Source organism: Elgaria multicarinata, chromosome 2 (assembly GCF_023053635.1).
Source record: "Elgaria multicarinata webbii isolate HBS135686 ecotype San Diego chromosome 2, rElgMul1.1.pri, whole genome shotgun sequence".
In the NCBI taxonomy this organism is placed as follows: Eukaryota; Metazoa; Chordata; class Lepidosauria; order Squamata; family Anguidae; genus Elgaria; species Elgaria multicarinata.
In genome coordinates this window covers 87,698,863-87,756,455 of record NC_086172.1, presented here as the reverse complement: position 1 = coordinate 87,756,455, position 57,593 = coordinate 87,698,863, and the positions used below count along the sequence as shown (strand labels likewise).

Sequence of the window (57,593 nt, the reverse complement as noted above, 5' to 3'; positions counted from 1 at the left end):
AAATAAAATACCACCTTAGGGGGCAAACTAAACGTATTGCCTGCAGCCCTGATTCAGATCAGAATCATGGTGCTCTGAGAGGGGGATTAAACCTTCCTTCACACTTGTTTCCCCCCAAATTTACACACACACCCCAAGGGGGGAGAAAAGGGGGGAAGTTTCCATTGCCTCCAATGTATAGCCTTTTAAAAAAACCTCCCAGGGAGGAGTCTAATTTTGGAGAGGTGGACAAATTTTGGAGGAGAAAGTGTGTGGGGAGTTTACCCCCTCCTAAAGTGCTGTGATCCCAATCCAAATTGGTGACCCACGCACTTACACAAAAGTAAGAAAAAAATTACACATGATTATGTGTGATTAGCAAAACTTTTAGTTTATCCCCGAAGACACATCTAGGGTGTTCTAGAACCTCAGCAGAGCATTGCAAATTTCTCCTGCACATCCTCCACTGAAATTAATGTGAGCTGCACAAGAATGTGAGCTGCCTGTTAGCTACCAAGCCATGTACAAGGTCATGCTATTATCTTACAAAGCCCTAAACAACTTGGGACTAGGATACCTAGCACACAACCTCCCCTTATATACACCCAGATGATGACTTCAGTCTTCAGAGGAGGCCCTACTAGTCATTCCAAGATGAATGGAATGACGCCATGAAGAACCTCAGGGGTGGTCCTTTTCTGTGGCAGCACCCACACTCTGGAGGATCCTCCCTCATGTGGTTTGGGAGGCAGAAAATGTAATAACTTTTAAACGCCTCCTAAAAACATACCTTTTAAACAAGCCTTCCCTGGACTGTAAGTTATTCTGGTTTTATGTGATTTTAAAGTTTTAAATTGGATTTTTTGGGTTTAGTTGTAAACTGCCCAGAGCCTAGGCTGTTGAGTAGTATAAAAATACATAAATAAACATGAATACACCTCCTATTCATTTCCATGGGTCTTGGATAGAAGAACTTCATGGTGGCTTGTGTCCTGACCTGGTATAATGGAATTGCATTCAAAGGGTATTTTTATTACAGCACTGTAAACTGAAGTACGTTCCCTGCAATTATGTTTGTCCAGCCCTCCTCCAGGAAACAAACAGCATTGCTCAGAGCTGGGAAATGTTCCTTCCCTCTATGTGTGAAAGCATAAACACTGAAGAAAAGAATGAGATCTTTAAAGGCGATAAGAAACAGTTAATCGCAAGGATCTCAAATCAGCAGCATGAGCCATGCTTGCCTTCTATTTTATACTCTTTCTCTGCCCTTATTGCCTGCTCATATTTTCAGCACTGCAGGATTGCTCAACGTAGAGGACCTGTTCTATCTCTTTGGCCAATTGTGGGGATGTTCGTGTGTTTGTTTGTTTGTTTGTTTATTAACCTTGCAGTTTTAAGCAAGTCAACCAGATCTGCACTTCCAGGACTCATGCACGAATCGGAATAAAGCTATTGTTTGGTTTTCTCTGAATTTTGCAGTACAGTTCCCAGTTCAAAGAAGGTACCAAAATGTGTATAAAAATGAGTATTTTAGGCTAAAATGCCTACAAAAATGCATATTTGGTTTTATAAAAAATGTTCAAAGAATATTACAAATTTGTATGCAGTTTTTAAAAGGAACATCACAGACAGATACCGTAACGGGCAGAATGGACTTAGGAATGAACCCATGCAAATCTGGCACAGCCTGTAGACAGATTGATCTGTCCATCCCTAATCAATGGTCTATGGGTAAAATCCAACATACGTCCTACTTAAAGTATACCAATTGAAATGAATGGGATTTAAGAGAAGCCTGAGTAATTTAATTCCCATTCCTTTCAAGGGATCTACTCTAAGTAGGGCTTATGGTGGATTTTACCCTATGTGTCACTTGCTATCTTATTGGGTTCTGTTAGATCTTGTACATATCTTTGGGACTCAGTGCCATACTTTTAAAGTAAATATAGGTACATGGGTTGTACACCAGGTCCATTCAACTTGCTGTGGAAAAATGATAATGAAGTGAAGGAAGTGTTTGAATGTGTGTTTTCTTTTCTTAATAGCATTTAGTGTGCTGAACCTGATAAAGTGAAGATCCTGTTTGGCCGCTACTCCACTTTACCCAGCTGTGGCCATCTCAGAAAGTGCATGGGAATAAGGGAGGGCCTTGCAATGCTATATATAAAGCATCCAAGCTTGAAAAGGTGAGGCTAAAGAGTGGCAGCAGCAGCTCTGCCCATTTTGAGCTAATGGGGAGGAGGAGAGGTCTAGGGGGGAAAGAGTCTCCATTCAGGGTGGACACCATGCTTTGGGGACTACTGGTTCTCCTGTGTAGCATCCTGCACAGCTCAGGTAAGACTAAAAGCAAGACTAGGATAAACAGATGCAAGGGATTGCTTTGAATCAGTCACTTTTTTAAAGCAGGTGTCAAAGCATTCAAGAACATAGAGGAATAGGAGGAAGCAGTATTGTTACTATAGAGGATTCTATTGATGTTATCTGTTAAATCCATCATTTTGTCTTTTAAACATTCTGGCTGGAATGACCAATAAATATACTTTTCCAAATCAGAAGATGAAGGAAGGAAGGAAGAAAGGAAGGAAGGAAGGAAGAAAGGAACACATTGTGATTACAAAGTGGCAATGGGTGGTTTGAAATATTAAGTCAAAATTGAATAATTTGATCTTTTGGTCCTTGTCTGCTGCACTTCACAACCCTTCTTGGATCAGTGGTTCCGTAGTTTTCTTGGCACTGTTGATGAGACAACCTCTTTCCTGATGTATAGAACCTTAAACTGAATATATTTTCATCTCTGTGAACTGCAAACAAAACAAAACACCAACCTGCAGTGATCCTAGAGGCAGGTCTCCTCCATACATCATCTTCCATATTCTTGCATGAAACTCTTCTAGGTTGGAGCCCAAACGTTACACCCAGCAATGAAACATTCTTTTAATGTTGCACAATTTGAAAATTAAATTTGTTCCATAATGTTTTCAAGGGACATACAAATTGTCTTGCTGGATCAGTCCGAAGGTCCTATAGTTCAGCATTCCAAGAGTGAACAGATGGATTCCTCTAGAAGCCCATGAGAAGGGCATGAAGTGATGACCCTGTACTTTCTCCCCACAATTAAAGATATACAGCCTCTGAAAATGGAAGCTCTATTTACCTATTGTTGCTCTTAGCCATTGATACATGATGATCCTCCATGAAGATAGACAGTTATACTAACTCTTCTGGCTTCAAAATTTCATATTCTGTCTTAAAAGTTTTTGTTTTATAAATGACCTTTTTCTTATTTTTCAGATCAGAACCATTTGGGTCATTCAGGCAACTTACGAGGTAAGGGTATCGAACATGTATTATTCTGTCTACTTACCAAAAGTATACAGTGCGTCATCTGACACTCTTTCTTGTGGTGCATGTTTATGTGCTTTTAGGTTGCTGTTTCCTATTATTTGTCCTTTTTATTTTCCACCTGTAATTATTTGCTGTTACAATTGGTCCCAAGGCTGCCAAAACCATTTCGGGCACATAGTTTAAGTTGGGTTTTTTAAAAACATAATTGGTTTTACTTAGTCTGAACAGTCTTAAATTTGTTTCTTTTGTATTGTCTGCTGCACCTAATGACCCATTTGACAATAAACACATACGAGAACATATCCCAGGAAGATGAATTTGTAGAACAACTCTGTAAAGAAATATGTACAATTAAAGTTTTCATTTAAACTTCACAGGTTAATCCTGTTTACAGCACAATCCTAGACACATCTACTTAGAAGTAAGTCTCACTGGGACTTACTCCCAGGTAAATGTACATAGGATTGCAGACTTAGGCTTAGTCACCTAGTCACATATATGGAGTAAGCACTATTGAACTCAATGAGACTTACTTCTGAGTAGACACATATGGGATTGCATTAAGTCATGGCAAAGGGACTGTATGAATCTGGCTACAGAATCACAAAGTTAACTATGTTATTCTATATTGCTATGTAAGTTGCTGCTAAATAACTTTTCAGCCTGATACCCAATAGTGGTTTTCGGCTCCACAAAAAGCTACTTGCAAAAATGTATACAAGAAGGTAGTGAATCTTAAAACATCCACTCTATATGTCTTCCTGATAGCTTCTTTGAGCTTAAGTATGTATTGGCCCTTTCCTAAGAGGGGCAGGTGCTTGGTGTTCACTGTTCATGATGAAAAGGATGTGGATAAACTAAGAATGTGAATGGAACATGGCTCCACCCCCAAACATAAGCTCCACCCCCAAACATAACCATTTGCATTAGAGGTCATGCACTGAGAGGGGAGATCCGAACAGGCATTTGTAAGCCCATTCAGCTGAATGGGCTTACAAAGCACTACTGCCTTAAAGAGCTTTAAAGTACTTTATAACGGTTTTGAAAGCAGTATATGGAGTGTGTCCTGGGCCCCAACAGTTGTCAAAACTGTTATAAAGCACTTTAAAGTGCTTTAAAGCAGTAGTGTAGATCCTGCCCTGCTTTTCCAATCCCGGAAGCTTTGTAAGCGCAAAGATCTTTAACTCAGTCGGGGACATTTCAGGATGGGCCTTATGTGCTGACCCACGTCCCATCCCCACTTAACTCTACATAAATTACAGGTCAATGCTTTCATCAGCCTATAACAGGGATGTGTAAATTCTGGCCCTCCAGATCTTCTGGCCTACAGCTCCCATGATAGCAAAGCAGTGGTGAGAAATATTGGGAGTTGTAGGCAAAAATATCTGAAGGGCGAGAAGTTGCATTTAAAATCTTTATGATAGGGCTAAACTATACATGCTTAAATGTGTGCGCGCGGGCGCACACACACGCACACGCACGCACACACACACACACACACTTTAAATTACAATCACCAGGTCAGGGACTAATCACAGAGCATTCCTAATAGCAGCTCACCATGCCACATATCAAGCCACTCGAACTTACAAGAGTAGATTGTGATATGGCATGGGAGTCAACAATTCAAAATTCCACTGGGCATGCTCAAGCCCTTGATACCATTACCATTTTCTTGTATGTCGTTTTACTATGCAGCAGCCTAAAGATCTCTGAATCACAGAGCTTTAGAGAGTGATCTAGTGCAACTCCTGCTCAACGCAGGAATCTTGACACTATAGCATCCCTGAAGGAAGGCTGGGTGGCCTCTTCTTAAATACCTCCATAGAAGGAGAGCCCACCATCTCCCTAGGCCGCCTGCTCCGTGGAGGCTGGTGGCTCCAATTTTGGTGAGGCTGAGAATCCATTCTGGGTTTCAGTGAGAAATGGCCAGAACTCTAAAGGAGCAATCCAAGGTTGTGAAACCTACCCCCCCAAATGGGTTCAGAAATCTGGATAGCTCCTTTAGAGTTCTGGTTGGTTCTGATCGAAAGCTGGAATGGATTCACAGCCCCACCAACACTGGAGCTGCCAGACTCCACTGAGCCCTTTCTATTGTCAAACAGCTCCTATCATATGTAAGATTGTCCCAATGTTCTATAGAAAGAAATAAAGGAAGGAAGGAAGGAAGGAAGGAAGGAAGGAAGGAAGTCTTTTTGGATCCAATGGATCCCATTTATATTTTGGATGTTTTTAATAATTTTGTTGTAAGACACTTGGGTCCTTTTTAAGAGAAAGGAGGGGGAGGGGAGGGGGAGGAGGAGGAGGAGGAGGATATCCATGCTATTATTTGGTAGGCAAGTCATAACTGGGTAAAACTAGATTAAGGAGAAGTGATAGGAGCATAGGAAGCTGCCTTACATTGAGACAAGCCATTGCTCCATCTAGATCAATATTGTCAACACAGACTGGCAGGTTTCAGGGAGGATTCTTTCCTAGCCCTACCTGGAGATTCCAAGGATTAAACTTGGGGCCTTCTGTAGGCAAAGCAGGTGCTCTACCACTGAGCTATGGTCCATGAGATCATCTCAGATGATTTCTGATGGATGAAAAGTGTCTCTGAGTGACTTCTATAGATCTTTTATAGTAAGTCACATAGCATTCACACACACACACACACACACACACACACACACACACATACACACACACACTGAATGAATCTTCTACCTGGAGTTCAAACTCCAACTTGTTCTTTCTGTCTGTTTGAATTGTTGTATGGAAAATACAAGGGTATTCACTGTGTGCTGTTGTGACCTTGCTCTAGTCTTGAAGCTGAAAGTATACACGTTGTCATAGTGTTAGACTGAAGTGTTGCAAACAAATTACATTTCTTGCTTGTTTTGGGGTGGACCATGTTTAAAGAAGTTGACAGGGAATAGTGAGGGCACCAAGTTGTGGAATGCTGCTCTGCTCCATGGAAGCTTATCATGCGATCTGTCTCTTAAGGTGCCACAAGATTCTTGGCTGGTCTTGTGTTTTTAATTTATGTTTAAGCACACTGCAATATTTCACATTCACAATTACCACAGTCCAGCATAGAGTCATATACACTTCAATGCAATCATTTCAATGGGATTTAAACTTGTATTATTGTACATTGGATTATGGCCAATGTCTATTCAAATATCCAACTAGATTTAGTAATAAAAAGAACATTAATTTTAATTGTCATGATGGTATGCAGCCACAGAGATTTCAGATTTTATTTTTATGTAGTTATACCAAGAAAGCTGAGCTAGACATTCTTAAGACCAAAGTTTATACAATCACAAAGTAACCTGTTTTATAAGGCTTATAATAATTATAGTGCATTTATACTGTAGCTAGTGTTGAGTTAATTTATATTGTACAGTACAATCCTATACATGTCTACTTAGAAGTAAACCCCTTTAAGTTCAATGGGACTCTGAGAGAAGCACTATAAGATTGTAGTCAATATCATATTTTACACAGTTGCCAACACAGCTCTTGACAAATCAGGAGCAAAATCAGCATGGCCAAATGTGCAGCTCATGTGAGCACACCTGCAAGTTAGAGGGGTCTGCATTATTGGTTTTAAATTAGATGCAGTTTTGACTTTGGTTTTAAGGTGTGTGGTTTTTTAAAATTTAGTTTTAGCTTTTATTTCAGTTTTTCACAGTTCTCTATGGGATTAGCAACCTTTCTCTGATGCTTTCTCATCCCTAAATGGCAGCTGCTAACCCTTAGCTTTCATTCATTTGAAAAAGGACTGGCAGGCAGTGAGTGGACATAGCACAGAGAGATGCCATCACTGGCAGCCAGCAAACAGTTAGAGGCCCTGTGATCCCATGTCCTAAAAAGCATTGGTGGAGAATAGAACCTGCCTACCAGCCTGGGTTGTGGTTAATCTTGCATTTGAAAGAATGGGAGAGTAAAAAAGAAAATAAAAAACTCTTCTGCTCCAGAGTGTAAAGGGAAACATTTCTTATTAAAGTATTGGCAACATAGGGGCATAGGGTTTAGGGTCCCTCTCTCCTTCCAGTGGGTAGCAGCTGTGGGACAGCACAATGTCTAGTATTTCATTCCTTCAGCTGGGCAACATCAGCATGAAGTCACAATGGCCAGTCTCTCTCCTTCAGGCAGGCAGCATCAGCATGAGGCCACAATGATTAGTATTCATTAAGCAAGGAGCATCAGCATGAGGTCTCAAAGGCCAGTGACTTTTCTCCAAGCAAGCAGCATCAGCCTGAGGTCCCAATGGACAACACCTCTCCTTCAGGCAGGCAGCTTCAGCATGTGGTCACAATGGCCTTTTCTCTCTTTCATGGAAGCAAACATCAGCAGCAATGTATAGGCACATGTGTCTCTGTCATTGAAATGGACACCAACAAGCGAGCAGAGTAGCAGTGGGCAAAGAATGGAAGAGAGTCAGCAAGCAGGCATGCAAGCTATTGTGGAGCTTCTACTTCCAGTGAGTACCCCAGCATAGCCTGGCATGAAAAGACAAAAAGGTGGACAGAGGAACATTGTCAGGACCTCAGATATAACAGGACCACAACTTGCAGAACCTGCCACAGTTGGGGACAGCTTCAGCAACAAGTTGGCAAGCTGCAGATCCACAGAAGAATTGCAGGCATTGTGGCCAGTTCTGTGTTACAAAAGGCCTTGCCTTATGTCGTTTTCATGGCAATTTGCCAGCAGGGATGTCCCCCTACCATGACAGACTTAGTCAAAGGAACAAACACAGGCCTTTATCCATTTCTTCCATATTTGTTGATGAAGTGCTTCAAGGTTTTTATAAGTAGGGTGACCATATGAAAAGGAGGACAGGGCTCCTGTAGCGTTAACTGTTGTAATGAAGAGGGAATTTCAGCAGGCGTCATTTGTATGCATGCAGCACCTGGTGAAATTCCTTCTTCATCACAACAGTTAAAGCTACAGGAGCCCTGTCCTCCTTTTCATATGGTCACCCTATTTATGGGGTATAATATCCTAGTTATTTACACCCAAAACAAATCAACCTCATGGAAGAGCTTTAAAACAACATACTCCCCACCCCGGCCCTCCTCCCTCACTCATGTACTCAATGAAGTGCAATGAAGGAGTTACTTCTGAGTACACATATTCAGCAAAATCCCCCTTGTCTGCCCCCTTTCTCAGCAAGAGGAAGGCTTTTTTGGAAGCAATTGGCTGTTAATATCATTGCTCTCCTTCGTAGCTACGTTCATTCAAGTCCGCCCTTTCATTATGACACTTTTCTTTCCACCAGTCAACACTGCTCACACACACACCAGGCCACACTGAAGGCAGTTCAGGACACACAGGCTCCCAAACCATACTGAAGCCACTGCAAACTGTCAGAAAACCAGTTTGCAAAAGATATATTTTTAAAAAATGGATTTTACAGTATGAAAAACCGTACTTGCTAAGGAGAGAAGCATATGTCATATGCCACAATTGTCTTGGAGGTGCAGTAGGACCAGAGTAAATGCCCCATGTAGATGGGCCCATAGGAATAAGCCCATTCTTGCTCATCAGGACTGCAAAACTCATAATAGTATAACCCTTGCCCCAAAACTCTTTTCTGTTGCTTGCGTTTTTGCACGATTAAAAGGAACTTGAGGAATGGCTAACCACAGAACTTGCTGATGCGACAAACACAAACTCTTAAACTTACAAAAGTGTTCTCAAGATGGATTCAGATGAATCCCTGTCCCCCTGTCCCCATTGTATAATTACAGGATATGGCATGAAAGTAGGTTGTCTGAAAAGCGTCCTAGCCTACAATAAATTCAGATGACACTCAGATGTTTATGACGAACTGCAAACAAATTGCTTTCTGAGGGCAAGGTGATTTCAAAGTTCATCACTTGAAACAATACAGTTCCACATGAATGTGAACATGGCCAGATCTACACGTCATTGCAAAGGCGCCTTTTTTAAAGACGTACCTAAAAGAAGCGCCTCTTTCTTTACTGTGTGTGAGCTAGGCAGCGCCGCCTGCGGAAGAATCTCTACCCCATTCAAAGACGCTGCTCTGCTCGGGCCGCTTCCCCCTCGCGTGTTCTTCCATTCGAATAATCCCCCCTCCCACCCGGCGGCTCTTCTGGCACGTCCCAGCGGCGGCGGCTCCTCCTGCAAAACACTTTTCTTCCTCGGTGTGTTTGTATTTGCGTTTGCGTGTGCGTGTGCGAGCACACACCGAAGAGAGTCCCGGGGAGATGACACCGCGGGGGAGAGTGAGAGGCAGGAGCTGAACTCGTCCGCTGCACGCACGCAAGCGCAAATACAAACACACCGAGGGAGAAAAGTGTTTTGCAGGAGGAGCCGCCACCGGGACGCGCCAGAAGAGCCGCCGGGTGGGAGGGGGGATTATTCGAATGGAAGAACACACGAAGGGGAAGCGGCCCAAGCAGCATCTTTGAATGGGGTAGAGATTCTTCCGCAGGCGGCGCTGCCTAGCTCACAGTACACACAGTAAAGAAAGAGGCGCTTCTTTTAGGTACGTCTTTAAAAAAGGCGCCTCGCAACGACATGTAGATCTGGCCCATGAATGATTCAGAACAGGAGCACCTAGATCATCTCTGAAACCACCCTCAGCTCAACTTCGTTTATTGCCATGCATCTCGTATGGGTGAATCCCAGGAATAAAATGTAAAATGCACAAGGAAGTTGAAACAATAAAAATGTTATTTATGAAGTTTTTCATAATAGGTTATTGTTATATTCATCTGGCTTTGCCTCCAGGAAGTATTTGAAGACTGAAGTACTTTTTCTCTGGAACCTATATACAGGAATACAGTACACCCCTCTTAGCTAGGTTAAAATGTTGTCACTCCCTCTAGTGAAATGGCTGACACATTCCAGCTATATCAATAGCAAAACCAATACTGTTGGCAAATATAGTAGAAAATGAGCCAACTCAATCTTCAAACCAGCCCTTTCCAAAATCACCAGGACTGCCAGATAAGCAGGTCAGGGTTCTTGTATAAATTATATTAATGCATTCAAAGATATTTGTTGCATTAAACAGAAAACATTGACAGGTGCCACTTCTGTTATTGCAACATTGCAAGAGGAAAAAAACTGCTGCATTGTTGAAGGAATTGTTAAAGAAGCATGAGCCTGCTCCATCACAAATCTGGAAACCCTACCACTGGAAGATACTGGTGTATATTTTCCTGCTACTTTTCTGTCATCCACACCACCTTTCCTTTCTATTGACAGAGTAAGGGTTCCCAAAGTGATGGGTTTCCTTAAATCCGGCCCTTGTCTTAATGGGGTAAATGAATTTGCAAAATATTACTCGTTATTAGTAGACTTTGATATTTCTTTGTAGATTATCTCTGAGAGGTACATTTAGACATTGCAGATCTTTGATTTACTAGCAACAGTTTTTGGAGTAAGCTATCAAGCAGCAGTATAGTTTAAATGCAGACAATATGAACCCAGTTAGCTTTAAAAAAAAAACTAAAAAAAACCCTTAAGTAATTCTTGGGTTCACGTGCTTGTTTAAAATCTGAATAATTCCAACATTATTTGGAAAATGTCCATTTCAGCTAATTGAATATTTATTTCCTCTTTGGTTTGTTTTTCCCCACAGGTTTTCACAGGGAAGTAGCACCAGAAAGAGGTAAACATCTGTATATTGGACATGAATTTGGCCTGGGTCCTATGTGACAGGAGTGGTGTGGTTGCTATTCCACAACAACAACATTCTGGCAGCATTCCACCATGGAGATTTACAATGCAGTGACAGGATTCAGCAATAAATTAAAAGGAGTTTTAATTATAACTATATACATGTCAGCAATTGTTATAAAGTCTCTAATGTGTGTTTGTGTGTGTGTGTGTGCTTCCCTTTAGACAGAGCAAGTGCTGAATGGCTTGATTTGGGTGAGTATTTCTTTTCCTGTCAGTAGAACTGACAAAGGCCTGGATCAGACAGCATGCTAAACCATGCTGCTTAATCACAAAATGGTTAAGGGAATGCATTAATGCATTTCATTAACCATTTTGTGGTTTAGCATGTTGTCTGAACCTGGCCAGTGACTACTTTCACTAATCAAGAGATTAGAAATTTGTGTTCTTTTTTGTTTCCCCATTTTGCTATTCCAAAATATCCCTGCCCTGCTTTATCATCACATCACATGAGGGAAAACCAAGAGTTGGCACTAGGGCAGAAATGACCATCTAACTCATCTATGTCATTGCGTCTTTTAGAACATTGAATTTGGCACTAAAATTGAATTGGGTATTTACAAAGCTGAATATCAAAATTGTTTCCAAATTATAATGAACTGAAACAGGTCTGTACAATAGCCTGTACAAAGGAACTAACATGAGATAATACTGGGTGGATTGGATAGATATAATAAAATTACATCAATTGTGAGCCATACACAGAAGAACTAGAGGTTTATGAGATCATCATTTCCAGTATAAAAAGTATTCAGCCATTACTTGGTTGCTGTGGGAGGAAGGATCCAGATGTCCTTCTACAAAGCAGCCCAGTTGTTATTGGATTAGATCCAGAGTTACCCTCTGTGAACAGAAATGCTCCTTCAGGTCTCAGAAAGGCCTGAGATCCAATGGAGGCTCCCACTGGAGGAAGGGGGAAGGCTATTTTTGGCAATTGACCCCCTCCGCCTACAGCCCCCAGTCCCACTTATTATGTTGTTCCAAAGAGTCACCTGACCCTCCAGTGCAGAGAGTTATATTGGAATGTTTACCAAACTTTTTAAATGTTATTGAACTTATAACATTTACCAAGATGTCTCTGTATTCTATAATGTGGAATAAAATTAAAACTAAGTAAATAAATGTGAATTTTAAAATTAATTTTTAGAAAGCTGCACGGTCTCTCTCTTATGTACACATCTTCCACCCACCCACCCACCCACACACACACACACACACAAAACACCAGAGAGAATTTCATTTTCCTGTGCTTTTCATTGCTATTGATCCTGCATCAATCCAAAGTGGTGACTGGAGATAGAGTTTTAAAATGAAAATGCACAAGAAAAAAATGAGTACTTTTGAAAAATGTGCACAAATACACTTTAAGCAATGGGGAAGAATGCATGTTTTTCAAAGATGCAGTTGATGTGCACATTTGGGGAAATATGCACAAAAAAGCATGGATTGTCATGCAAAACTAAAAGAAGAAGAAAAGCTTGCAATCCCAATTGGTTCAAGTCAGAATGAGCTTTGAGATGGAATTTGAAGAACTTTGGTGTGCTCGTTTTGCTGATCCGCACATCCCTAATATAGACATTTGCATTAAAGCTTCATAAGAACATAAGAAGAGCCCTGCTGGACCAGACCAAGAGTTCATCTAGTCCAGATGTTGAACAGGAACCCACAAGCAGGACACGGTGCAACGACACCCTCCCCACCCTTCCCCATGTTCCCCAGCAACTGCTGTATACAGGCTTACTGCCACAGTCCTATAGATAGGTAGGAATGTGTCTCATTGAACTCAGTGGTCCTTACTTCTGAGTAGACATATAACAGATTACATTATAAAGTACTGTGGTGCTAAATAAAATTTAAATACATTAAAAACACTTCTTCCATTCTTTTGTCATAGCAAACATATCCTTAGGGAATCTGGTCTGTAAAACCTAGAGAATAAAAAGTAAAATACACCCACCCTGATTAACGCAAATGTATTATTAGGACAATGCCCAGTTTGATTTGAAGGTGAATCCTGAGGTAAATTTGATTATGTAAAAATGATTCCAACTCTAGTAATATTTCTGTTAGTCTGCTGTTAAAATTAATACCACGAGGGCCACTGGTAATATCTATGCTACTCAAATCTTTCTAAACTAAGCATTTTGTTTTCTAGGATCCCCCCATCTCCTAGCAATGAGATATTTCAGTTGCCATTATGGGGTACTCCAGGGAACTGATCTGAGATATAGGCCATGGCTTGACCAGGCCTATATCCCGGGATCATCCCTGTGCATCTAAATGACACACAGGGGATCCCGGGAGCAGGCAGGGACGACCCCTCCATTTGCCTGGGATAAACTTTAGGTCTAGCTAAGGCCATAGAATGGGATGAGACAGGGACAGACCTACCATTAGGCAGAGTGAAGCAACTGTCTAAAGTGACAGATGTTGATGGGTGGTGAGGTATTGGAAGACAGAGCTGTTTTTGCCACTTGGCCTGACCTGCTTCCTCTGAGATAGCCTGATGCCTTCAGGTGTAGTGGAGGACACTGTCGTATTGCCAGGGGCTCAACTACTAGTCTGGTTGGCTTCTGTATGTGGAATGGGGAGGTGTCATCTTGCTTTTATCTCAAGCAGCAAAACATCTTGAGCCCATCCTGTTATGAGATCATATTTTCAACATGACAGTTCAGTTGCTTTGACTGTAGAATTATGACACATGGTCACTTCTTGCATACATATGCAAATTTGACAAATGCAACTTTTGCTATTTTCTAGAAACCAATTCTAGAAGTCTAGATGATCCCCGTCTTCATCACACAGGTATGTCTGACCTAGTTTCAGTAAAATACAGTACTTCAAAAGAAGAGCATGAACATTATGCTAAAAAATAATAACAGCATACTTCACTCAGACAGTCCAAATTCTGCACTAAGCAAAGCTGAATTCTGTGACCTGTATACACTATGGAAATTGAGTACATTTGCATGTTTTCTCTTGCTTTGTATCATTTATTCTGACTTTCATCATTGTGGGGAGGGACTATGCAAGGCACTGAACCCCTACTTCTACACATAAGTGGAAATCATATTCAGCCTTATCTTCTTGAGATATCAGTATATCTTGTTCACACTACTGAGAGGCATTTTTTCACAGCTGTGAGGGCAATAAAATTACTTTGAAAACAGAAAAGAAAAACGGAAAGCTGAATTCGGCATTCTGGACCACATTCTGGTGTGTGTGTTTTTTAGTTTTTGCTTATTGGTTGCACTTCTATGGAATTGTAGAATATAAACCATCCAGCTTCCTTGTAAATAAAAGTAGAGAGTAACCATGCACTCTTCCCACATGGAGTGAAAAATAATGTAAACATTCAATATATTTGTATAACAACATTGATAAATATATGCATTTTAATTGAAATCAGAAGTTCACCTTTTACAAAAAATAAATAAATAGTTGTGCTTTTTCTTGGTCACTTTTGTTCAAATTCTTATAAACTTGTAAACATTTTCTTAGTCACCCAGAAATAAGACTGCTCGCATTATTTTTTCTCCCCAAACCAACTACTCTCTTATTGCCCAGAAACAATGAGTGATGCCCCCTGTCCATTCCATACAACAACTGCTTACACCTTCTATATCCAACACAATCTCTTTGCTCCCTAACTCTAACCCTAACCCTAGCCCTAACCCCATAACACAACAAATCTCTCATTTATTAAAACAAAAACACCTTTACCTGCCTGCCTCAACTGCCCAAAGGTCTTGTACTCTCTGAAAGGCCTGCTCATTTTCCCTTGCTGCTTTTAGGCCTAGAATTCCCTCCAAGAACACCTCATTGGCTTCACCACCCCTTTCTTCAAATCCCTCCTCAATCCCACTTATTTCACAATGATTTTGGCTTAATCCCTCATTCCAGAAAAAATTAAGAAATATTAACATTCATTCCTTTGTTATTCTTGGCCCTTCAGATGGTAATGTTGCATCTGCACTTCCCTTCTTGTTTCCCTGCAGTTAAAATTTAGATTGTAAATCCTTTGGGGCAGGAGCAAGGTTTAGTTGTTGTTGTTGTTGTTGTTGTTGTTGTTGTTTTAATTCTGTTTATCTGTAAAGCACCAATGAGGCGTTCAAATAGTGCATTATGGTGAAATGCTGTAAAGTAGTTTTGCTGACCAAAGTGCTTTCAGTGGAACTGGGAAGGGGTTGATTGATTCCTCCTTGCCCCTGCAGCACCCTCACACCACACACACCCTCAAAATCTGCTCTGGAGGAGCCTCCCATGACAGATTTTTGTGCAAGCTAGAGGGGCAAGGGAGAAAGTCCCATTGTGCAAATGCAAGTCCATTCATGTGGCGTTGGATTCTGTGCTATAAAAAATTCTCAGTCACTAATAAATATGAGTGAGCCTACGCCCATGTCCCTTTACTTTCAATACATTTCGCTTTCAGCAAGAGAAACACAGTGCAATAAACTCTGGGGAAATTTAAAAAGCAATGGGGGGCTTCATAGGGGGCATCTGCTGTGGATGGAAAATCTCAGAAGAATTGTTATTGGCACACCATGTGCTTGCTTCTGGATCATGGAGAACAAATCAGCTGTAGCATTTGTAATCCAAATTATATTAAAAACACACACCCCAGCATTTAGATTAGTCAATTGAATGCATGAAGACCCACAGAACCTTACTATGCCTTTGTGTACTTTTTTTTTTTTTAGCTGCGAACAAGGGCTCCTGTTCCACTTGGGGCACTGGGCATTTCTCGACCTTTGACAAAAAGTTGTTTGATTTCTCTGGGACTTGCAATTATATCTTTGCCACGGTGTGCAATGACGTCTCCCCAGACTTCAACATACAATTTCGTCGAGGTCCAAACAAAAAATTGGGAAGAATCATCATGGCAGTAGGACCTATTGTGGTCATAAATGAAAAAGGTGTCCTTTCGATCAAAGATGTTGGGTAAGTCGCTAATGGGAAAGTGCTTTCCATCATTTATGTCTTAGCTATAGGCTGAAATGTTTTCCGTGAAGATGTGAGAATCTGGCAAGCATCTTCCACTGATTTGTGACTTCAAGGATCAGCTATATTTATATGCTTGACATGGGTCTCCTCTTAAAGTATTTGGACTCTGCAGCTGGTACTGAAGACAGTGTCCACAATGCATCCATTTCAGTGGAATGTGCATCTAAAGGCACATCCCAATCCACATTCTGGGCTCAACTACACCAAGCAGAATATTCCACTAAGAAAGTGGCATGAAAGTGGTATATAAAAGGCAGGAGCCACACTACTGCTTTATAGCAGTATTGAAGTGCACTGACAACTGTTAGGGTCCATGACACGTACCACATTGAAAAGGGAATCTCAGCAGGTGTCATTTGTATATATGGAGAACCTGGTGAAATTTCTTCATCATCACAACAGTGAAAGCTGCAGGTGCCCTGCCCTCTTTTAAATCTGGTCACTCTAATGTAGCTCCTGCTCTTTAACTGTTGTGATGAAGAGGGTACTTCACCAGGTTCTCCATATATACAAATGACACCTGCTGAAATTCCCCTTTCTATGCAACTGTTAAAGATACATGAGCCCTGTCCTCCTTTTCATATGGTCACGCTAATCAATGGTACCTTCTCAAACTGGGGGTGGGGAAGGTAACAAGCAGGGTACTGCAGGGCCCAATCCTGGGCCCAGTGCTCTTCAACATTTTGATTAATGATTTGGATGAAGAGGTGCAGGGAACGCTTAGCAAATTTGCAGATGACACAAAATTGGGTGGGATCGCTAATCCCCTGGAAGAGAGGAGCAAACTTCAAAGTGATCTTGATACGCTGGAGCACTGGGCTGAAAACAACAGAGTGAAATTTAATAGGGATAAATGTGAAGTTCTACACCAAGGAAAAAGAAACCAATTCACAGTGACATAATGGGGGACACTTGGCTCAGCAATACTACAAGCGAGAAGGATCTTGGAATTGTTGTAGATCACAAGCTGAATATGAGCCAACAGTGTGATGCGGCTGCAAAAAAAGCAAATGCCACTTTGGACTGCAGTAATAGAAGTATAGCTTCCAAATCGCATGAGGTACTGGTTCCTGTCACTGTTTAGGCCTCATCTTGAGTATTGCATCCAGTTCTGGGCACCACACTTCAAGAAAGAGGCAGGCAAGCTGGAGTGTGTTCAGAGGAGGGTAATGAGGATGATCAGGGGTCTGGAAACAAAGCCCTATGCCGAGAGACTGAAAGAACTGGGCATGTTTAGCCTAGAGAAGAGAATATTGAAGGGACACATGATAGCACTCTTCAAATACTTGAAAGATTGTCACATAGAGGAGGGCTAGGGTCTCTTCTCGATCATCCCAGAGTGCAGGAGTGCAGGACACAGAATAACGGGCTCAAGTTACAGGAAGCCAGATTCTGGCTGGACATCAGGAAAAACTTCCTGACTTAGAGCAGTACGACAATGGAACAAATTGCCTAGGGAGGTCATGGGCTCTTCCCCACTGGAGGCATTCAAGAGGCAGCTGGACAACCATCTGTCAGGGATGCTTTAGGGTGGATTCCTGCATTGAGCAGGGGGTTGGACTCAATGGCCTTATAGGCCCCTTCCAACTCTACTATTTTATTATTCTAATTCCTTGGAGTATCTAAGTTTGTTTTTCCCCTGCACCACCTCCCACTACTGCAATAGTATGATCAACTTGCCATATACCGGAAATGGAATTCACATTGAAGCTTTTGGACGCCTCACCTGCCTAGTGGCCAAGCTGATGGAGATTGAGCTTGCTGTTTTCTGGGACAATGATGACTACCTCATGGTGAGTAAAGTCTTGTTGATCATATTTTTGGAATTCTAAAAATCCCACACCCTTGTTAAGGGGATTATTTTGCATGTATTCTTCAGTCTGGTAGACATTTGTAGCATGGAAAATGGCAAAGTAAAAAAAAAGATAATGGCATTATCGGTCAACGCTGTGATGATGGAATGAGTTAAGACACATTACCCTCCTCTCTTGGTTATTGACTGATGATAATTATCAGTGGGTACAGGCTGAGAGAATGATGTTACCATCAGAGACAGTGGATTCATTTTTATATATTAAAAATGAACTTAAGAGGATATGTGTTAGTGACACCTCTACCTTGAGAGCAACTTTACAGGTATGGAAAGGTAGGAAACAAAAATTACTACTGGGGATATCCCCTATGATTCCCTTATATTGTCACCCAACCTTCCATAATAAAGATTGCCCAATGGATATAATGGCCTTCAAACAAAATGGGCTCTACAGATTGAAAGAATTTTACCTGAATGCTCAGGGAGTTGTGGAGGACTCCCTGAAGGAAGCTGGAATAACATGGTTAGCATAGTATCAAGTAGGTACATTTATTAGGAGAGAGGATATTAAAGAACAGGCCCTAAGAAATTCAACACCATTTGAATCCATACTTAAACTTGTTGGCAAGGGGGAGAAAGGCCTGGTGTCACATATTTATAGAATGCGAATTGTTTTAGATATGGGTTCAACCAATAGTTTAAAACGGATATGGGAACTGGAGTGGGAAATAGAAATAGAGGATGCATTATGGAACTCAATGCTGGAATAAATCCCATTTAAATCAGTATCTATTAATATGAGGGAACAAGCTTTGAAGGTTCTTAAAAAATGGTACATGACCCCTGTCCATTTAGCACACATTCACCAGGAATTGACAAGATTGTGCTGGAGGGGATGTAAGGAACCAGGTACCACCCAGCATATGTGGTGGTCCTGTGTAAAAGTGGCAAAGTTTTGGACTGAAGTCTTTGATGAAATTGATAAGATACTTGAACAGCAGCTGGAAAGAACACCAGAGTTGGCACTTTTAGGACTATTTCTGGGAAACAACAAAAACTGTTCCTTTAAGCCATGGGCTGCATTTTTGTTGGCGGCAGCCAGACTGGTCATTGCTCAATTTTGGAAGGACCTAAAAGGAGTTTCATTGGATGCTTGGTGGAAGATTGCCTGATCTGAAAAATTAGCGAACAAGTTACAATTGGCAGAAGGAAGTAGGGAACACAATACATTTGCTGTGGATTGGTATTAATTTATTATGTATGTTGGTAACACTCAATTTCATAACACTTTGCCTGTAGCATATCAGTCTCTCTGGTTCATGTGAATAATGCATTTTGTATTTTTCTGCCTTGATTTATTATAATTACTGAATGCTTGGACTATCACATGTAGGGGGGAGGAAATAGAGTGTTAACGTTCAAAAAATTTCAAAATAGTAATAATAATAATAATAATAATAATAATAATAATAATAATAATAATAATAGACACATTACGCGCTCAGCCTGAGCAAGGTTCCAGAGCTGCAACTCAACAAGGGAAGCATGGCAGAAACTGCACTCAAAAAGAGAGTGTGAGATGGTGTGGCAACTGGATGGGCCTAAAGTAGCTCCTTGGAGCCTTGCCTCAGATCCCAAATTAAGACAACTGCAATCATCTTAGAGCTGAAACCAATCTTTCTAAAATTTGTTCTGGGGAGAGAAGGGGGCATGGGCTGCTGCAGCAGGGCAGGGGAAAGCTGTTCTGACAGCAGTTTCCATTCCACTGGTGGATGGCCAGTTCTGGAAGCATCCCAAGCCGTTTTGCGCCATGCCATGAGTTGGCTTTTATCATACTTCCAGCATCTTTAGGAAAGTTAAGGATAAATAGCATAATGCCTGGCTCACTCTGTGATTAAGCCCTATATATGACGAACTCCACATTTGAGTAGAGCTTCCAGACAGACCATGTTCCAGCAGAAACCACATGGTAAGTGGCCATCTGTTTTCACCCAAAGGAAACCTGATTAGGAGGAAACATTTAAATTCCTTATGATGACAAATCACACAGGGAGGGCCATGTTGGCTTGTTACAGGGAGAACAAATAGGAGTCTTGTTGTGGCACTTTCTAGACCAACAGATTTATTGCGGCATAAATCTGTCAAAGTTTATGGTGCCACAACAAGACTCCTGTTTAAATTCCTTGTCTAATTGGGGATAGTCTCACAATTAATACTGCAACATGGGTCAATATGACCTGGACTGCAGCCCAGGGCATAGTTTACTAACATTTTGCTGAACATGTGGCTGTATGGTCAGTGGTGACCCAAGTGTGCACTCCACTGGCAAAAGATGACACAATGTATTTTATTGTGCTGTGCATACAAAGACATGGAGAGGGCTGGGAAAATGCAATAGGATACTTTACAAAGATGTCAACACAGAGTTGTTTTCCAGTTAATTTTCTTTTCTTTTCTCTTAGCTTTTGATTGAGCAGAAATACATGAACAAAACATGTGGGCTGTGTGGGAACTTTGATGGGAACGAATCAAATGAGTTTCTCAGTGATGGTAAGCTTTTTCCTCTACAACCAAAAATGGCACAAGGACTACTGTCAAGGTTTGGGGTTTCTTGACATCTGGAGGAAACTAAACATTAAACCATATTAAAAAAAACAACTAACCTTCTAAGCTTCTATTTTTGTCCTTAAAATCAATAAAACCATGTGATAAAGTGCTATCAAACTAGCATTTTATCTACCTTTGGACAATGCTTCCTCATCTACAGCAGCCTATGTTCTTTTCTTCAATCACTTTTCTGTGGTGATATAGGGTTGTATCCTATTGTACCTGTGAGCTCGTGGGACCCACTGCTCATTCAACACAGCATTCCTAAAAGTAAGCCAAAATGAACATAAATGCTTGTTTCTGGAACAGGGCAGGTCAATGGAGCTCCCAAAAGGAAGCTATATTGACGTCCCAATCCAGCATTTCCTCTTCTCTCCGGAGATATTTTTAGAAGTGCTAAAGCCCCATTGTGTCATGAGTGCAAAGGAATCAGTGGAGGCAAAATGGCCCTGTTTGATATATCCCATGATAAGAAAATATAAAAACATAGTTCTGCACCATTTTTTCTTCTCACATTATATTTATCCAGACACAAGCCTCCTGTCTGTCTGCAAACATGTGTCCCGTACACAACTGGACCTCAGAGGATCTTGCAAACCCAATGGACTCTTGCATTTCATAGGTCCCTCTAGACTTCACGAAGAAGCTCAATTTAACGTCTACTTCAATTAATAGGTAAACTTCTGGACCCACAAAAATATGCTGCCTTACAAAAAATTGATGATCCTTCAGAGATCTGTCCATTTCAGCAGCTGACAGTTCCTAACGTCCCTCGCAGGAAATATGTAAGTACCATATAATTTTTCTAGATTTGTCTATGACAAGCTGGCATAATTGATGAAACAAAAGTAGATAAGCATAGGCCATGGCTAGACCTGCCAATGTCCCGGGGATCACCCCAGGATCGTCCCTGTGCATCCACATGATGCACAGGGGATCCCGGGAGCAGGGAGGGATGATCCCGGGAGCAGGGAGGGATGAACCCTCCCTTCTCCCAGGATATCAGCATAGCCTTTAATCTCAGGAGCAGGGAGGGATGATCCTGAGGTCATGGGATGTGTGGGTGGGCATCGTGGTTTTGTCCTGGCTCCTTGTGAGTAACCACAAGGAGCCAGGAACCATGTGTGGGGCACAGAGCTCCTCAGGAGCTCTGTGCCCATCGAGGGTGGGGTGGGGGAGCAGGAGGGGTGTTTGTAAAAAAACCTTACCTTTTGCGCTTGACTGCTCGAGTGCTCCTTCCCCTTTAAGAAAAACAAAACAAAATGGCGGCTGCAATGTCTTCCTCATCCCAGGACATTGCGTGCCACGTGTAGACAGAGGGGGAGATCTCGTGCTCATCTAATTGCAAGATCATTCCCCCTCTGTCACACTGGACTGCTAGGTCTAGCCATGGCATCAGTAAATCTGAAAAAGGCTTGGGAGGAACAGATGGGATGAGCATACTTTTTGCAGTCTTTTTGAATTAAGTTTTCCATAAATGGGATTCTCAACGGTGGAAGATTTTGGCTTTAGGAGACCTACATCTTCTCCCAGCCTTTCGTTAATTCTATCATACTCTACCTTTAGCAGAATAGAATAGTAATATTACAACAGCCTTCCCCAACCTGGTGCATTCCAGATTGTTTGGACTACAACTCCCATGATCCCTGACCATTGCCCATGCTGGCCAGGGTGTATTGGAGTTGTAGTCCAAAACATCTAAAGGGCACCAGTTCTGTCTCCTCCTGCAACCTAACCTATATGACTACAAGATAGGGCTGAGTGAGCAACTATTGATGCAGATATTTACAACAGAGTGCAACCCTGTTGATTCTCCTGGACCTCTCAGCGGCCTTCGATACCATCGACCATGGTATCCTTCTGGATAGGTTGTCTGAGCTGGGAGTTGGAGGTACTGCGTCGCAGTGGTTCCGCTCCTACTTGTATGGCCGATTCCAGAAGGTGGTGCTGGGGGATTATTGCTCTGTGCCGTGGCACCTAAGCCATGGGGTTCCACAGGGCTCTATCTTATCCCCTATGCTGTTTAACATATACATGAAGCCGCTGGGGGAGGTTATCCGGAGATGTGGACTGAGGTGTCATCAATATGCGGATGATACCCAGCTCTACCTTTCCTTTTCATCAAACCCAGGTGAGGCAGTGACTGTTCTGAACCAGTGCCTGGGCACGGTAATGGACTGGATGAGGGCTAACAAACTGAGACTCAATCCAGACAAGACGGAGGTACTGTTAGCGGGTGGTTCATCTGTCTGGCGAGGTGCTCTTGGATCCAGAACTGTCACTTGAGGCACAGGTGAACTCAGTGGCAAAGAGCACCTTTTATCAGCTTAGGTTGATATACCAACTACGCCCTTATCTGGACAGAGATAGCCTAGCTACAGTTATCCATGCTCTGATAACCTCTCGCTTGGATTACTGCAATGCGTTATACGTGGGGCTGCCTTTGAAAACGGTCCGGAAGCTTCAGCTGGTACAAAATAGGGCAGCCCGTTTACTAACAGGGACTGGCCGACGAGATCACATTACGCCAGTCCTTTTCCAGCTTCATTGGCTGCCAGTCCAGGTCCGGGCCCAATTCAAAGTGCTGGTATTGACATTTAAAGCCCTAAACGGTTTGGGGCCAGGTTATCTGAAGGAACACCTCCTCCCATATGTACCTACCCGGACTTTAAGATCATCTACAGGGGCCCTTCTCCGTGAGCCCCTGCCAAAGGAAGTGAGGCAGGTGGCTACTAGGAGGAGGGCTTTCTCCGCTGTGGCACCCCGGTTGTGGAACGAGCTCCCCAGAGAGGTCCGCCTGGCGCCTATACTGTACTGCTTTCGTCGCCAGCTGAAGACCTTTGTATTCACTCAGTATTTTAACACTTAATTTTAACTTAAATTTAAATTTTACTGTTTTAACTCTGTATTTTAATCTTATAATCAACTTTGCTGTGTGGTTTTATCCTGGTTGCACTTTTTATACTGTATTTCGTAATTGTGTTTTTAACCTGTTCGATGTTTTTTGTGGTTTTAATTTTTGTGAACCGCCCAGAGAGCTTCGGCTATTGGGCCGTATAAAAATGTAATAAATAAATAAAATAAATAAATAAATAAATAAATACTCGTACTTGTAGCCTGGGTATTATTCTTAGGTGTACTACAGAATAGAAGACTATAAGAGATTTCTGTGGTTATGAAAAGTTGTCAATGCAGTTCAGTTTGAAGTTCAATTCTATCCTGTCTCAAAATGTATCACATACCCAGGAATTGCCTTTGTTATTTCCCCCCTGTAGGCCAAGATCTGCTCACAGCTTCTAAGTATTGTGTCTCCAACTTGCAATATCTCAAGGAAAGGGTTCGTCATGCGTTGCCAACTGGACATGCAAGAGTGTAGCGATCCAGGACAGAACAACTGCACTTGTGCTACCCTGTCAGAATATTCCAGACAGTGTGCCATGTCCCTACAGCAAGTGTCTGATTGGAGGAGCAATGAATTCTGCTGTAAGTTGCAACACTCCAGTTCATAATTATACATGTGAGCTTAAACCTAGCTTCAATGTCCTAAAATGAACTTGGTAAGTACCACATCACTCACATGTCTTGAGAAAGGAAATACCAATGAGGACAGGAAGAGGCAAATGTGTTCCCCTATTGCTGGGTCTTCTGCTCTTTCTTGGTTGCTGCTGCTACTCCTTACTCTCCTGGTAGCTGTTTCCCATGGCTTCTGCCTCCTGACTGCTTCCTGCCTCTTTGTGATACTTCTTTTCTTCCCATCTGTCCCTACTTCCCGAGAAGCAGAACCAGCATTTGGGAACCATCTCACTTTCACATCCACACTGAGGGCCTTGCTAGACCTATCTTTGAAGCCAGTTGGGAGGAGGGGCCAGCCCACGCTAAAAGTAGCATGGGCTGTCACCCCTGTCTACATGTAAGACGCGACGGGCTGCAGGAAGGACCCGTTGTGTCCACCATTTTTTTTAGTTTAAAAGGGCCATGTGTGCAGGAGTGCACCAACGATAAAGGTAGGTGTTTTGTTTTTGTTTTTTAAAAAGGGTTCTCTGCTCCCCCCTGCTCCCAATTTCCCCACCCTGGCTGCGATCCCCATGCCCTCCCGCAATCTCCGATCCCCCCCGCCCACCCGCAATCTCCAATCCCCCCATCCCCCCTGGCTCCGTTTTCCCCCCATCTCCTCACCCTGCCCTGATGGCCGCAGCTCTCCTGTGGAGTGCTGCACGCCAGCCACTGCTTTTCCCAGCTACTCGCGAGTAAATGCAGTAGCTGGGGAAAGCGGTGGAACGGCTACACGCCCGCAGTCTCGGGCTCAGCCCTGGAGGGAGGGTTACCCCTGCCTGAGCCCAGGATCCCCTGTGTGTCATCTGGACGCACAGAGGCCAGCCCGGGGCTCACACCAGGCTACCCCATCGTCTAGCAAGGCCCCGAGTTGGCAGAAACAGGACCATATGAGCCAAGGGTTGTTGTTTTCTTCATTGAGATGAACATATGGAAATAACATTTGGGCACAGTTTCTCTTTTTCAGGTAGAAATGAGACGCATCATAGCAGCAACAAGTGTCTCTTGCTGAAACAGGCAGTGATATAAAATCATAGAATCATAGAATAGTGGAGTTGGAAGGGACCTACAAGGCCGAGTCCAACCATCTGCTCAGTGCAGGAATCCACCTTAAAGCATCCCTGACAGATGGCTGTCCAACTGCCTCTTGAAGGCAGAGAAGCAGCAGAGAAGGAGAGGAGAAGATTTGGCCAGCAGACAGCCAATCTATGGGCATGTCTACACCACAAGGGTGTAGGGGGAGGATCGCGGACTTACCGGCTTCCGCAATCCTCCCTGGGTGTCTAGAAGGCCGCACAATGTTCCAGAAGGACGTCGTGGCCACCATTTTTTTAAAATGAGAGGAGTGCACTCGTGCTCCAGGGCTAAAGGTAAGGGGGGAACCCAACCCCACTTCCCACCCCCCACGTGCACGGATTGCTGCCATGCAGCTCTGTGCCCATTTTACTGTCCCCACTGCTAACAGGGAGGACAGGATACCCCGGGAGCAGCAGCCACACAGATGCGCTCTGTGGGATGATCCTGGAACTGTGGGAAAGTTGACTTTCCATGGTTCCTGATATCCTGGGGTAAGTCCTCGCTAGTCCCAGGTTGCCCCCCAGGATCCCCTGTGCGTCATGTGGATGCACAGGGACAATCTAAGGACTACCCCAGGATATAGGCATGGTGTAGACATGCCCATTGACACAGCTGTTTCTTGCAGAATGTGTCCCATGGTGACGCGCCTGGGACACATGTGGCAATAGATTTTACTGCAAAAATAATGAAGAAGTTTGCCTTTAAAAAATTTAGCAGAAACACTGACACTTAGCTAACACAATTAACAGACTCCGACCTCGTGCTGGCCAAAAGGAAGTCACACATGGATTAAATTGGATTTTGACATGGGTTTGGATCCTAACTTATAGCATCTTGAGTGGAAGGAGTTTCTGGGAATGGAAGGACAGTTGTGCTCATAGAAGGGGTGCTCATAGACTTTCATCTTCTAGCAGGCAGTGACAGATCTTAACACATTTAAAAGGAATTTTGAACTGGGATGACCTCTGGCAGTCATGACTGGCTAGAGGTGACAAATGGTTAGTTCTTGAATAAATGTGGGGGGGGGAAGGATGAGACAACATGTATTATTTGATGGACACAATGGATACTTTAGGGCAAAGATAGACTCATCTCAAAATTGTACCATAACTCCAGTTTTGTATTTTGTCCAAATATGATATGCAACAAAGCTCTCTTAACTATTATATTTTGCAGCTCTTGGAAAATGTCCAGCTAACCAAATCTACAAGGAGTGTAGTTCTCCCTGTCTCAGGACATGTTCCAATCCAGAATACAGCTGCTCCAGCTACTGTATATATGGCTGCTTCTGCCCAGAAGGTAAATGGACATAAGAAATGTACCATCATCTTGTAATGAATATATCTATGCTGCCAATTGTTTGAGGTACATATCCTTGTAGCAGAGGCTTTTTAACCAAATCCATTATCCCTAAAATGGGGTAATAGATGTGTTTGATATCACAGCAGTTTTGGCATCATCAATACGAATATCTCCTTCACCCAGTCTCATGTGTAAGATGTAATGAATGATTTTATACCATGTACTTTAATTTTCCTATAATGCACGTTATAACAGTGTGTTAATCTTATGAGGTATTGCTATTGCATAGCAGCATATAGGATTAGCCCATAAAACTTAGACATTTCTGCCATGTAACATGGTGACTCTAATGAAACATTTCAGCAGATCTCATTAGTCATCATGTTACATGGAAGAAATGTCTGGATTTTAGCAGGTTGTAAGAATTGTATAGGCCAGTCCTATGCACTGCTACACATCAGCTCATAAGATTAAGTGAAGGATCCCAGTATGATTAAAAGAACTTGTACATAGACCCAGACTCAGTATTAGTGTAGCAGCAGCCCACAAGCTCTGGTATGTCATTACTTCATTCCTAGGGCAAGCAAAGCTAGCTAGTTGTGCTTTACACACAATCCTGAGCACCATTACAAAAAACAAACAAACCCATAACCCTTGCAACAGCAAAGCCTTGTATCATATCTTCCCTGTCGAAAGGGACTCATGTGGTTTTCTCATTGGCTAATGGGACAGAAATACATGGTTCTGCTCCACTTGTTAAGCAAGGACATCACTTCACTTGTATGAGCACTAATCACTATTTGTGGTTCTAAAGCTAAACCAGGTTCTTAGGACAAAGCTTTAGAAACATGTAACTCATGGTGAACTGTATCAAGTAAACATGCTTACTGTGTACTTTACATTTAGCTGATCACTTATAGTTCCTGGTCTCTTGTTGGTATTTCTTTATGTGGTTAATGAATGTTCCCCACATAAACAGTGAGAATATCTCTTTTTACTGCTCTTAAAATTGGAACACAAAAAAGGCATTTGTCCATGACATCAAGGACACCAAAGTGAATTACCCAATCCTGAATTCACTCCAGAACAATAACTTATAACAATTCTAAAGCTTCATGTGCTGTGTATTCAGGATGAATTGAAATGCTCACCTTTTATTTGCTTTCCCCTGTTTTCTTAACTTGACAGGTACCGTTTTAGATGATATTTCAAGTAACCAAACATGCGTTCCTGTTGAACAGTGTCCATGCACACTGAATGGGGAAAAATATGCTCCTGGTGATGTGATGAAAGCAACATGTAGAAGCTGGTGAGTACTTGATTATTCAAATTAAAGAAGGATTGGTCATCAAGATGGTTTCGGAAACCTGGCACCAATCTACACCATGGGCCATCATTAAAATCAGTGCAATGGCTCCTTATTTTATATGAGGTGAAATTCTTTTACTAGTAAAGAGCTAAGGTGCAGTGTGAGATGACCCATAAATATTCCACAACTGATGTCTGTCCATCCATAGGCAATTTATTCTTCTCAGGTGGTAACCAATTGGCATGAACTCTGTGTCTCCTACTTACAGAAACGGGCACATGACAACTGCAAATATTGCCGACAACAATCACACTGTAGATCCTGGGCTTGCTTGCAGAACACACTCACCAGTGGAAGGGAGGGAGGCGACTTTCACCAATTTCCCCCTTCCCCCTTTTGTGCCCCTTGAAAAACTGTTCTGAAGGGTTGGGGGACCCTTTGGGACAATGAAGGGGGGCTACAGAGGGGAGGGGGAATTGACAGATATTCCTACCCTTGCAGCAGAGGGACTCTTGACTGGATTCCGGTTGTGTCCATGAATGGAAGCAGCCCTTCCATTTGTGGAAGCTGACTTTGCATCCAAGCTATTGAATAGTAGCTGTGTTTTGAAACTTCCAATTTGAATTCTGTGCATGAGGGTACGGGAGATTCCATTCCAGTTAGGGATACAGGTGTTCCAGTGGGAGCTGGGAGGCCCTCCAGAAAATTGGAGGGGACCAGAAAGAAAACAAGGGTGGCCACAAAACCTTTGAAGAGGCAGCAACAAATTATACAGGTTCTAGATTAATAATCCAAGAACATTTAGACAACACTACTGACAGCTTTTCTGACCATTTCAGGAAACATTCCTCTTATTATTTAAGTATAATAGGATGGTGATGTGATGAAGCACCCATGACAATAGACAGGTAGAGATGCACCTAGATCAGCGTATGACATTTGTTTTCCGTGCCTTTAGAAGTCCACTTTGGCTTTTCATGCTTAACACTCATTAATTTCAAATTCTTGTTGCATAAAATTAGAGAGAAAAAGACATACTGCATTAAGACAATGAACAGGCGAAGTCATCTACTTTTCTGGTTAACAGCTGACATTAATATTTCTTTCCACCAGTACATGTACGATGGGCCAATGGAACTGTAAAGAACTACCGTGTCCTGGCAGATGTTCCTTGGAGGGAGGTTCATTTGTCACCACCTTTGACTCTAGGCGATACCGTTTCCATGGAGTTTGCACCTACATTCTTATGAAGGTATTCTATATGGAGACCGCTATGAACAAGTTTATACAGGGTTTGTGATTTCCCCCTTCTGAAAGCTAAGCAACTCCTTCAGGCCAGCATTTATCTTACACTATTAATAGAGGACTGGATCACACTACTAACTCTAAGATCTTTCTGTGTATTCATTTGTTTTATACCATATGCAAGTAGGTATAAGTATAGCCTATCCATTATACTGTGCTTCCTTGTGCTTTTTTGTTGTTGTTCTCTGCTGCTATATGTGTACTATTTCTTAATGAGCAGGGGGTTGGACTCGATGGCCTTATAGGCCCCTTCCAACTCTGCTATTCTATGATTCTATTATTTGTGGATCCTTTCCCCTTCAGAATTCTAGTCCTGTATTTATGGAATCCCATCCTATTAATAAAATAAGATGAAATCCAAACATTTGGTACAGCATGTATACATTCTACGATGATGAAAACGGGGGATGTATGTGTGGGGATATTTCCCCCCCCCTTTCTTCCAAAGTTTTTGTATTATCTTGCTTTTCCTTTCCTTCTAGAGTCCCATATTACCACACAATGGAACCCTCATGGCTGTATATGAAAAGTCTGGCTATTCCACTTCAGAGACATCACTGACAGCTATCATTTATAGGTCTGAAAAAGTAAGTGTTCACCCCATAGAAAAGTAAGTGTTCACCCCATTCTTTGCTTATGTATTGTATGCTGGTTTTTCTTGTTGCTCTTGGCTAGGAATGTCAGAAAAATCTGCTATGGAATCAAACGAGTTCATATTTCAGTTTCTGCACTGGACCAGGTTTTACCAATTTGCAGAGATTCCTGACTTGTGAACCATTTTGTTTTACTTTCCAGAATGTTATGCAAATATGAACTGTGCATTTCCCCCATAGGCTAAAGCAGGAAAATGAACATTTTAGGGTGGGGAGTTGCATATTTTGCAGGGGACTTCCATAATTTTTGGGGGGTGCACATTTTCACATGCATGAATTTGTGCAAATTTGAATTTGTGCAAATTTGGAAAATTGGGGTGGGCAGATCCTGTCCATGATTTGACAATGGAGTGAAAGGCACCTGGCAGTCTGAGAAATGTAGATGGAATAGATTTTGCAAAATCTGTGCAAAGCTAGACTTGCCTGAAAAATTATGATTGTGTAAATAATATTAGCTATTCTACTAGCAATTTCCTCTAATAATGGCTTTCTACAAGCATATATTCCATGCAGTTACATGCATTCTATAGCAGGGGTGGGCCACATGTGGCCTGCCAGATGTTTTGGCCTACAACTCCCATCATCCCTCACCATTGGCTATGCTGACTAGAGCTGAAGGGAGTTGTAGGCCAAAACATATGGCGAGCCACAAGTTGTCTCTCCGTGTTCTGCATCAATCTTGATTTATGGAAATGTTGTCCTTTAGCCGAAGTGGGTGTCTAAACTAGCTCTCCATTAAAAATTCTCTTTTCTACACAGGATAAAATTGTCATTTCAAAAGATGACGCTTTACGTGGTGAGGATAGATTGAAGTGGCTACCTTATAGAACAGGTAAGATAATAAGGGAGAATATAGACCATGCACTCAGTAAATGGACAATCCTGACAACATTGCATATTTTCTATATATTTTATATCAGCTGGTTTGAAATACGTCAGTACCCAACCTATGTTTTTTGGGAGAGGTGGGATACAAATTTAAATAAATAAACAATCATCAATCCATCCTATCATAGTAGCAAAAGTTTGATCACTAGATAATGCAACTTTTTAAGTGCAAAATAGTCTACACTCAGAATGTGTGTGTGTAAATATATTTAATAATTTAATGAGATAGGCCATAGTCAACATTTTTTAATTATCTAATTTCTTTTAGGAGACATCACCATCTTCAGACAATCATCTACTCATATTCAAATGCACACCACTGTTGGGATGGAAGTGATGGTTGAAACTTCTCCAGTATTTCAAGCTCATGTTAAAGTTGAATTTAACTTCCAAGGCAAAACCCAAGGTAAACATTCCTGTTTCTGTTGATCCTTGGATTCAGTGACTGGCTATGAATCTTTTACCAAAGGTTACACATAAAAAGATTCCACCCCCATCCTCAGCCTTGTCTTCTATTTCCTACACCAATAGAGCTGATCTGTATTTGTTTAGACTTTCCATAGATTTGCCATTGGACTTGGATATATGTCATCTATTGTTAATGCAGTATAGCTCCAATCCAGGAAGGAAGAAACACATGTCGAAGAAGATGTCTATACAGGGGTTTGTGAATCAGGAATTGCCACAAAGAATAGATGCAGCTGCACATTTGGATTCATGCGCAGAAGCAAGTCATCAAATGGGATACTGCACTATACATTGTCTTGGGATACTAGATCAAGAATTCTGTCCCAAGAATGAAGTGCTTTGTTGAAGCTGGAGCTTAGTTATATCCATCTGTATCATATGATTATTATTTCTGTTTCATAAAAGCACATCCCTGTAGTTAAATATGCTGCCAAATTCCTCATGAACTAGATTTCTAATTGACTGAAGACTGAATTTGGGGATCAGTTCCAAATCTGAACTGGAAACTTAGCATGGCTTGGGGACATCCCCACATTACAGTAGGCATCTCCATAATGAAACAAAAGCTTTTGGTGTAGTGTGAGGACCAAATATATCATTGACCTGCTCTGCCCTGAAGGCTTCCTGCACAATGGAGGCCCCAATTTTGGTGAGGCTGTGATACCATTCTGGGTTTTAGTCAGAACCAGCCAGAACTCTATAGGAACGATAGAAAGAGCTGGATCCTATTCCCCAAACATGGTTTGGTGCCTTGGATAGCCCCTTTAGAGTTCTGACTGGTTCTGACTAAAACCCAGAATGGAACCAGTGTGGAGAGCCAGGATGATGTAGTGGCTAAGGTGTTGGACTGGGAGTTGGGAGATCCAGGTTCTAGTCCCCACTCGGCCACGGAAACCCACTGGGTGTCTTTGGGCCAGTCACAGACTCTCAGTGCAACCTACCTCACAGGGTTGTTGTTGTGAGGATAACATGGAGAGGAGGAGGATTATGTATGCTGCCTTGGGTTCCTTGGAGGAAAGAAGGTGAGATATAAATGTAATAAATAAAATAAAAATAATCATAAAAAATAAACCAAAGCCCCACCAAATTCAGAGTCACCAGCCCCTACTATTTCTGCACTAGTAAGGATTGGAGACATGTTGCATGCCTCTGTGCATGGACAGAGGCTATATCAGAGATATAAGTACACTGCAAAAACATTGTGGGAACCATTTTGTGTTTATTCCAGGCTCCACAAAACCATTATGGAGCAGAAACCTGCACATTGCTACTTGTAGTGTTTGCATAGGATACAGGTGTGGTGCGCTGGCCTAACACCGAATTAACATAACAAGACACTTTTCATTCTTACTATAGGAAAATGCCCCCTGTTTTTCATTCCACCCATGTCTTTCTATGTCACCAGGGCTATGTGGTAACTATAACAGAGAAACCACAGATGACTTCATGACCAGTATGGATATTATTGAAGGAACAGCCCCACTCTTTGTGGATTCTTGGAGAGCAGGGAATTGCGACCCTGCCATCGAAAGAGATACAGATCCTTGTTCTATGAGTCAATTGAATAGTAAGCAAAATGGTCTCCCTTTGTCGGATCTCTCTTTTCTTTTGGGGTGACGATCATGGTAAAGACACACATGCAAAGGCAGGACAGCATCCTGAAGATTAGCTGAGCGGCAAACGTTTGCTTCTGCTTTCAGTTTATTTATTTACAACATTTATGTACTGCTCAATTATCTAACACAGATTCCAGAGTGGTGAATATAGATATAAACAGTTTGTGCGGAACAGAAGGGAGAATTGTCTATAGGAGATGCTGTAATTAGTATCTCCATAGGGGTCTTTTGGTTTTATGGATTTGCATCTCCATGGGACTACTTTGAAGATCAGAGAAGTGGTGGTTTTGAAAGCATTCTGAACACTTTCCTCCCATGCCTTTTCTTTTCCCAGTCTAATTCTTCCTCCCCCTCCTTCCCCATCAAAACAGCTATAGGCGACATATGCTTTCCCCATCTAGGTTAGCCTTCAATCTTCTTCCTCACACAAGCCAGTGTTAAGAGATTGGGACTTCCACCTTATCTGTTGGGCTAGCCACAGTGGCTTTTACCACTAGGTGCTGGATCACCTTAAATAGTGAACTTTTTTTTTAACCATGAGATTGCTCCATTTGTAGGAGAGAAATGGTTTAATGATTTTGCACTTTTCACCACCACTATGTCTTATTTATAGAAGCATTTAAGCAGAGCACTGAACACAAACAGTGGCTCAGTTCAGACAACACGTTTCTCAACAGTGGTTTAAGAATTCCACTGTGGAGTTTTTACAACACCATTGAAAGACATGTTGTCTGGCAGGAAAACATCATGCAACATTGGAGTTTTTTTGGGGGAAACACTCCACACAGAATATCCACGCTGTGCAAAGGAGAGTTCCTGCACAACCATTGTGTTGTGTTTTGTGTGGTGGGCTCTGTGGAGTTTTCTGTTGAGTTTCCTTTTCCCACTGTCTACAGAGTTCCCTGGCAAGAGTGGTGAAAGGAGGGAGTGCCACTCTAAGAAAGCCACTGGGATTGTGTTTTCGCAGCAATGGCTGATGGGATGCCATTGGGAGGACCGGGGGAGGAGAGAGGGCAGAGGAACTGTAACTCAAATGCCCTGTTGAATTTTATTCAACTCCACGGTAGCCCACAGTCACACAACAGTGGAGTTAGAAAGTTATGTGGAGAGTACCCCCTAAAAACTCAAGCGTTGAGTGGAGCTTTTACACTGCATTGACTAACATGTTGTCTCAACTGAGCCAGGGATCATCTACACCAAGCAGGATATTCCACTATGAAAGTGGTATATAAAAGGCAGGAGCCACACTACTGCTTTATAGCGGTATTAAAGTGCACTGCAGGATCTACACTACTTCTTTATAGTGATACTGAAGTGCACTGACAATGGTTGGGACCCATGACACATCTACACCAAGCAGGATATAGCACTATGAAAGATGTATGAAAGCGGTATATAGTATGTGTCAATGGGCCTCAACAGTTGTCATTGCACTTCAATACCACTATAAAGTACTAGTGTGGCTCCTGCCTTTTATATACCGCTTTCATACCGTTATCATAGTGGAATATCCTGCTTGGTGTAGATGAGCCCCCAGTGTGATTCTATACATGTCTATTTAGAAGTAAGTCTTATACCCAGTGGGTATAAGATTGCAGCCTAAAATGCACAGGGTCCTGCCCAAAGGCTTGTGTTTTCTGTAGTCTTTTCCCCCACTTATGCTCAAAGAACCAGAAAGTTCACTGCTTGATCTATAGATCAGTTCTGCATCAGTTCAGAATTTGCATCTATAAATGCCACAGACAAAGTCTTTCTGTAAACACATAAATTACTCTAAAAAATTTGCTGCATTCCTTTTGATAATCCCTTCAACTTCAGTGCAGTCTTACCGATGTTCCCAGACATATGATCTAATGAATATTTTGTTAATCCTCTTATCAACAAATGCAAAAAGTTAAAAGGGTTCTTTAAAAAGTCATTGTGGCCTATATCTTTGGATGTGTCTCTCTAGAAAGTAAGCTTTTAGATTTGATGATCATGAAAGAGGCTGCAGGTAGGGTCAAAATGTACACTTTGTATAAATATAAATATTGCCTGAAAAAGTAAATGTTTTATATTTAAATGAAAATGAAATTTTAAAAATGGCTTGATTTCTTGGATATACATGAAAAGCAGAGCAAAATTATAACTTCAGTCATGAGTGCTCAGGGAAATAGGCCAATCAGGACAGAAACTTGACTCCAAATGTAATTACATTTTTATTATCTCCACAGTTCTTTTAATTCATCTTGCCCATTTTAAGATTGGCTCAGGGATACATGAAATTGCCTAATACTTTTGATTGAATCTTGTTGTCTAGAAATATGTGCAGAGACCTACTGCTCCATTCTTAGAAAGACGGGCACCATATTTGAGAAATGTCATTCTGTGGTGAATCCTGCTCCCTTTTACAAGGTAGGAGTTTCTTGCAAAGCATTCCAGATAAAGCAGCTAGACATTCAATTCCATGGGTGCCTGATACAATTTTGTAGCAATGATTATTTGGAACCTGATGATTTCACTCTTTCTTTTAAGCAATGAAATTTTAGCAGCAAACAGGTAAAGTTTCAAAATCCATTTGACTTAGGACTCATGATATGAGGAGGCAGGCTGAATTAGGGAAGGAAGAAGGAGCAGGGATGAAGGAAAGATTCCACCCTATTTTATAGAGAAACCCAATTACTCAATCCCAATTGATCAAAGAAGAGGTCTCAGGAATTGTATTCAAATTCCTGCTAAAGGAAACACAACGAGCTGGAACCCACACAGACCAATTTCCTAAACTTTGTGCTATGATAATATAAGACATTTTTGCTGGGCCCCCTGAAATGTGATCTGATTTCCAAATATTAGGCAAGGAGAGGAGAGAAAAAGCCATCCCTGTGCAGGCTGGCCAATCACACCAGCATGTCCCATCCCTAATAGCAGATAGAGATGGAATAACAAGGGTCAGGCAATGCCTTTTCCCCTCACTCCTGTCCCTATGGACATTCACTTTAAAGCATCTCTCCAACTTGATCCATGGCTTCTACACAATTCAAGACAGCCTCAATGGCAAATGCCCTCTTTTTTCCACTCCTGGGCCAGGGTTTAGTAGCTCCTGAGCAGCTTCATAATAGCTCCTATCAACAAGAAAGTTTAATTACTTTAGTGTGTGTGTTTTTTCATCTGGTCACCTCAGCCAGACCATATTCCTCAATTTCCCCAACTTAAGAAAAATAGTGATGAGCAAAATCCTCATAGTTCAGTTTGTAATTAGATCAGCAATTATGAGCATCATTGGAAAACACTTCAAATAAAATTCCCAAGAATTCTATGTAATATCAGTTGCAATATTTCAAACTGACATAACGTTTCTCGTTTGCGTGTGTGTGTCTGCACATGCATGTGTAGTCCCAGAGAAAAGGAAAAGTCTATGAGATCTATGAGATTTTGCCTCACCATAACCTAATAAAAATAGAGATTAGGGAAAAGCTAACTGTAAATGTACAAAAACTCATTTGCTTTTAGCTATAGCTCATATGGTTTGGGGCTTTACCAGTTCACTTCCATGTCTGTTTCCCACCCCACCTTTCAATGGAATCGAGCGATTTACATGCATGTATGAAGCAGCTCATATGCTTGATCAGTCAACATTTCTCATCTGTTATTAATGAAAAGCATCCTGTATATTTGTTTCAGAGATGTGTATACCAAGCTTGTAACTATGAAGAAACCTTTCCTTATATTTGTTCTGCCCTGGGATCATATGCCCGTGCGTGTGCTTCAATGGGACTGTTTCTTGGGGATTGGCGGAGTACAGTCAGCAACTGCAGTAAGTAATCTTAAATATTCCTAAATATTGGAAGATAGCATACCTTCATTAGTCTTGCTTCAAACAGTTGTAGAAGCTGACACAGTGGATGCTGGTAGCTCAGTGGAGGGTAGTGGCTCCGATGTCAGTGGGACAGTGAATCTGCTCCGGGTTTCAGTCAGAACTATAAAGGACTTATCCAAGGTACTTTGCAGCTTGGATCGGTCCTTTAGATTTCTGACTGGTTATGACTGAAGCCCGGAACAGATTCACCACCCCACTGACATCGGAGCCACTAGCCTCCACTGAGCTGAAATTTCTATCAGTGCAGCTCAAATCAGATGTACCTTATCTTACTGTCTTTCTTGAGTTGGGGGATCAAACCTTAGGGCAGGGACAAAAGTGAATGTGTCTTAAACATCTTAAACACTGTCCTATGATAAATGATTAAATTGGCCCGGTTCAGACAACACACTAAACCATGCTGCTTAACCACAAAATGGTTAATGGAATGCATGCATTCCGTTAACCATTTTGTGGTTAAACGGCATGGTTTAGCATGTTGTCTGGCCACTGTGCTTAAAGGATTACCTTTGGATTACTAAGAGCCAGTGCACAGAAGTTCTTCTGAGCATGATACATCCTTACCGAACCCAAGAAACATTTATTTAGGAACATGATGTTTGGCCTGGCCTCTACTATAGATATAACCAGATAAATGCACATGGGACATTTAAATCAATTTCCTTAATATTAAACAAACAAGTGCTGTGTTGAGTGAACAGTGAACAGTGAAATTTGCCATTTTCCACTTCACAGAAGGGAAGGAATGAACTCATGTGAGTTTCCTGCTCCTACATCATCTTGCTCAAAAGATCATCTATTTTTGGAAGTGAGTGGCTGGCTGTTCATTGGAAGAATTAGACAAGTTTCATTGAGGTCTTTCTGCATATCTTCTAGTTACTGTATGGTCTAGAGTCCACTTGGTAAAAGAACAGTCAGAGTTTGTCTCCCACATATATGCTTTTGTCAGTTTGTTTCACTGAATTGCCTACTGGTCCCCTGCATGATAGAGAAGTGGTGGGGAGAGTATATGAGTTAACCACTACTTGAAGATTGTTGAGGAGTAAAAGCTAATTACGCTCCTTCTTCTATTGGCAGCCATTTCTTGTACTGGAAATCAGACATTCAGCTACAACACTCAAGTCTGTGACCGGACATGCCTGTCTCTTTCCATGAGAGAAGTAGAGTGCCACCCCACTGACATCCCTATTGATGGCTGCAATTGTCCAAAAGGAACCTACCTGAACCACAAAAATGAATGTGTCCGTAAATCCCAATGCCCTTGTTACTTGAATGACAGGCAGCTCATTCAAGCAGATCAGTCAACCATCTTTGGTGGAGTTACCTGGTAGGTGAAATTTAATGTTTACTGTTTTTAGCTTTTGTGAACTGCCCAGAGAGCTTCGGCTGTGGGGCGGTATATAAATGTAATAAAATAAATAAATAAATAAATATCTTTATTTATTTATTTATTTATTACATTTATATACCGCCCCACAGCTGGAGCTCTCTGGGCAGTTCACAAAAATTAAAACCATGGAAAGCATAAAAACAACCAACAAATTTAAAACACAAATACAAAATACAATATAAAAAGCACAACCAGAATAAAACCACACAGCAAAAATTAACATAGGTTAAAATATGAGATTAAAACAGCAAAGTTTAAATTTAAGTTAAATTAGGTGTTAAATACTGAGAAAATAAAAAGGTCTTCAGCTGGCGACGAAAAGAAAACAATGTAGGTGTCAAGCGAACCTCTCTAGGGAGCTCGTTCCACAACCGAGGTGCCGCAGCAGAGAAAGCAAATTAGAGGAAATTAGAGGCACTTAAGATGCTGCAACAATTTTGTTAGCACGTTAAGCTTTCCTTGAATACATGTTCTTTCCAGGTCTTGTTGGAAAAGTAAACAGTGATGGAACTTTTTATTTTTGAAAATGTAATGACTGCAAAGGGTGTCAAAGGCCCTGTAAGGGAATAAAAATGTTAAGTGGACAGTCAAAGTAAAAATGGGGAGGGGAAGAGCTGAAAACTTTTAAACAAATGCATTTATTTAATGTATTTCTTAGCTGCCTTTCAAGTCTTTCCAAATGGCACCTAGTGTCCTGTGAAATGGTTTGGGGTTGACAAGTAAAACTATCAATATCCCACTGAAAGCAAAAACTAACCATCGCTAAGCTTCAGAAGGGGATTTGAAACCACTTGCAGCACAATCCAAAAAATATTCACTACTACTTACTTCTCAGTGGTGCCCACTCCCAGTAAAAGTGCTTAGGATTGCAATCTTCATTATGTCCCATTCTTGTCCTAGTTTGAAGAGGTAAATATTGCAGGTACATGCATTTCATCCCAAATTTAAATAGATTGCAGTGTATGGTCTCTGTTCTGAAGGTACATTATGCAAGATCTAGGTCTAGTTTAATGACTATATGGGAGACCACCTGGGAGATCTAAGAACATACTCTTGAGTTCTATCATGGAAGAAAGGTCAGATATCAATGTAATAAACAAAAAAAAATACTTAAGCTAAGGGAAGGAGATATTTGGAGTACAATTTTAAATAGTACTCTTGTGGAACCAATCAACAAGGAAGAATGAAAAAGTAATGATGTTGTACTTCCACATTTCATTAACCATTTACTGTTCCCCACCCACTCCATTTCCACCTTTGTGCTCCCCATGTAATTGATTATCAGTTCATTTGCAAAATCATGCTTCTGCATTGCATTATTTAACTCTAGCATACAACTGGTGCTTTATTTAGCCAGTATGGTGTAGTGGCTAAAGTGTTGGACTGGGAGTCGGGAGATCCGGGTTCTAGTCCCCACTCGGCCATGGAACCCACTGGGTGACTTTGGGCCAGTCACAGACTCTCAGCCCAACCGACCTCACAGGGTTGTTGTTGTTGTGAGGATAAAATAGAGAGAGGATTATGTATGCCACCTTGGGTGGCATACACCCTTTTGGGAGGGAAAAGGTGGGATATAAATGCAATAAATAATAATTATTATTATTAAACTATTCCATTTCTATCCCGCTTCTTCCCAGGTATTTGGGACAGGTAACAACAATAAAACAAAACACCCAAATCAATTGATGCCATTCCCTGGCTGTTAAACACCAGGCAACCCAAAGAAGAAAGTTGTACAGTTCTTTCAGAAATTATTCAGGCTCAGCCTTAAAGTATGAATACTTGATCTCATGCACTTCCTTAGTGTTTTCTAATGTATATATATTCTATTCTAGCTATTGCATTAACGGGAATTTGAGTTGTACCGGCAAACGTGTAGACCCTGCAGGTATGGATCTTATTATAAATGTTTTTCCAAGTATACCTGTTTTTCCTATGTTGCAGAAATATCACTTTGCAATTGTCTATTTCCTTTCTCCTAGAAAACTGCAGGTCTCCCAAAAAGTATATTTCATGCTCAGAACCCTCAGAAAGCAAATATGGAGCTGCCTGTGCACCAACCTGCCAGATGCTGGCCACTAGAACAGAATGTGTGAGTTCAACACTTTTGCAACAATTATTGAAATATCCAAAGCATGCAATACATTACAGTGTTTGTCATTCATGGCATGTTTTCATTCTTTGCCGAGCAAGCCATGTGTCACCATTAAATGAAACTTTGACAGGGCACCAACCAAACTAATATATAACTGTGAAAACTATTTATATTCCATGTTTACAAAAACAAAATATTCATAAATAGACAATCACAGCCAATATTTCACAACTACCTTAATGCCATTGGGGGAGGGCAGGGAGGGGAGGGCACATCACTGCTGGCCGTTCCTGCTGCTGCTGCTGCTGCTACTTTGGAACTAAATTAGAGCTGCCACTCCCTATGACAGTGATGCTTTCACCAGTAAGGGAGACAATAGCCTTCCTCCAAGTTGATAACTTCTATTCATTCATCATTTAATTTATATCTGCCTTTCCGCCAAAAAGTGTGGTCATCCATGGTGGAATGGCTCACTTTGGGGCTGGGATGAAAAGCTCTTGTCCCACCTCCCATCCTATCACCCATACACTGCAATCACAGCTTAGTGAATGAAAGGCAGGCCTAGAGCACGGGGGCCACTATAGTCCATTGGTATAGCTCAAGTTTGAACTGAAGACTCAGGCTGTTAGTCTGCAATCCTAAACCCACTTATCTGGGAATTCACACCCTTGGTGAGATGCCAATTCCATGACATGGGTCCTCATCATAATATTGACTCATTTATGCTACAATCTATACCCACTCACCTAGGAGAAAATCCCATTGCACTCAGCGGGTCTTCTGTGTAGACATGTAGAGGATTGTGCTGTTGTTCATGTACAGTGCCATGTACATTTCCCCAGCCACATGGGAGCTGCTCAGAGCCCCACACACAACTGGGAAGATGTTTAAAGAGCACTGTACTTTGAAGTATTTCTATGATAATCAACTTCTACAGTAACATCAGAGCTGCATTTACTTCCAAGAAATGAAGGGATGTGGATTTGATCAATAGCTTTTTAAAACAACAACAACAACAACAGGTTGTTGTTGTTTAAGTTAAAGCCTATGAGAAATGCAGGGCAACTGCATGGCTGAATGTATTAAAGTATTCAGGCTTTCAACTGCTTTCTCTGATTCCCCCCTCAAATTAAACTCATTGAGGATGCAATCCTATACATGTTTAGACAGAAAAGAAGTCCTATAACCCCCAGCATTTCCCAGCCAGTATGGCTGACTGGGGAATGCAGGGAGTTGTAGGAACAGGATGTTTTTCTATCAAAGCATACAAAGGATTACACTGCTAACTACCCATATCTTATTATTTTTCATAGGGCTGTTATTTACAGTTGTCACATAACAGCTTAGAAACCTTATTATAATTGATGCTAGACTGGACATAGCCAATATAAAAGTATGCCATAGCTCAATAAAGCCAGATATATCTATGCCAGAGATGTTCAACTTCCTACATGCATCTCCTAGTGACTGAGTTTGGAATTGGCTGATTTTTCCCCCCCAGGTCCCCAGCAAGTGTGAATCAGGGTGTGTTTGTGCTGCTGGGCTATATGAGAAACTAGATGGTACGTGTGTGCCCCCTGATGAGTGCCCTTGTGAATATGGTGGCATCTCATATGCAAAAGGAGAGGAGATTCACACCGACTGCAAGACCTGGTAAGACTTCCTCTTTCCATCCATTAGTATCCTTGGCCAAACTATGCCATCCAAATGCTTATTAATAGGCCTCAAAAAATGCCAGCATCCACACAATTCTGTTATTTTTATTGCTATTGCCAATGGCTACATTTGCACTGAAATGTAGCCAAACTGAATATGCAACTTCAGGAAATTAAGTGAATAACACAAGTAGTCATCAAGGAAGTCGGTTGCACAAGAGCGGCATGCTAGCTTTATGTGCATTTTATGACAAGGGTTGGTTTTGTTTGTTTTTGTTCCTCGTCAGCACCTGCACAAGAGGAAAATGGAAGTGCATCCAAAATTACAAGTGCTCTTCAACATGCAGCCTATATGGGGAAGGTCATATCACCACTTTTGATGGACAGCGCTTTGTGTTTGATGGCAACTGTGAATATGTACTGGCTATGGTAATATCACTTTTATTAGACTTTGCATACCTATGGATGATTTCCTTTAAAATATCATGCTGATACTTAAAATAAACATATTTGAATCAATATCATGCTACAAATCAAGCCTCATAGTCCGAAGTATGTCTTGAAGTAAAACAATTCTCAAATGCTTGTTGTTGTTGTTTATTCGTTCAGTTGTTTCCGACTCTTCGTGACTTCATGGACCAGCCCACGCCAGAGCTTTCTGTCGGCCGTTGCCACCCCTAGCTCCCCCAAGGTCAAGTCTGTCACCTCCAGAATATCATCCATCCGTCTTGCCCTTGGTCGCCCCCTCTTTCTTTTGCCTTCCACTTTCCCTAGCATCAGCCTCTTCAAATGCTTACCCCCCCCAAAAAAAAATTAAAATAGAGGGTAGGTGAACCTTTACATCGTTTGTTCCCTTAATTCCACTCCTGGATTTCAACAACAGCCTTCTATCCAACCAGAACTTCCCTGCAAAAAAATGTAAAATAAATAAATAAATAAAATGCTTCCCAATGTAGCCTCTAGAAGCAATATCCTCCTAACTCAAGCATCATTGCATGGCTCTCACTGCACAAGATGCATTGCACCTTCTTTGTTGGAGTTTCATTCATTTTTTTAAAAAATGTGGACAATGGTTCTTCAATAAATGATACAATCTAACACTCTATCAATTCTTCCCCAGCAAATGGCATGACTGATGGGATAACCAATATATTTGAACTGTCACTGGAAATAATGTCTTTGGAACTTCTGCATAAAAAAATATTTGGCACTGATTTGCTCTAGTGTTGCATTGTAAAAGACAGAATGTTCTGCACAGTCCTTTTAACTGAGAGAATCCATGTATTTAGGTTGATGTCTTAACACTAGGAGGCAGCTCTCTGAAATCATATCATATATACCACTTCTAATTTTCAAAAGTGCTTCATAACCATATCTCATTCACACTTACAATAGCCCAGCTGGATTGAGACAGGGAGATCATGTGTAGAGATCATGTGAACGAACAATCCAGTGAAGACATAGTTAATGGCTCTCCTGATATTTTTCGTCTGCCTTCAACTTCTGCATGGGGCAGGGAAGGAGGAGGGAGAACCAAGATAATCTGTGATAAGCACTATAATGGCCACTTCAACATTGCCAAAAAAGAAGACACAAATTTGCCAAAATGTGCACACACTAATTTATCTGTATAGAAGTAAATCTAGAAATAATTACTATATTTTAAATGGAAGTACAACACACCTTACAAGAGTGGAGAAGATAATCACGAAGGGATCTGTGTACCTGCTCAGTGTACTGTCCAGGTGGTAGCTGTTGATGGGCAAATTGAAGGCTCCTGCTCTGCCTTCTGATGGTTCTTTGACTTTAAACTGGACTTGGACCGGACACCCCTTTAAAAAGAGAATGCCATCAAATACAGGACCATCCTCTGACAGCTGTTCAGATAAAGGACTGTCTTCAGTAAAGTAGGCCATTTTAGCTGAGCCTCACACCAAGGACACCCAAGGGGCCTCCAGTTTCAAGACCTCATTAATATCATGTTTGGATCTAATGCCCCCTCCCTGCTTTTCTTTTGCTCCAGTCTTCTAGAAACCTAGGAGGTTTCCGAAGTTTAAATCCTAAGTTTTAATCCTAACATACATTTTGCTACCTTGAACCTTGTCATTACCCTGCTTAAGATCCTCTGCCTGTGCTTCTCTCATTAGGATGGTTGTGGCATTGGCGGCTCTCCACATACTTTTAAAATAGTGACTGAGAATGTTATCTGTGGAAATACTGGGGTCACATGTTCCCGAGCAATCAAGATCTACCTTCAGGTAAGGGTAATATGTAGTTATTGTGTCATTATACAGAGGTGAGATATCCTTATCTGCACCATAGTGGAATGTTAGCAAACAAGCCGAGATGATGCAAACAGGAGAGAAGTGCTATTGGTTGCTAAGGAAGTACTGTTGGTTGCTAAGGGATATTGGGCAGTATCCAATGGAGCCCTTTCATGGGCAGCCCAAGCCTGCTGGCCCTGGTGCATGTATGGCCGCCCCTGCTAGTAGTAGTGCATACACAGCCCCTAGCACGGGCAGGCACAATGTAGTATTTCTAGAGGGAAATATTGCATGAAGCAGAAACCCCCGTTTCTGTAAGAGGCAGGTCATGCCACTTCTAGAAACTAGCATTTCCACTTGTTGCAGCAATTCCTCTCCTCCTCCGCGCCCCAGAAGTGCTACATTGTGGCTGCCAGAGATAGGGGCCATATGTGCATCGGCTCCACTGGTCTTGGCCCACCCATGCAAGGGCTCCATTGTATTAGTTAGGGTTGCACTCCCCTTGAAAATAGGTTCACTCAATGATATCGCTCTTGGGTCCAGAGATGATGCTGGTTGCCCATGTGGTAGCTGTGGTCAAGCATGCTTTTGTACAAGTTTAGGCTGGTGTGCGAGATGAACTCTTCTCTAGAGAAGGCAGATCTGGCCATAACAGGTCAGCCTATTTGTCCATTTAGCCCAGTAAAGTCTTCTCTGACTGGCAGCAGCCCTCCTGGGTTACAGACAGAGGTCTTCCCCAACATTGTTTCGTAACTGGGGATACCATGGATTGAATCTGGGTTCTTCTGTGTGCGAAGCATGTGCTCTAACACTGAACTAGGTTTCCTCTCTTCATGTCTAGTCACACCCAGGTTGCATTATTGCAGTGCACCCTGTGTGGGCCTTCCATTGAAATGGGATTGAATATGTCAGCTAGTGCAAATAAGCAGTGAGAGTTGTGACCAGGGCCTTGCTTTTTAGATCATGTGATTCCACTGTTGTATCAGCTGCATTGGCTCGTGGCCTGTTTCTGAGCCCAATTTAAAGCCCTATTACTTTCAAAGTCCTAAATGTTTGGGACAATTGTACTTGAAGAACTGCCTCTCCCTGTATGGGTCTTCCCACCCATTGATCTTTGGCAGAGGCACTGCTCTCTGCCCACCATCAGCTAAGACTTGGTGAGTGCATATGTGAGACATAGCCTTCTCTGTAGTGGTACTTTCTATCCCAGGAGACTGATTTGTTTTTTGATCACATTTCCCCTGACATTGCAATTTTGTTATGCTGCTTTATCATTTTGTTGTGCCTTGTTTTGCTGTGTACTGTATGCAAGAAAATGAGTCTCTCTTAGCAGATGTTTATAGTTTGAGGTTCTGTTATTTTATTTATTTATTTATTTATTTAATTTTATTTAATTACATTTATATACCGCCCCACAGCCGAAGCTCTCTGGGCGGTTTACAACATTTAAAAATAGTAAACATTAAAAGTATACAATTTAAAACACACACACACACACACACACATAAAAAACAGTATAAAAACAACAGTATCCATTTAAAAACAACAATTGTGGGGTCCATTAAAAACAAACTATTCTGTTAGATAGCTTTTCTACTTGCATGCCATTTTTCTTTCAGAATACGACTATCACTTTGGAAGATAAAACATACACTATCTCTGGTGGGAATCCTCCAACAGACTTCTTCATAGAACAGAACACCCTCCATTTGATTATTGAGATCACAATCCCTGGCAAATTTCATATGAACCTGCTCTGGAATAGGCACAAGAACTTATTCATCAAGATATTCAGAGACACAAAGGTAGTGTGGTGTAGATTCCTAATAGGTGTTTCTTCACTTTCCCTGAGAAATACATTTCTGACAGCATACAAATGAAATTGAATAGGTAGTCACAGGGCCATGGTCTCAGACTGTAAGCAGAGATCTTCTAGGAGGATTAATCACTCACCCATCTCCATGGAGTATAGGTAAGGCAGACGCTACTTGAAGTTTCATGATTGCTTTTCCAGGGTTTATTATTAAAAGCAAAGCAGCTGTGGGTGGCTTCAGACTGAGTAGATAACTAGGGGTAGGGTCAGTTTCCTTGCCAGCTATTTCTCTGCTCAAATATGCAAAAAAAGAAGAAAAACATAGAATCACAGAATAGTAGAGTTGGAAGGGGGCTATAAGGCCATCAAGTCCAACCCCCTGCTTAATGCAGGAATCCACCTTAAGGCATCTCTGACAGATGGTTGTCCAGCTGCCTCTTGAATGCCTCTAGTGTGGGAGAGCCCACAACCTCCCAAGGTAATTGGTTCCATTGTCGTACTGCTCTGACAGTCAGGATTTTTTTCCTGATGTCCAGCCGGAATCTGGCTTCCTATAACTTGAGCCATTATTCTGTGTCCTGCACTCTAGGATGATCGAGAAGAGATCCTCTGTGTGGCAACCTTTCATGTTTCCCCTCAATGTTCTCTTTTCCAGGCTAAACATGCCCAGTTCTTTCAATCTCTCCTCATAGCGCTTTGTTTCCAGACCCCTGATCATCCTCATTGCCCTCCTCTGAACCCCCTCCAGCTTGTCTGAATCCTTGAAGTGTCTCTGGATGCAAAGATTTTATTAATGGAAAGTCTGACGTGTTTTGGCCTCTTTTCTTATTTTGAGGTCTTTTCTTATTTTGAGGCCTTTTTCAAGGGGTGGTAACTGTTCTGTTACAGCCCCTTGAAGAAGGCCTCAAAATAAGAAAAGAATCAGGCTTGCCATTAATAAAAGTCTTTGCATCCTGAGACGTTTCTCTACTTTGGGGGGTACTTTGGATGCTCATTAGCCTTTTCGCCCCCTCTCTGCTCAAAACTACACACACACAGAGCAGGTTTTCTCCATGAGAGGGGAAAGAACCCCCACCCATATCTTCCCCCCATGTGGGAAAGCAATTCAAGGGAGAACAAATGGCTGGCAAAGAAAGGGTTAAGAAGCATCTCTTCTCTCTCTCTCTCCTCCAACCACTTGCTGGTCAACCATTCAACCTGCCGGTCCCCATGGCTCCTTTGCACTCTTTCTAAAGGCCAGCGTTTTGTGGACTGATAGGATTTCCCAGACTTACTTCATTTTATTTTAATCTAGGATCATCTCTGTGGTTTATGTGGTAATTACAATGGGAATATACAAGATGATTTTGAAACCCGAAGTAGATATGTGGCATCCAGTGAACTGGAGTTTGCGAATTCCTGGAAAGAGAATCCCCTTTGTGGCGATGTGATGTTCATAGCTGATCCATGTGGCAAGAATCCCTATCGCAAAGCATGGGCAGAGAAGCAATGCTCCATTATCAACAGTTACGTGTTTGCTGAATGCCATAGCAAGGTAATAACATGGAATGGAGCCCTTCTTTAGTATATCCTATGCTTCAGTACTTGATATTAGCACAAGAGATTTCTATTTTCCCAACACATGCTTCTAAATTCCAGCACTTCTCTTTAATTATTATTTTCAACAGATCTGTTCAGACGACACTACAGACGCCATGTTAGCGAAACTGTGATCCACCTTGGCTTAAATAAGACTTAAAAAAACATGGTGGGCTGTGGTGAACCAGGGCAGGATCTACACTACTGCTTTAAAACGGTTTATAACAGTAGTGACTACTGCAGGACACACTGCATATACAGTTTTCAAACCGTTTTCAAAGTGTCATATCCTGCTTGGTGTAGATCTGGCATAGGCCACTGTGTCTGCAAAATTTTGCTAGTTTACTTTCACTTCTCCATATATACAAAATTCCAGTGAAGAGAATGGGGGAAGGAAGAGATGAGTGATCGACTGGTCAACCTTCAAATCAGAAGGAATGGTTTACCAGAATTTTCCAATCCCAGTGTTTTGTGGAAGGAATGTTGAGTCTTATATAATGCTTTGCCCAAGTCTCCTCTGAAGTCTTTGCTAGTTCTGTCTCATCTAAGCAAGGATATTTGAAGAACTTGGATAGAGTAAGAAAGGAGTTGTTTGTGGCTTTTGTACATTTCTGGGGTTTTTTTTATCCTTCCAACCAATCCTTATTCCAGCTTTCCAGTCCTTTTCCTAAATGCTTCCTTTCCATTCATATTCATTCATTTACACCTGCCTGGTCCTTCCTCTAGAAGTGAGGTTTCATTTATTGTTGCTGTTGCTTGATGGTCTGTTTTGTCTCTTGATAGTTGTATAGGCAACTATTATTCCTATGTACCCCTACACCACCAACACCAACACCCATTTTGGCCCTAGTTCAATAGGTTAGATTTTATTTCAAGCAAGTTCTTGCATTACTCATGTGTATGTGTCAGTCATTAATTATAATATATTTTACTATTTGGTGTCTCTGTGTTCTCTGTGGTGTGTGAGTCTCTTACTTAATTTGTGGTGTGTATGCGTGGGTTTGGGTGGGGGTTTGTGTTGGTGTGTACAAGCAATCTTACTATTAATAAAGTGTATTATAGCACATATTAATATGTACAGTCAGTATGACACCAGTTCATACTGGCAAACAATGTGGAGCTAGGCAGAGTATGGGATGGACCACTTTGGGGTGGCTGCACATCCCAGCTATGCTACCTGCCTGCACTGCAGGAAAGACATAAGAAGAGGAAAGAAACCTGGGCACTATACCACCACAGGTCTGCTGGCACTTGAGAAGGCAGCACCAGTTTGTCCTGCTAGGGACAGAGAAGACATTGTGTCCATCAGCTTCAGACACCTGATGGAGGTGGTGGTCCCACATCACATGCTGCCATCTTGGATGACCTTCAGCAGGGCAGTGGTGCCCTCCCAAAAATGTGATTAGGAGTGCAATGGCATCAAAATTTTGGAATTGGGATTGGAAAATGTGAGGTAATTTCCAATTGCTAGAAAATATTTTTATTACTTTATTTATTGCATTTTTATACCGCCCAACAGCCAGAGCTCCCTGGGCGGGACACAAAAATAGTTTGGTTTGCCAAGCCCAGATCCAAATTAAGCCAAGGTGAGTTCAACCATCGCTATCAGCAGATTAATACAAAAGGTGGCTTTGTTTGATTAGTGGGTATCACTTGTTTGGTCCCAATGAAAATGTAAAAAATAAATAAAGAACCTTTTCTTATACATAGTTTCTGCTCTAATTCTTCTTCTGTCTTTGCTATAGGTATACCGGACGCCTTATTATGAAACTTGTGTCCAGGATTCATGTGGATGTGACACTGGTGGTGACTGCGAATGCATGTGTGATGCTATTGCAACGTATGCGAAAGCTTGCATAGATGTTGGCTTATGCATCGACTGGAGAAAACCAGACTTCTGTCGTACGTTTCTTAATATTACTTTTTAAAACATGTTTTTAAAGTATGTTGGCAGTTGTATATGTTCATGTAATGAAACTGGATTTACAAAATTGACAGAATTGGATTTTTCAGTTTACAAAACTAATGAAGAAGGAAGCACTGTATCTGTCAAGTAGTGTTTTCAAACTATGTTCTTTAGAGCTCAAACATCCCTCAGAAGTTTGGTGAGGATCCCCAATGAGAGGATCAGTCATGGTGGGCAGATTCCACCACCGACAGCTTGTCCTCTGTAATAATCTCTCCTTGCTGCTATGTGCAGCCACAGGAGAGAATTGAATGCCTTCTGTATGTAACTGCAGCCACCAGAGAATGATGAGCACATTTTGTGTGCAACTGGAAGCGCAGCACAGGTGGGGAACTGTTTGCGGGTTGGAGGGAGCCCAATGACGCACCCCCATGAGCCCTTCATAGGCTGGATGATGTCAGGAGGCAAAAGCATGCCCGCAGAGGTTATCTGGTTCCCAACCGAAGTTCTGGTTGAAGCTCCTCCGGACAAGGGAATGCCATTTGCACATAGCAAAGCCATTTCCTTGACCTAGGCGCAGGCTAGACGAGTACTCCTCCAGCTGGCACCTCAGGTCAGGGTGATTTTGCCAACCCCTTGCCTTCCTGCATTGGGGATGCTGGGTGGGCAAAGCACTTTGTACACCACTCACCCACCAAATTGAGATGGCAAACGGTGCACTAAGGGAAACCCCTGCTGTTATTGCCTATCACTGATTGAAGATAATAGCAGGGATTCTTCTCCTTGCTAGCCTTTAAGGGTGGGGAGGGGCTTCACCTGGAACCCCATAGTCTGACCCAGAAGGCCAAATTTGGCCCATGGGCAAGGGGTTCCCCATCCCTGAGCTAAGAGGAGAATGTTGGCCATGTTAGAATGAGGTTAATCAAACCTGCACCTTAAAACAGGAGTGGGCAGAAAGTAGCTATCCAAATATTTTGGACTAAAACTTCCAGCTTTCATGAGCATTGGCCATGCTGGCAAATCCAAAACATGTGGCGATTTGTAAACCACCCAGAGAGCTTTGGCTATGGGGCGGTATATAAATGTAATAAAATAAATAAATAAATATAAATACCCTCTGCCCACCCCTGCCTTGTAACACATTCCAGCGTTCTCTGCCATGGGCAGAAACTCCTCAGTATCTAAATTAATTTGCAATGGATTCCCTGGGGATTAGGAAGCTTGATATCCACTATCCTGATGCATTGTTTTTTAAAAAAGTTTTCTGTACACCTCAAGTTTAAGTATGGGCAAAGCTACTTGGCCAATTGGAGAAAATATGGCTAAGAGTTCATTCATTTTTTTTAAAGAAACAATGACCAGCCTGATTCCCTTGATAACGTCGGGAGTGGCTACCCATTTGCATCAGCTGTTGCACCTGTTTAAATCAAGGCAGACCATAGGTATTAATCCAGTGTGTGAATAGATGACATTTGCCCTATGCCCTTCAAGGATACTGTCAAGTATATGTACTTTCTCATCATAAAACAAAAATTCATAAAGCTGTTTCCCTATCTATTTTGCCATATGAGAAAGCAAAGCCATTTTTCTCTAACAATTTTCTTTGGGGAATGTAATTTGATATTAATTAATTAATTAATTAATTACCATGACCTTCTCTCCTATTTTAGCTGTCTACTGTGACTATTTCAACAGCCATTCGAACAGTGGCATGGGGACCGCGTATAATCCTGCTGATCTATTTAATTGCACCTGGCATTATCGCCCCTGTAAATGTCTAAACATGTCACAGCCAACCGATGTCAACCCTGAAGGTAACATTCTTTGCCTTTAAAAATAGAAATGGTGTTACCCAATGATATAGCAAGTGTGTTGCACAAAAGGTTGCCAGTCGAGCTTCTTTTGCCAGCTCACAGCTGACTTTTGTCACTAATATTCTCAACCATACCATTTACTGATATGGTTCAGAGATTCAAGTAACCTCAAGTACTGTTTGTCTCCATCTTCTCTCTTTTCTTTTCACCTAATGTAAATTTAATATCCCAATATCCATCCCATTGTGTATGCCAAAAGTCTTTATAATTTAAGATGGCATGCATGTACATAATTGCTTCTTCCTTTGACTCTATTCCACCCCATGCTTGATGTGAGTGAGTGAGGAAGGCTATTCCAGTCAGTTATTTGTCCAAAATAAAGAAGTCTTCACTGGCCTGGGCAAAGATATGGCTTCCATGAAATTTTGCAGAGGCAATGTAGTCCCATCGACCTTCAAAGAGACCAGGTAGCACATAGATAACATAAAGTGGCAATCAGGGTTCAGTAGTCAAATCTGTCAGCTTTTCAACTGTGCCTTCAGGAAAGCAGCAATTTGTCAAATGCAAGAGTACAGAACATTCATATTTTCCATTTAAGAGACACCTCACTGAGATAAAGGGGGATGTCAAAGAGGCCACACTGGGCATGTACCATCCCACTGTTTGGGTGCCAGGACGGATTGTTGAAATGCTGCTGTGTGCAGGAGGTGCCCCCTACTGTTGTCCTGGGCAATCAAAGACATGCATGGCTTCCCAAGCCTTTAGTCTTTCATATTTCTTGGCTTCCCCAAGGAGTAGATGATGTGAAACTAAAGTAATCCTATGGATAGTTGTCTCAGCTATAGCAATGGTGTTTCAGGATGGGAGGCTCTGGTACATTTGTTTGTCCAAGTTAATGCCTCTCAGAGAAAAGGACAGGGCCTTTTAATCTCCCCCTAGGTCCCACACCCAAGCCCCAAAGGAGGTATAAAAGTGGGGACAAAAGTAAACAATGAAGGCATACATGTTACAGCAACCAGGGAGTCAAATCATTATTTCTGTTGTTGTCCAGCTGCAATTCAAGTTCAGCTATGGCTGAAATTGTCTCAATGTATTTCTACTTTGGGCAATAATATTGGCACAAACCCGTTCCATTTTACCTCATGTGCTTAATTTCAGTATCATTCATATTATCACACTGATTTCCAAGGTGAGTTAGGGAAAGTAAATCAGCTGAATGTATCTAGCTTAGCCTTCCCCTACCTGGTGCACTCTAGATGTGCTTTACTGCAACCACCACCATTCCAATGTCCATGCTGACTGGGAATGATGGGAACTGCAGAGCACTGGAATGGGGGAAGGCAGGTCTAATTCTCTAATTTTTTGGAACTACCTAAAATGCTCTGCTGGTCTCAGCCCCTGTACATAAGGCTTCCTTTTCATCTAACAACCACAGATCTAGTTTTCCCCCTGTAACAGAGTTAAGAGTTAAGAATGTTTAACAAACAACTACCTATATGGTGAGCCTTAGATCAAAAGTTAGAGCTGAAAGGCTTCATCAGTGAAATCTACAGCAAAATCTACACCAAGCAGTATATAGCATCATGAAAACGGTATGAAAGTGGTATATAAGAGGCAGGAGCCACACTACTATTTTATGGCGGTATTGAAGTGCACTGACAACTGTTGGGGCCTATGACATATTCCACATACTGCTTTCATACCTCTTTTATAGTGCTATATCCTGCTTGGTGTGGCTCCTGCCTTTTATATACCACTTTCATAGTGCTATATCCTGCTTGGTGAAGATCTGGCTTAGCTGAGCATTATAGCATGGCAGGGAAAAGCTGTCTTCTCACCAGATGTCTGTCCTCACAGGCCAGGTCTACACCAAGCAGGATATGACATTTTGAAAACAGTTTGAAAACTGTATATGGAGTGTGTCCACAGTTGTTCCAAGCCATTTTAAAGCAGTAGTGTAGATCCTGTCACAGTCTGCCAGAGTGGAATCCATCATTAAAGCAGCAGGTCTCCATCTCATCTACTGTATTCCAGCCTTTGAAGATGACAGGGCACAGAAGCCTGGGCAACTCCCAAATGTACTTTTACTATTCAGGCTCCACTTGAATATTATGTGCTCATGTCCTTCTGCATCAGTCATCCCCTGATTATGAACCAGTAACCTGTTTTTTGTTTTGTTTTGATCTGATTCAACAAACACTTTCAAGTAGTGTTTCAGAATCTGTTCCAAATTGAGGAAAATTAAAAGTGCATTGTAGCTTTCTATTCAGCTTCAGTCTTGATACCTTTCCTCCTTGCTAATATTCATATGTGAAAACAGCGTCCTTATAATTTAAACCTTGGAAACTTAATGTTTCCAAAAGTAACGCACTTACATAACTACAAGATTGTTTGGAAACATTAAATTTCCAAGAATTATCTGGAGCCTGTCCCATGAAAATATTGATCGGAAGCTTACAGAAAGTAGTGGAGATGCATTGAACCCCCTTTGTAAACCTTTTATAAAACACTTTGTAGAAAATAACAGGCCTGAATTCTTATGATTGGAAAATGGAATCTATACTTTTTTCTCTGTGACTTCTTTGCAAATGACAAGAATAATTTTTTCTCAAACCCTTTAAAAGACCAGAGTTTATCTAAAACCTTTGCTGCATACATGATGAATGATGTATTTGTTTGTCCTTTGCTCCTAGGCTGTTACAACTGTTCATGGAATGAATACTATGATCATAAGTTGCAAGCCTGTGTTCCTTGTGGTAAGGAAATAAGCCTACTTTCAAATATCTTGTTCACAACAGCTCTAGCATTAAGGAAGGCCATATTCAAGGCAATCTCATGCAAGTTCAAGGCAATCCTATGCGTTTCATTGGGGGGTTTCCCTAGTAAATGTGCATAGGATGTACAGGACTGCAGCCTTGTTTTATAGTCAGTATATTTCCTTAGGACTTCTTTTGATCCTAAAGAGCTGTCATTGAATGGTATCTCTTCACTCCATCTATTGTGCTTAATTTTAAGAAATATGCCATGTACTATGATTTAAGTGCTTAGCCATATATATTGGCTGATGGACATAAAGGGGGGGGGGATAAAAAAAAAAACTTTAATTATCCCAATGCGAATGCTGAGCATTTTCCAGTAACCACTTCTAAAATGATATAAATCCTGGAACTCTACCTTGTACTTTCACTATAGAAATGGAAAAGAGATATGGTTGCATCAAATCCTCATTATGGAAAAGGATAATATTATTATTATTATTATTATTATTATTATTATTATTATTATTATTATTATTATTACATTTCTTATCATATCTACAGCAAATTAGAGTTGCTTCACATTCCATACTTTTTCTACATGTATGTAACTTCCATGTGGGGAAAGCCACATATACTCAAGTTTATATCTATGGTGACCACAATTTGGTGAAATTTTGCAAATCACATACACTACTTGGTGAAACAGGATATGTCTTTGCTGCATCTAATGTGTTCACATGGTGTCTTGCCACTTAAGCTATAGGTATGGACAGAGTCAAAATGAAGCATAATAGTGTCCACAAAACTCTGAAGCTCTTTGATTATATGAAACATGTTATATTCCACATTATGCTCACATGTTTGTCTTTTCAACAGGACCACAGTCAACAAGCACTCCATCACCACTAACAACAGGTGAGAACAATTTTTTTAAAAAGTATTTCTAAAAGTATATGACCCTTAGTTTGACTAAGAGGGTTGGATCCTAACTTAGCCTTCCAGAAATCCTCTTTTTGGCCATGGAATTGTTGTGATACAGTGGAAGATCCCACTGGTGGAAGTGGGGAAGAGGTAATTTCACTGATTCACCCCATCCCCAACATCCCTCCCAAACTGTTCAAGAAGGTGTCCTGTCCAACTTGGTACAAGATGTGCAGAAGTGCTGAAACCAGCAAAGCACATTAAAGAAAAGAGGGTCAACACAAGACCCCCATCTGGGCAAGTCTGGTTAATCCAATCAGGTCAGGTCAAGTGGGATCAAATCCCATGGCATTAGGTCAGGTTCAGTGTGCTAAATAGCAAAGCAAGGTTAGACCAGGCAGGGTCTTTCAGGACCTTGGCCAGCTCCAAGTAAACAGAGACTCAACCAATGAAAACTGTTGACTCAGCAACAGCCAAATACTTTCTGAGCTTTATAAATGCCAGCAGCTCAAGACGTACAGTTAGCTCCACCACCCCATCTCAGAGAAGCAGTTTGTTTCTTAAAGGGCTACTGCCTGATTTGTAGCCACTTGCTTCTATCAGAGTATCTGTGAGAAGGCTTTAATGGGGAAATGTCCTCTACATCTGAGGAGTTAGGTAGAGCCACATCCCTTGGCCTGGAAGGCCCTGGCATAGCAAGAGTTGGGTTAATGGAAGGAGTCTCCTCTGCCTCTGAGTCCTTTTCAGAGCCAGAGAATGGATCAAGGCTGGGGAACATGACAGAAATTCCCCCAACCCTCCAGAGCAGATGTTCAGAGGGCACAATGATCGGTACAGGGAAGGACATAGGTACCTCTGCCCTTTCCACTAGTGAGAGTGTTCCCTGAGTGGAACTCTGCTTAGGAGATGGTCCTGCTGGTGGGAGCAAAGTTTGGATCTAAGTCACGGTGAAGGCAAATTACCCATTTGCCAGCATTGTTCAATAATAATAAAGATCAGAAGATAAATATATGTGTCCTATGATGTGGACTGGAATGTTATACTCATGTTACTAGTAATGCATAGTTTAGCATGTGTCAACACTTTGTTGCATACAACTGATTTTGGGCAGGAACCAGAAGAGTGTTTCATATATAATGTTCAAAGTGAGTAGTGAGCTGTGCTAGTCCAATCTTTTAAGAGGCTAAAGTTCAGTCCAAACTTAAGGGGGGAGTTCAATGGTGAAAGAAGGGGTGAAAATATCTCCCTCCTTTTTCAGGAGCCTGACATCCACCATTTTAGATTTCCCAGAATGCTTATATGGTCACCACCAAAAAAAATGGCAGTCCTTCACTGTCCCCCCCCCCCATTCCAAGGGGCATTCTGAGAAATCTAAAATAGCATCCTCCATCCCAGTGGGGATTTTAACTATTTTATTTATTCTTGAAATAAACGGGCCAACGGGCCAACATGGTAGGCCAAACAACTGGAGCACAACTTGCCCACTTTACAGGGAACTTTGCAGAAACAGCTAACCAGAGATAGGTGACCACCCTCTGTATAACATGAATGGAGTCAAACCTATAGTGGGTGGGACCAGCCTCACGCTCTGTTTCATCCATACTTAATACACACGAACATCAATTTTCATACGTAACATATACACATATTCACACATAACACATATTCTCTCTCCTCCTCCCATCAAAACACCACTGTCATAAACATAACACACACTTACATATAACACACAGAAGAACAACAAAAAGATCCCTGACCCCATCCCCCATCCCAATATTACAGTTAAGTTTGGAAAAGTCTTATATCAAAGGCAAGGGGAAGTTTTTCCCAACTCCGTTTAGAGCATAGAAAGTGGACTGAGGTTTTGCAACGCATGAGGAGGGAAGGGTTAAAACTACACTTCCAAGTTGCGAAACCCCACTGCAATTAGACCTGGAAAAAGCATTCCATTCGCCATGAACACACCCACCGGTTCCAACTAATTGAAGACAACCACAGGTTTTTTCAATATGAAAACTGCACCACCATTTGTATCTCCATTTCTGACATCAGTCCAATAAGAATAATCACCACCAGAGCTCTTATAAATACTACCTGTAACATCAGAGAAAATACACTAATGTACCTGCTATAACCCTTGTGTCTATAAACCATCAAAACTACCAGTAGTATAGTTTTCCGCAACAAGCTTCAATGTCATTCAAGCCAACACATTTCCTCATCCTCTGAAAAGTTCCTACACAATTCACAGACTCCAAGAACTATCCAAATTGACATTTCATGTTCCCAAATAGCACACATTTCCACAAAATGGGGAAGCTCATTTCATCTGAGTAAGACTGCGGGTTTCTCTCCATTTGCTCAAGTGCTATCATCTTAACCCAGAGTGCACAGATGTCTTTCTTTTTCTCCCCCCCCCCCCCGCCCAGAAACAAACATTTCTTTATTCTACTCTTCTGTGTTACAGCAACACTAACAACCACAACTCCATCCACAACATCAATACCCACAGGTAAGCAAATGAATAATTTGACTCAATGGTTTGTTAATCAGATTTCCTTCTCTATGGTTACCATTCCGAATCCTCTGCACAGCCCTTCATTTGCTCATTTTCCTCCTCCAGCAACCAGTACTCCATCAAAGCCACCTCCCAGCAGCACACCAAAAACAACAGTGACTACTTCACTCTCCACAATGTCGAGAACAACTAAATCAACAGAACCACCTATGACCAGCACATCAAAGACCACTCCAACGACAACAGTCTCAAAGACTACCACAACAATCTCTAAACACACCATCAGTACACCGGTAACAACAGCAACTACGACAGTAGTCCCCACCATTACAACCACTAAATCAAGAACACTAAGCAAACCCACCTCAAAAACAACACCCCCCACCATTTCCAAAACACCCA

The 57,593-nt window shown here is 41.7% G+C and overlaps 1 protein-coding gene across 1 annotated transcript; it reads left to right on the top strand.

The window, feature by feature from the left end:
- Positions 1 to 2,264: 2,264 nt before the first annotated feature.
- On the top strand, positions 2,265 to 57,384 carry MUC6 (mucin 6, oligomeric mucus/gel-forming). Its single transcript, XM_063118405.1, has 31 exons — positions 2,265 to 2,313; positions 3,271 to 3,306; positions 10,931 to 10,960; positions 13,789 to 13,833; positions 15,729 to 15,969; positions 17,699 to 17,825; positions 20,308 to 20,395; positions 21,128 to 21,237; positions 23,728 to 23,935; positions 26,258 to 26,380; positions 27,572 to 27,692; positions 28,806 to 28,944; positions 29,480 to 29,584; positions 30,410 to 30,482; positions 30,807 to 30,944; positions 32,412 to 32,573; positions 34,922 to 35,016; positions 36,283 to 36,415; positions 37,556 to 37,805; positions 39,704 to 39,756; positions 39,851 to 39,960; positions 41,465 to 41,616; positions 41,906 to 42,047; positions 43,766 to 43,876; positions 45,502 to 45,687; positions 46,990 to 47,229; positions 49,019 to 49,175; positions 50,850 to 50,993; positions 53,687 to 53,749; positions 54,629 to 54,667; positions 57,227 to 57,384. Exons 1-31 carry the CDS (start codon positions 2,265 to 2,267, stop codon positions 57,382 to 57,384), a joined length of 3,828 nt encoding a protein of 1,275 aa, XP_062974475.1.
- Positions 57,385 to 57,593: the final 209 nt, after the last annotated feature.

Bases quoted from the DNA above. Each gene is read 5' to 3' on its own strand.
- MUC6 (XM_063118405.1), top strand. From the start codon at position 2,265: ATGCTTTGGGGACTACTGGTTCTCCTGTGTAGCATCCTGCACAGCTCA. The intron at 26,381-27,571 runs GTAAATGGACAT...TTAACTTGACAG, and splicing joins TGGCTGCTTCTGCCCAGAAG to GTACCGTTTTAGATGATATT. The intron at 39,757-39,850 runs GTATGGATCTTA...CCTTTCTCCTAG, and splicing joins CAAACGTGTAGACCCTGCAG to AAAACTGCAGGTCTCCCAAA.